Here is a 72,089-nt window from a genome sequence, read left to right as displayed (position 1 = left end):
GTCTTTACTCTCGCACAAGTCACACACTCAGCCACATACTTTGCAACATCAAGCTTCATCGTTGGCCACCAGTAGTAGGGTTTCAGGTCCCTATACATTTTAGTGCTACCCGGATGAATCGAGTACATGGTCTTGTGAGCTTCTTCCATCAGAAGATCCCTAATTCCTCCTGACTTAGGTACCCAAATACGATCTTGGAATACCTTCAGTCCATGACCGTTTGTACCAAACACCAACGTTTTACCCAAACGTTCCTCCTTTTGGTCATTTTTCTCAGAAGCTTCCTCTTGAGCTTTCTTTATACTTTCCACAATGGTCGAGACAACTTCAATTTTCAACGCTCTTGGCCTTTTCCTTTCAAGATTGACTTTCCGACTTAGAGCATCAGCAACAACATTAGCTTTACTGGGGTGGTAAAGTATCTCACAGTCGTAGTCTTTAAGTAATTCTAGCCAGCGTCGTTGCCTCATATTCAATTCCTTCTAATTAAAGAGATATTGGAGACTCTTATGATCAGTGAAAAGTTTGCACTTCGTGCCATAGAGGTAATGCCTCCATATTTTCAGAGCGAAAACTACCGCTGCCAACTCCAAATCATGAGTCGGGTAGTTCTTTTCATGCTCTTTCAGCTGTCGAGACGCATATGCTATCACCTTTTCTCTTTGGGTCAAAACACAACCCAATCCAACCCCAGACGCATCGCTATAAATAGCAAAGTCTTCAACTCCATCGGGTAAAGAAAGTATCGGTGCCTCGCATAGCTTCTTCTTTAACTTCTCGAATGCTTCTTTATGCTTATCACTCCAAGCATAAGTAGCTCCTTTGTGGGTCAAAGCTGTCAATGGAGTAGCAATTGAAGAAAAGCCTTGGATAAACCTGTGGTAATATCCGGCTAATCCTAAAAAGCTTCGAATCTCCGCTGGATCAACCATTATCCCTTCTTGGTTGACCACGTGACCCAAGAATTGGACTTCACGAATCCAAAAATCACATTTGGAGAACTTCGTATACAGCTTCTCCTGCTTCAAAACTTCTAACACTTCTTGCAAGTTTCTGCCATGCTCCTCCTGGCTTTTCGAGTAAATCAGAATGTCGTCTATGAACACTATCACGGATTTATCAAGGAACGGATTACAAACCCTATTCATCAAATCCATGAATGTTGCCGGAGCATTGGTTAGTCCAAACGACATAACCAAGAACTCGTAGTGTCCATATCTAGTTCTGAATGCAGTCTTCTCGATATCTTGCTCTCTTACTTTTAGCTGATGATATCCTGACCTTAGATCGATCTTCGAGAAATAGCTCAAACCTTGCAATTGATCAAATAGGTCATCAATCCTCGGCAACGGATATCTATTCTTTATTGTTGCCTTGTTCAGCTCTCTGTAATCGATGCACATTCTCATACTTCCATCTTTCTTCTTCACAAATAACACCGGAGCTCCCCAGGGCGATGAACTAGGTCTAATGAAACCTTTGTCCAATAACTCCTGAAGTTGCATCATTAGCTCCTTCATCTCCGTCGGTGCTAATCGATAAGGTGCTTTTGCTATTGGCGTGGTTCCTGGTAACAAGTCTATTCTGAACTCCACTTGTCTATCAGGTGGTAATCCAGGAAGATCTTCGGGAAATACTTCCGGATAATCACACACCACTGGAATACTCTGCATCACCTTCTTTTCCTTCTTAGCATCAATCACGAATGCTAAATATGATGTACATCCCTTGGTCAAACACTTTCTGGCTTTCATTAGAGAAATGATTCCAGAATTCACTCTGCGTTTGTCCCCATACACCATAAACGAATCTTTCCCAGGCGGGTTTACTTTAACTATCTTCTTCTTGCATAAAATTTCGGCATCATTGGCGCTAAGCCAATCCATTCCCAAAACGATGTCGAAACCATTAAGATTGATGGGCAATAATTTCTCGAGAAACTTATTCCCATTAAGGTCGATTAAGATGTTTTTCATACGATGGCTAACAGGTACAAACTTGCCACTAGCTACTTCGACTAATAAAGCATCATCTAGTCTATCAATAGGCAAAGCTAGCTTTCTACCAAACTCATGCGAAATAAAGGAGTAGTTGGCTCCAGAATCAAACAAAATTTGAGCAGGTAATTCATTTACGAGAAAGGTACCTGAAGCGACATCAGCTTCATCTTTCGCAGCTTCGAGTGTCATCTGGAAGGCTCTCGCCTTCGGCTTTGGTGGAATGTTGGGCATGGCTGCCTCCTTCTTCTTTGGACAGTCTTTCAAAATATACCCCTCTTCATTGCAACCAAAACACATCCTTTTGTTGTTCGGACATTCATTGGCAAAATGTCCAACCTTTCCACACTTGTAGCAGGTCACATCCTCGCTACATGTCCCAAAGTGCTTTTTCTTACACTTATCACACCACTTTGCTTCGCCTCCTTTTCCCCCAAACTTTTTCGAATCAGATTTCAAAAATTTGCCCTTCTTACCGGAACCAGATGTTCCCTCAAACTTCCTTTTCTCACCAACCTCAACCTTGACGGTGGTTCTTCCCCTAATCATGTTCTCAACAGACTTGGCAGCCCAAATAGCCGCCTCTAGAGTATGTGCCTGACGTACTGGCACCTCGTACTCCCATGGGAGTCCCTTCGCATATCGTTCCACCTTTGTCAGCTCATCTGGAACGATGCGCAAAGCAAACTCCATCTTATCGGTGAAGTTATTGGTGTATTCATCAACTGACATGCTGCCTTTCATCAATGTCAGAAACTTGTTTTCTAGTTCCAACAGATTTTGAGTCGAGCAGAACTTGCGCTTGAACTGCACCAAGAATTCTGCCCATGACAATTGCAGTGGCTCATTAGGGCTTAACGTCTTCCCTAGAGTGTTCCACCAACGAACGGCTCCACCTCGGAACTGACGCATTGCATAGATAGTCTGCAACTTGCCTCTGCAGCCACAAGTCATAAAGGCCAATTCCATTTTGGAGATCCAATCCATAACTCCAATCGGATCCTCCTTTCCATTAAAGGTCGATGGTTTGCAAGTTAAAAAGTCCTTGTACTTGCATCCCATTCCATCATTCCTTCCATCATGGTTATCTTGCCTAACTATCGGTGGGTTGGCTTGACCAATAGACCCACTGAAGTTTCCACCTTCCGAGTGCCCTTCATTTAATTCAGGCTCTTCCACACGAATTGACAGTTCTTCACGATTCTGTTGAAGCAACCGTCTAGTTTCATCCATCTGACGATCCAACATCGTCTAAATCATCATTTGCACACCAGCCATGGTTATTGGCTCAGGTGCTGCTGCTACGACAGGTACTTGTTCAATCACTGGTGGTTGATTCCTGTTTTCATCAGCATTTCCATCTCCACTTCTTGTTCTCACCATTTTGATCTACACACCGAATAAGGTGAAATTAGATCCTCAATCATGATAGATATTCAAATCTTCCTTACCACTCCGAAACGTTTACATGCTAGTTCTAATACCGTAGAGGCACGCTTAGAATCCTACACACATGAGGTTTCTAGATCCGGTCGGCAACAGACCATAGATCCGAACAAATAATATCATATATGGCAACATATAACATTTAGCACATAAAGCATTTTAGGCAACTTTCCTAAAATAAACCAGTGCTCGTGTCTAAAACACAACAGACACACATCTCAAAATTCCACTTAGCATTCTAAGTTTAAGTCTAGAAATCCTACAAATTCCTAGTTCGCTTAAACTAATGCTCTGATACCAACTGTGACATCCCCAAAATCTCGGCCAGAAAAGACCGTTTTTCATTTATGCTTTTAAAATATTTTCAGAGTAAATCCTTTTGATTTGAAAGAGTTGCGGAATTTGTTCCCAAAAACAAAACATGATAAAACAATGTTTACCAAAGCATTTCATAAAAGAAATGTATTTTTCATTATATAATCAAAACTCGGGGTGTCATGTTCCGATACAGACCAATAAGCATAAACGATAGCATTACAAGTCATTCAACAAATATATACATATACAGACTTGTAAACAAAACAACTTGATGGTTCATCCATCTTATGCCCTCGTGCCACTTCCTGTAATACAAATAAAACTGAGTGGGTCAGGCTTGGGAGCCTGGTGAGCATATAGGGTTTTCAACCCACAATAAATAATCATATTTAATTTTCACCAACCAACAATAACCCAATTACCCATTCCCGTTATTCTCACTTTATGTCCCTAAAACAACTAACATAAGGGACCTAGTCTAAGAATATTTCATCGGGGCGACAACACATGCTTCGGGGGTACCTCGGCAATATAAGTCAAATAAGGCAACCATGAGGGGGATAGAGTACAGCAAATGAACACCCAAGTTCATTAACACCTACAGGTGGCGAACCTGCTAATGTTTCCACAAGACTGTCTAGAATAGCCAGTGGTCGTCATCTAAACTCCGCTAGATGACTAAATCAAACAACAACGAGGCCTCTCATCTGTTTATTACACACCAACTATCTACCCATGTTCTACCCAACATATTAGTAGATAAAAATATACATTTTTATACATAGTTTAAAAAACCTGTATAGCATGCTTTAATCAACACATATTCCACATAACAGATGAGACACACACACACACATAACACATATCCCATAGAGAATAAACCATATCTATGAGATAGAAGGGGGTGAATACACATTCACACATATAAACAACAATATACTATACACATAGCACGTATTTTATAGAAAATACTTAATATTTATGTGTTAGAAGAAGGTAACTACACACTCACACTTATAAACAACAATATACTTAATACACTCGAACCAAACTTGTATTATTATCGTGTTTATGAAAGGTAGTATATACTCACTTGATCAGAAGATGATCGGACAGCACTACGACTTGCAGAAGTAGAAATCCTCAGCAGATCTGAAAGATCTTCACAAAAATCGAACTTCTCGCGGGCAGAGCTTCGGCTCGGGAACCGCACTTCTCGGGATCTTCGGGATCTCGGGACTTGCCTCGGGGCTCGAGAATAATACCGGGGCTTCGGGATATTTCTGGCACGCAAAACGATGCAAAACGGGAGAGAGAAGAGAAGAAATTGGCAAAAGACTCGGCTGCCTTCGGATCCTATTTATAGGAGGCTGGAGCCTCGGAGTACGCGGGGCGTACTGCAGTACGCAGTGCGTACTACTTCCGAAATCATCGCTGCATGCGTCATCCGAAATGTCGACACTCTTCGGAGTACGCGAGGCGTACGTCGGATCGGACCGGTGACTCGTCTTCGGATAATGCCGGATTAAAAGATTAAAAATAAATAAAATTTATTTAATAAACTTCGAAAATTCATATCTTCTTCATACGAACTCCGTTTTCGACGTTCTTTATATCCACGCGAAGGTGAGACCACGCTCTACAACTTTCGTTTAGACTCTGTCGGCTAATTTCGAATTTATTTTTATTATTTATTTTTAATAGGCCGCAACAGAAAAACTTCGTTATAAATTTATAACTTCTTCGTTTGACGTCCGTTCTCGCCTAACTTTTTATCGCTTCGATACCAACAATGAGATCTTCGATTCTCATTTAGATTGCTTCGGCTAAAAACCCCTCGATCTCAAATCGAGTAAAACAGGCTGCATACCGCTAAGCCGAAACTTCGATAAATCATAACTTCCTCATACGAAGTCAGATTTGGGCGTTCTAAATATATTCGGAAACCTCGTTTCAACTACTACAACATTATTCAAAGATATTAAGTTTATTTTACACTTAAATTTTGACGCTTATTTTTATTCTTAATTAATCAAACCACATAATTAAGCAATTAAGCACCAAAACACATAATACTCAAATAATACAATCTTATTATTTCAAAACGGGTTACAAAGGTTAACCTAGACTATTACATTGATACAAATGGAAAGCCCGGAAACACAGGCGTTACATTTGGAGAACATGGGCTGGATAACATGGGCCGTAAATGGGTTTACGGTTGTAAGGTGTTTACGGTCGTAAACTCAACCGTAAACTAGACCATAAATTCATAAATATTACAGAAAAATACAATTGCCCAGAAAAGTAAAGTATAAACCATATTTTGACCCAACAATCTCCCCATTGTTTTATAGCTTTCTTTTCTTAATTAACCCAACAAGCTCCCCCTAAAAAGTAGCTGGCTCTTCTTGTCAATCTTCAATGAGAGCTTGGCTTCAGCTTTAGCCTTCGATTTCTTCACAGCATCAGGATGAACATATGAATCTTCAAAGAATGACTTCATCTTGAGCACTTGAGGTTTTCTTCAGAATTTGGCATTGAATGCACATTGGGTGAGGAGGCTTGACATACTGATTCTTGAAAGATGGCGCTTTCAGCTTGAGAATCTTCAAAGAGAACAAATCTTCTAGATCACTTCAATAGGTACAACGATAGCAACAGACTGATTGAGGAGGCTTCAATGCAATCCATTACATAATCTTCAATTTCTGTTTCACCGTGCTTCTGGGGTTGAAAGATTGAATTTGAAAGAATAATCTTCATTTCTTACTCCTTCGAATGAGAATTCTTCGATGATCACGGATGAAGCCTTCGCTCAGAAATCTTCAACACAAACTTCATGAGTCTTATCTATACCTGAAATCACTTTTCAAGACTAAACAAAACTAAAAAGAAAACTTAGCACACAAATTAAAACAGAAACAAAAATATTTTTGCATTTTTTTTTTATTTTTCTGAACAAGAAATAAAACAGAAATAACACTATTTTTGGATTTTTAATTTTTTGGATTTTTCTTTGATTTTCATTTTTTTCATTATTTTTAAGTTTTTTAATTCTCCCCTAATATTTAAATTAGAAGAAACTATGACAAATTTAACAAAAATAAAAATGATATATAACTTTAAGAGTGATTTGGGATCAAAGTTATTAGACAGCCTTTATCCACTTGTCGGTACCTTTCATATTCACATCTTTGTCTGGTTGATCGTCGGTATTGTTGTCCACTTAAACACGAAAAATTGTGACAGATTTAGGACACACTATTTGATACAAGACAAGGTGAACTTAAGTTTCTAAAAATTATATCTGATCCTAATTCCTTCGATACTATATCTTAAGGACCATTCATCTGACGACGACCAGGGATATTGTTGTCCACCTAAATTGAGCAGCGAGATCTATAGACAATCTGTATGAGTTCAATTTTAAGTGTACTGGAACGTGTTTCCCGCTTCCTGATATACCCCAGCCATCAAGAACTTCCAGAGTACTCCTTACACCGGGTGAGCAGACAACCATTCAGAGAGAGGGTAGATTCAGAATTCTATTACTTATTACTTCAGAGGGGTTGAGAAGAAGAAGGTTGCATATGTTGTGTACCAGGTTGGATTAGAAGTCACGCAGAGGAGACAACATATGGCTAACAGATAAGAAGTATTTCACATATATAACCTGCAGAGAAATGGAGTTGCATTTGTTGTGTACCAGGTCGGATTGGAAGTCACGCAAAGGAGACAACATATGACTAACAGACGGAAAGAAAGAAAATGATATTCTATAGACCTAATTTATCGGAATTTACCAGTCGCCCATCCAACCGGAATTAAGGACAGAATCCGCACATCGAGGAAAAGTTAAACCACGGTTCCAAGTACGGGTTCATTTAATGTGACGAGTAGATTCCCATATATATCTCCCTGCTCAACCTATCTGAGCGTCGTATTGTCAGGTTGAATGGATCTAACTAGGTCAAGATTTGTCAAGTCTATAAATTTCCTAAGTTCAGCTCTGCCTAGTCATGTCCATTTAAAATTTTTCGTGCCTACCGACGCATCAAACCAGAGCATAGACCCTTCAACTTTGGGTACGTTACGCAGACTCAGATTGCCTGTTATCACTTGATAATATCACTTCCCAAAACATCTCCCTCAAGCACATTTCATAACCAACATATTTTTATTTTATTATTTTTTTTATTTTCTAATGTTTTTGGATTTTTTAAATTTTCTAATTTCTGTTTTGTTTTTTTTATTTCTCCCCCTAAATTTGTGCATATCAGAGAAACGAAAATAAATGCGCAAATTTAAACTATCCTAAAACAAAAATTAGTCTTTAAAGCGAATCAGCTTAAGAAAAACTCAGGAGTATAGAGAAGAAAACGCAAACCGTAATTCACCGATTGAATCTGCATTCTGAAGGTCTGAGAACAGCAAGCATAATCTCAGAACGGATCCGAAATTTCTTCATATCATTAAGCACTAACCTCATTTGTGATCTCTTCCTTTCTTCCTTTCCCGCAAAAGGACACATACTCTCAACAAAGATCTGAATGTTGTACAGTTGAGAGATGTCCCCAATCATATGTCAGGAGCAGCCACTACCAACAAACCGAAGTCTGATGATATGCCTCCATAGCTGCTCCAGAACAGAGCGGGATCAATTGGTCTTCGGAACCCAGTCCATTTTGAAACTGGGTCGACCTTTATCATCAATGTAGGGTACTCTCTCCCATGATATATCCTGCTTATCACAAACAGAAGACGATGAAATATTAGATTCATTAGAAGATTTGGGAGTTTTCACCTTTGGAACCCATTTGTAGTTGGCTTTAACCCATTTCTTTTTTGATCTGATGGGTGGCTCAGTACTTGCTTTGGAACTTGATGTCGGCCGTTCAGATGACTTTGATTTTGGCTTCACGGGAGCATCTCTTGGATTGGACTTCTTGGCCGACAATCCCTTCTTGCCCTTGGGATTCGGATTCTTGGCCTTTTGGGTTTGATTCTTGGCCCTCTGCGCGTTCCAGTCATCATGGTCTGAACGTGACCTTGAGGGGTTTCTTTTGGAGTATCTCCCTCTTGGAACGTTCTGCCAGCCTTGTTCATAGTAAGGAACGTATGCGCGATTTGGACAGTTTCGGGCAATGTGCCCAAGTGTTCCACAGTGAAAACAAGTCTTTTTCTTCACTGTGAAGTTGTTTCTTCCTGTCCCTGGAGGCGTATCTTTGCCTTGTCTCTGATTTTTCCCACATGCACAATTGCAACAGGCACTCTGTTTAGCTTGAAATGGTGGCCTGTATTTACCAACGGCGGGTTGGTTAGAAGCAACAGTTTTAAAGTTCAAGGGGTCATTTGTTTGTTTAGAAGAACTCTCCTTGTTCTCATCCTCTGTTACTTTTCCTGCACAAGAAGTAGCAACATTAGTACCTTCAATATTAATAACTCCTCCTGACACAAATCCAGCTCGTTTTCCATATTGAAGATGTGGCTCCCTGTCAGTTTCGTCCTGTGTCGTAGGGATGGATGTGTAGTTATGATTATAAGGAGGAGGTACACTATCATACCCTAGACCCTTGTTTTGATTTTCTTTGAATTTTAATTGGGTTTCATATAAGGACTCGACTGTCTGACTTGACGCAGTATAATTTTTAAAACTAACGTCTATTTTTCCACACTTAATTTTTAAAGCGTCAAGTTCTTCAGTTACAGCAGCAAGTTGTCTCTTAATATAATCATAATTTTCACACTTGTTGCTATACTCTTCCTGAAGTTTCCTAAAGTCCTTGGTTTTAGCTTCTAATTCAGCCTTCAGGGGTTTCTGTCCTTTCCTGAGTTGATATCCTTCATATCTCAGGTCCTTAACTTCTCTTTTAAATAAATCAATTTGTTCCCGAAGAAATTTAATCGTGGCTTCACAAGCTGGAGTACATGTAACTTCAGTGACCGGAATGTTTTCAGAACTCATTGTTTCTGTACACTTCAAAGCATCAAGTTCTTGAATTACATCAGCAAGACTGAGATGATTGAGATCTTTTGTCTTCTTGATGATAGCCACGTTCATATCCCACGATTTCGGAAGTGAATTCAATAGCTTTTTGTTTATCTCAGATTTGGACAAGAAGATCCCAGCTATATTCATCTCGGTAGTGAGTGTAGTAACTCGCTACAACTGAGTTTCGAGGGTTTCTCCATGGATATAATCGAAAATGTTGAAATTTTGTCTTAACATATCCTGACGACTCTCTTTCATGTTTTCAACTCCCTTGTAGACCTTAAAATCAATTAAAAAGCACAACTAGAAGCCAAAATCAAACTTAAAACTCAAACCCTTTGATTATAAACCTCAAAAGTCAATCTTAAAAGTCAAATTTAAAAAGTTAAACTCAAAAGTCAAACTTGAAAAGTCAAACTGAAAAGCTAAATTTGAAAATTTAAAATTTAAACGAAAAAGTAAAAGTTTAAAGTCAAAGGTCAAACTTGAAGGTCAAAGTCAAAATTTAAGGTCAAAAGTAAAAAAAAATAAGAGTCAAAAATCAAAATATAATTTTTTTTATTAATTTTTTTTATTTTTATTTATTTTTATTTTTATTTATTTATTTATTTATTTATATTATTATTATTATTATTATTATTATTTATTTTGGACGAAAAAAGAATTTAAAAATCAAAAGAAATTGAATTGTGGGGTTAAAAGTGTAAAAATGCGAAACTTGGTTGCAGTAGCGAAGCATTTTGAATTAATTCGCGAAGGATTTGAACAAGTTGCTAGCTAGTTGGGTTGGTAAGGCGCTGAAGTGAGGAATCAGAGGACGCGGGTTCTATCCACTGCAGCCCCAAATCCGTTCAACATTTTTTAATATGCGAAGGAAGATGCTGCTGCGAACTTCGCATCCATTGCGAGGCCGAGAAGCGATGCGAGGACGAGGTGCAGTCCGCAAACCGAGGCCGCAATCTCGGACTGTGAACCTCGGGCCGTGAACTCCGAAACTCTAGCCGCCGGCCGCAAACTCCGACCAAAAACACCGATTTTTCGACTTTGAAACTCCAAAACTCGATCAAAAACCTTTTTATGAAAAACACGAAGAACAAACCCCCCCCCCCTTATTTTTGCGAGATCTATCCAAAAACGCAAAAATATTTCGAAAATAAGATCAAATAATGCTCCAAATCTAACAAAATTGACTGATACAACTTGGCTCTGATACCAATTGTAAGTCCCTAATATGCATGTGTATCAATTAGATCCGTTTGATGGTGCGGAATCCCAATCAAACGGATGATGTCAGATAAAATAGAAGAGAAGAAGAAGAGGATTAAGATGAATCTCAATGTATTAATGAATAGAATGATGATCCGGATACAAGAGATTCACACACACACACTATCACACAATAGTTCTTCTGTCTCTCTAGCCGTAAACTCTCTAGGGTTCATCAATCTCTACTCCTCACCCTAACACATATATTTATACTTGGAGAACATGGGTCGGATAACATGGGCCGTAAATGGGTTTATGGCTGTAAGGTGTTTACGGCCGTAAACTAGACCATAAATTCATAAATATTACAGAAAAATACAATTGCCCAGAAAAGTAAAGTATAAACCATATTTTGACCCCAACACTAACGATAACCGCAACAAATTAATTAGTCTGATTACTGCTGTAACGTCCGTGTTTCTGGACTTGCCATTTTTAGCAATATAATAGTCTAGGTTAACCTTTGTAACCCAAATTTGAAATAATAAGAACGTATTATTTGAGTATTATGTGTTTCGTGCTTAATTGCTTAATTATGTGATATGATGAATTAAGAATAAAATGAGCGTCAAAATTTAAGTGTAAAATAAAGTTGATATCTTTGGATAAAGTTATAGTAGTTGAAACGAGGTTTCTGAATATCTATATAGAACGCCCAAATCTGACTTCGTATAAGGAAGTTATGATTTTCTGAAGTTTCGACTGTGCAGTATGCAGCCCGAATACTCGATTTGAGATCGAGCGGTTTTTAGCCGAAACAATCTAAACGAGAATCGAAGATCTCGTTGTTAGTAGCGAAACAATGAAAAGTTAGGCAAGAACGGACGTCGGACGAAGAAGTTATGAATTTATAACGAAGTTTTTCTGTCCCGGCCTACTAAAAATAAATAATAAAAATAAAATCAAAATTAGCCGACGGAGTCTAAACGAAAGTTGTAGAGCGTAGTCTCACCTACGCGTGGATATAAAGAACGTAGAAAACGGAGTAAGTATGAGGGAGACACGAATTTTTGAAGTTTATTAAATATTTAATAATTAATTTTTAATTCTAAATGTTGGTATTATCCGAAGAGGAGTCTCCGGACTCATCTGAAGTACGCCCAGCGTACTGCTGTACGCCTAACATACAGCGAAGCGTGACGAAGTCTAGCACTCGAGTACCTCCGATGACGCAGGCAATGACGATTGGGCATTACGCCCAACGTACCGAAGCAGTACGCCCAGCGTAATGCGAGGGTCCAGCCTCCTATAAAAGGGGATGCGAAGGCAGCCATAGTTCTTTTACAACTTCTTCCTTTTCTCTCTAGATTTTGCCTCGTTTAGCGTGCCATTTATACCCCGAAGCCCCGGTAATATTCCCGAGCCCCGAAGCAAGATCCGAAGCCCCGAGAATCCCGAAGAGCGTTATTCCCGAGCCGAAGCTTTGCCCGCGAGGAGCCCGGTTTTTGTGAAGATCTTCTAGATCTACGGAGAAACACTACTTCTGCAAGCCATAGTGTTGTCCGATCATCTTCAGATCAAGTGAGTGTGTAGTCATTTTCTTCCAACGCAATATTATGAAGTATTTTATATAAAATACGTGCTACGTGTATATATTTTGTTGTTATGTGTGTGAATGTATATTCACTTTCTTTTATCTCATAGATCTGATTTATTCTCTATGAGATACATGTTATGTGTGTGTGCCTCATGTGACATCCCCAAAATCACGGACAGAAAAGACCGGTTTCATTTATGTTTTTTAAAATATTTTCAGAGTAAATCCTTTTGATTTTAAAAGAGATGCGGAATTTGTTCCCAAAAACAAAGTATGATAAAATAATATTTACCAAAGCACTTCATAAAGAAATGTATTTTCATTATATAACCAAAACTCGGGATGTCATGTTCCGATACAGACCATAAAGCATAAACGATAAACATTACAAGTCATTCAACAAATATATACATATACAGACTTGTAAACAAAACAACTTGATGATTATCCATCTCATGCCCTTGCGCCACTTCCTGTAATACAAAGAAACTGAGTGGGTCAAGCTTGGGAGCATGGTGAGCATATAGGGTTTTCAACCCACAATAAATAATTAAATTAATTTTTCATCAACCAACGATAACCCAATTACTCATTCCCGTTATTCTCACTTTATGTCCCTAAAATAACTAACACAAGGGACCTAGTCTAAGAATATTTCATTGGGGCGACAACACATGCATTCGGGGGTTTCCCGGCAATATATGTCAAATAAGGCAACCGTGGGGGGATGGAGTACAGCGAATGAACACCCAAGTTCATTAACACCTACAGGTGGCGAGCCTGCTAGTGTTCCACAGGACTGTCTAGAAAAGTCTGTGGTCGTCATCTAAACTCCGCTAGATGACTAAATCAAAACAACATTGAGGCCTCTCATCTGTTTATTACACACCAACTATCTACCCACGTTCTACCCAACATATTGGTAGATAAAAATATACATTTTTATACATAGTTTAAAACCTGTATAGCATGCTTTAATCAATACATATTCCACATAACAGATGAGGCACACACACATAACACGTATTTCATAGAGAATAACTCAGATCTATGAGATAGAAGAGAGTGAATATACATTCACACATATAACACCAAAATATATACACATAGCACGTATTTTATATAAAATACTTTATAATAATGTGTTGGAAGAAGGTAACTACACTCTCACTTGATCAGAAGATGATCCGACAGCACTACGGCTTATAAAAGTAGTATACTTCGATAGATCTAGAAGATCTTCACCAAAATCGAACTCCTCGCAGGCAGAGCTTCGGCTCGGGAATAACGCTCTTCGGGATCCTCGAGGCTTCGGATCTTGCTTCGGGGCTCGGGAATGATACCGGGGCTTCGGGATATGATTGGCACGCAAATCGATGCAAAATTAGAGAGAGGGAAGAGTTTGAACAAGAGAAAATGGCTAATTTCGAGTTCTATTTATAGGCTGAGGGTCTGGGATTACGCGGGGCGTAATCTCAAATTACGCAGGGCGTACTCAGTACGCGGGGCGTAACTTGGTTACGCGGGGCGTACTTTGACGTCACTGCATGCGTCGATCTGTGGCACTCGAGTATTGGTCAAGCAACTTGCATCCGCCTGAGTACGCGGGGCGTACTCAAATTACGCTGGATGTAATTTGACTCGTCAAACTTCTAAATTCCGTAACTTTCGCATACGAGCTCCGTTTTCGACGTTCTTTATATCCACGCGTAGGTGAGACTACGCTCTACAACTTTCGTTTAGACTCCGTCGGCTAACTTTGACTTTATTTTTTATTATTTATTTTTAGAAGGCCCGGACAGGAAAACTTCGTTAGAAAATCATAACTTCTTCGTCCGACGTCCGTTCTCGCCTATCTTTTCATCGTTTCGCTACTAACAACGAGATCTTCGATTCTCATTTAGATTGTTTTGGCTAAAAACCGCTCGATCTCAAATCGAGTATTCGGGCTGCATATTGCTAAGTCGAAATTTAGAAAAATCATAACTTCCTCATACGAAGTCAGATTTGGGCGTTCCTTTTATGCACGCTCTCGGTTTAAGGAAATCTACGACTTTCGTTTAGATCGCTAAGGCTAAATATCGCTCTATCTTAAATTCATATTTTACGTCACTCGACGTCGTGCCGGTTCTGTCGCGAAACTTTGACAGGTCATAACTTCTTTGTTATAACTCGGATTTTGGCGTTCCTTATATCTCCGGAATCCTTGTTTCGACCACTACAACTTTATGCAAAGATATCGGGCTTATCTCACACTTTAATTTTGACGCTTATTTTATTCTTAATTCATTAAATTATAAAAATCAAGAAAATAAACACATAAATCACATAATTCACATAATTCACAAATAATACATTTTTATTATTTCAAATTTAGTTACAAAGGTTAACCTAGACTATTACATTGCTAAAAATGGCAAGCCCGGAAACACAGGCGTTACACCTCATCTGTTATGTGGAATATGTATTGATTAAAGCATGTTATACAGGTTTTTAAACTATGTATAAAAATGTATATTTTTGTCTACTAATATGTTGGGTAGAACATGGGTAGATAGTTGGTGTGTAATAAACAGATGAGAGGCCTTGGTGTTGTTGGTGTTATTCTAGTCATTCAGCAGAGTATGGATGACGACCACGGACTATTCTAGACTGTCTTATGGAACACTAGCAGGCTCATAACCTGTAGGTGTTGTGAACGACGTGTTCACCGGTGTACTCTATCCCCCTCATGGTTGCCTTTAGGATATTTATTACTAAGAAAGCCCTTTTGCAGTACTGCCCGTCCCGATGAAAAATCCTAGATTAGGTCCCTTATAATAGATGTTGGTTTAGGGACGTAAAGTGAGGATAACGGGAATGGGTAATCGGGTTATTGTTGATTGTTAAATTAAATATTTATTGTGGTTGAAAACCCTATATGCTCACCAGGCTCCCAAGCCTGACCCACTCAGCTTATTTGTATTACAGGAAGTGGCGCAAGAGCTTAAGATGGACTAATCATCAAGTTGTTTTGTTTACAAGTCTGTATATGTATATATTGTTGAATGACTTGTAATGTTATCGTTTATGCTTTATGATCTGTATCGGAACATGACATCCCGACTTTTGATTATGAAATGAAATCATATTTCTTTGTGAAATGTTTTGATAAATATCTATTTTATCATGTTTTGTTTTTGGGAACAAATTCCGCATCTCTTTTAAAATTAAAAGGATTTACTCTGAAAATGTTTAAAAAGCATAAATGAAATCGGTCTTTTCTAGCCGAGATTTTGGGGATGTCACAACTGCTAAGGGGATTCCTCAGCAATAAATGTCTTTAAGGCAACCATGTGGGGGATGGAGTACATCTAGTGAGCACACAGTTTAAATAAACACACAGTTCAAATAAACACCTACAGGTTGCGAGCCTGCTAGTGTTCCACTGGACTGTCTAGAATAGTCCGTGGTCGTCATCTATACTCCGCTAGATGACTGGATCATCAATAACATCTATAACGAGGCCTCTCATTATTTTATTTTGTCACACGGCAACTATTACATATACCCATGTTTTACCCAACACATTTTGTAGATATATAATACATATACAGTTTAAATCATTGAAAACATGTATAAAATGTTCATCTAGCATAGATAGCAAGTATACAGATAATATACACACACAGCACGTAATTTATATAAAATACTTCATATCTATGTGTAAGCTGAAAATAACTATGCACTCACCTGAAAGGTGGTGACTCAGCACTCGGACAACGCTTCGATACTCTCAAAACGATTTTCCTTCGATAAAACCTAGTACCAATACCACTAGGGTTTAGTCTAACGATAACCGCGACAAATTAATTAGTCTGACTATTATTAAGCGTTAATAACACTCAATATAACTCATAATAATAGCCCAAATAATTATTTTAAGGACCTAATAACATTCCTATAATTATTTGAAAGCTATATAAAAAATTGCATAAGCGTAGCACACTTACAGCGAATTTTATCGAAAAGCGGAACTTAATTGGAGCAGCGTTTCGAAACCGAAAGACTCTTTTTTTTCTCGGGACTCCGGGAGCCTCGGGGCTTCCCTCGGGAGCTAGGAATTTTATCTAGGGCTTAGGGGGGTTTATAGCACTTAGAGAGAGAAAGTTTGTAGAGAGAGAAGAGAAAAATGGTGTGAGAAATGAAGAACTCTCGGCCCCCTTTTATAGCCTGCGAGGCCTCGGTACGCTGGGCGTACCTCGGACCTAAGTTGGGCGTAATGGTTCGGATAAGAGTGCCAGCGAGCTTCGTACGAGCCACGTGTTGGATAAAGACCGGAGCTACGCGGTTGCTTGTGGACCGAGGGGTGTAGCTGTACGCTGGGCGTATCGAGCTTCGGACGCTGGGTGTAACGCCCGCATTTCCAGGCTAGGCATTATCTTTGATGTAATAGTCTAGGTTAACCTTTGTAACCCGTTTTGAAATAATAAGAGTGTATTATTTGAGTATTATGTGTTTTGTGCTTAATTGCTTAATTATGTGGTTTGATTAATTAAGAATAAAAATAAGCGTCAAAATTTAAGTGTAAAATAAACTTGATATCTTTGGATAATGTTGTAGTAGTTGAAACGAGGTTTCCGAATATATAAAGAACGCCCAAATCTGACTTCGTATGAGTAAGTTATGATTTATTGAAGTTTCGACTTAGCGGTATGCAGCCCGAAATACTCGATTTGAGATCGAGCGGTTTTTAGTCGGATCGATCTAGACGAGAATCGAAGATCTCTTTGTTGGTATCGAAGCGATGAAAAGTTAGGCGAGAACGGACGTCAAACGAAGAAGTTATGAATATTATAACGAAGTTTTTCTGTCCCGGCCTACTAAAAATAAATAATAAAAATAAAGTCAAGATTAGCCGACGAAGTCTAAACGAAAGTTGTAGAGCATAGTCTCACCTTAGCGTGGATATAAAGAACGTCGAAAACGGAGTTCGTATGAAGAAGATATGAATTTCCGAAGTTTATTAAATATTTAGTATTTAAATTTAATTCTAAATCTTGGTATTATCCGAAGAGGAGTCATCGGACTCATCCGAAGTACGCCCAGCGTACTGCTGTACGCCCCGCGTACCACGAAGCATGACGCACCTCGCACTCGAGTTCTTCGGATACGTAAGCAATGACGATTTTGGACCAGTACGCCCCGCGTACTCCGAGGTTCCAGCCTCCTATAAATAGGATGCGAGGGCAGCCGACTCAATTGCTCTTTTTCTCTCTTCTCTCTCCCGTTTTGCATCGATTTGCGTGCCAGAAGTACCCTGAATCCCCAGTATCATTCCCGAGCCCCGAAGCAAGTCCCGAGGTCCTGAAGATCCCGAGAAGTAAGATTCCCGAGCCGAAGCTCTGCCCGCGAGAAGTTCGATTTTTGTGAAGATCTTCCAGATCTGCGGAGAGATACTACTTCTGCAAGTCGTAGTGCTGTCTGATCGTCTTCTGATCAAGTGAGTGTATACTACCTTTCATAAACACGATAATAATACAAGTATGGTTTGAGTGTATTAAGTATATTGTTGTTTATATGCGTGAGTGTGTAGTTACTTTTTTCTAACGCATAATTATGAAGTATTTTATACGAAATACGTGTTATGTGTATAATTTTGTTGTTATATGTGTGAATGTATATTCATTCTCTTCTATCTCATAGATCTGATTTATTTTCTATGAAATACGTGTTATGTGGGTGTGCCTTATCTGTTATGTGGAATATGTATTGAATGAAAATGATATACAGGTTTTAAACTATGTATAAAAATATATATTTTTATCTACTAATATGCTGGGTAGAACATGGGTAGATAGTTGGTGTGTAATAAACAGATGAGAGGCCTCGATGTTGTTGTTGTTGTTGATCTAGTTATTCAGCGGAGTATGGATAACGACCACAGACTCTTTCTAGACAGTCCTGTGGAACGCTAGCAGGTTCATAACCTGTAAGTGTTGTGAACGATGTGTTCACCGGTGTACTCTATCCCCCTCATGGTTGCCTTTAGGATATCTATTGTTGAGGAAACCCCTTAGCAGTAATGTCCGTCCCGATGAAAATCCTAGATTAGGTCCCTTGAGATAGATGTTATTTTAGGGACGTATAGTGAGGATAACGGGAATGGGTAATCGGGATAGTGATTGGTTGGTGAAATTAAATATAATTTATTTATTGTGGGTTGAAAACCCTATATGCTCACCAGGCTCCCAAGCCTGACCCACTCAGTTTTATTTGTATTACAGGAAGTGGCGCAAGGGCGTAAGATGGATGAATCATCGAGTTGTTTTTGTTTACAAGTCTGTATATGTATATACTTGTTGAATGACTTGTAATCTTATCGTTTATGCTTTATGGTCTGTATCGGAACATGACATCCCGAGTTTTGATTATATAATGAAAATGCATCTCTTGATGAAATGCTTTGATAAATATTATTTTATCATGTTTTGTTTTGGGAACAAATTCCGCAACACTATTAAATCAAAAGGATTTACTCTGAAATTATTTTAAAAAGCATAAATGAAATCGGTCTTTTCTGGCCGTGATTTTTGGGGATGTCACACTATGCATAGCGAGGGGCGACGTGTCACTCATCCGAGGCGGGTACTGAGTCAGCGATGGAGGGTCCAGATTGCGCCACGTCATCGATCAAGCAACAGGTTTTGCAATTTTGAGTCTAAACTTTAAAAATTCGTATCTTTCGCATACGATCTCCGTTTTTGACGTTCTTTATATCCACACGAAGGTGGGAATGTACTCGACAACTTTCGTTTTGACTCCGTCGGCTAATTTTGACTCGATTTTAAATTTTATATTATTAACAGGCCGGGACAGGATTGGTGCGTTAAATCCTCATAACTTCTTCATCCGACGTCCGTTTTCACCCATCTTTTTCTCGTTACGCTACTCTTAACGAGATCTTCGATTCTCGTTTAGGTCGTGTCGGCTAAAAATCATTCGATCTAATATTCGAATTTCGGGTTGTACACTACTAATCCGAAACTTCGAAAAATCATAACTTCTTCATACGAAGTCAGATTTGGGCGTTCTTTTTATCGATGTTCTTATTTTAACATATTCTATGACTTTCGTTTAGATCACTAAGGCTAAATCTTGCTCTATCATAAATTCACTATTTACGCTTCCCGGTATCGTGTCGGTTCTGTCGCGAAACTTCGACGGGTCATAACTTCTTCGTTATAACTCGGATTTCGGCGTTCCTTATATCCCCGAGATCCTTGTTTCAACCACTACAAATTTATATAAAGATATAGGGATTATCTCACACTTTAATTTTGACACTTATTTTTATTTTTTATTAATTATACATTTATAATTAAATAATAAACATATAATTCACATAATACTCAAATATTTCATCTTTATTACTTCAAAAAGAGTTACAATAGTTGACCTAGACTATTACATTGACAATTATGCTTAGCCCTGAAACCCGGGCGTTATATTGTTCCTGCATATCAGTCCATTGCATTGATCCTGTAGCATGTTCATACTTCTAACCAACTCATTGCACCATTCCTGCACTGAATTCAAATTTCTTAGCAGACCAGGTATGATGGCTTTAGCCCTAACACACATTGGGGGATCAATCCACCCAATAAACCCACAAACGAAATCATTCATAGGGCATGCAAAAAATCTCCTTCCTGGATTCAGAGGGGTCCAAGACGTTTTCACCACAGCAACTTTTCCACAAAAACATAACACCATTTTTGTTGTAGCAAAGCTCAAGAAGAAGAAGGGTAGAAGAAAAGAGACGTTGGGGAACGTTGGGGAAGAAGATCACAGGAAGTGGGGGTATTTAAAAGGAATTAATCCAAAAAACGTTTATGCAAAAATGGTCCCTAATATATGAAATGATGAAATTACCCTCACATGTGAGGCACGTGAGGGGGCTTAACAGATCCAACTTAATGGGAGTTAAGTCCAGGGACCAAAACCACATAGAAACCACTCCAAAAGGACCATGGATCCAAAAAACTCGTGGTTCGGACTAAAACCCCAAAATTTTGCATACCACAAGGACCATTTTGCAATTTTGTCGTTTATTTAGAGGAAAGACATAAGGCGAGTCCCGAAACAGGTATTGTTTTTTTCTTTTAGTTAACAGTTTTCATAAACATGTAAAACTATTTTGAGTGTTTGCAGAAAGGTCTTTCCATGATCTATAAGAAATTGGACAGAAGTTGAAACAAATGACCTTGACTAGGTTGGTCTTTCTTTAAGTCTATAGAGTAATACTAGATTGTTATTTTTCTATTTTTAAGCCTTGCGTCACATTTATGTTTGTTGTATACTGCTACAGGTATGACATCAAGCGCTTCACAACATTATTGGATGCTAAAATTTGTGATAATTTAGTTGTTGAATCGGATGCAATCTCACCATAACAAACAAACAAACAACTATAGTGGATGTGCATATCATTGAAAGTCTGCAACATGTATCATTTTTTTGATGTATGACTTTAGTCTTCTAATTTTTTTTTCAATGTTAAATGATATTGCTATAGATTGATAATAAAAGTTCAAAACATATCGGTTGAAGGCAAACGGGCAACAACCTGCGCCGCTAGCCCTTTCTGGATGGAAAAACCAATTCTTTTGAAAACAATATTTGTTGATCTAGGAGATATGACATTAGAATGCATGACCCGTTGGACTCTATTGAGGAGCTCCACCGCCTCTGGTACAAGAAAACCAAATGTATCGAATGCAAAAGGTACAAACACATGTTAATTTTCTATACATGCATTCTCGTGCTTTACAACTTTGCATGCATCGGCTTTCAAAGCGGCATGTCCAGCTGTGAAACCCCCGCTCCCCAAACCAACGAGAGGAGAGACCCCAGTAAGATCCACGCACGCATGCTTCCCTCCTATCCGTCCAAAGACCAAAATGTCCATCAGTCTAAGTGTGGACCTTCCATCCTACGGGTCCGTCAAAAAGTTCACTGGCGCTTCTTTCTTCACAGAAATACCAGCATGCCTACAAGCATCAAAGAGAACATCCTGAACCATATCATGTCTGTACTTAAAACCAGGGAGCTCTCTACAATGAACCGCATGTTCCCCAAAGGTATCCAAACATGCCTTGCGGCAAACTGGGCATATCTCGTCAATTGGGAATATGGGAATCATGAGACGGTACCGAAGGATAGTTCGGTACTCCACAGGAGACATATGCTGGCCAAGACCATCAATAGGGAAAGTTAGCAAAAAATCCTGAGCATGAGGTGCCCGCAGACACTCTAAGACTGCTTTCTGTCTGACAGTCATGTCGAAGTCGACTTCCATATCTTCTAAATGTATTTTATTTTGGCTATCTGCTCGAACTTCAAGAAAAATAATGCACACAAGTCAATGATGAGGGTAGTTTGAAGATTGATGATGGCAATTATATATTTATATATGGTTATGGTTATTTTCTATCTATCTACCCATCGGATATTAGATTTTTTATGGTAGGGGTTTTTTTTTCTCAATGATAAGTGGTGGAAGGCAGTTTGAAATTAATTTAAACTCTGGATAACCAAGAGATGTTAACTTTTTAGCTTGAGTAAATCTTCTAGAAGCCAAAAAATAAGGATGTGATTATAAAGTTAGTGTTTTATTTCTACCAAACAAAATTTCTTTGTTTCAAGATGCATCCGATTTGCAAAGCTACTATTGGCAAATATTCCACATGCGAGATTGTTTGTAGGTCAGTTGGCTAGGACAATATTTATTTGGGAGTTTTATTAATTAATGTATTTTCTCTTTTTCAATTTCATTTTAATTCTAATGTTTAATCGTTGATTTTCTTTTAACTTCTTTCTTATATGAGGTAGCATATTAATTTCATCTCAAATTATTAACCTATAATTAATTATCTCAAGGAATGTTGAAATAAGACCAAAGTTAGAAACTTCCAAGGATGAATTTTAATTTTGGAATAAACATCGTATACATTAGAAATCACATAGATTGTTTTTGTAGTTTATTCTTCTCTTTATAATGTACGAACCCGAGATTAGTCTTCATTATCATCCTACGTGACGAAAACGCCAACCAAAATAGTTTACCCATTTATTGCAGACCCAACATAGTTTATCCATTTACTGTTATCCCAGAGGAAACCATATCCCTTTTAACACTTGATCTGCTACTACATGAAATTAATTTGTTTTTTACCACAATTTGTCAACAAAGCCTAAAATAAACCTCCCGTGGTTCACCATGAGACTACCTCCTACTTTAACTTATTTTAGCTCCATTTCAATATTTGTTATCAACTAGTTTAGGATTTTTATTTTTTATATGTTTGAGGGGGCACAATTTGTACAAGTCGTGTTTATTTTACATAATCTGAAAAAAAGGATTACAACATAAATGTCTTATATTAAAAAAAAAGTATTTTAATTCTATAACATACAAATTTGAGCCCACAAAAAACATTCACATTTTGAGAATAAACAAACAAAAATTGTCATTACTTGGTGGTGTGTCAAACCATCAAGCAAATTTCATCATTTTGCTTGCAAATAAAATGTAATATAATGGTAAAAAAAATAGTTCAATCCATGAGGAAATTGTTGTATTCAATTACCAATCAAATCCAAATGAACAAGTGAAATAAAACTAATCAACTAAAATTAAACTAGGGCGGTTGTTTGAAAACAAAAAGACTTGAAGGATTTAAAATGATTGAAAGATGATGTGATACTCAAATATTAGAAAAAATTGATCAACTAAAGCAATTCACCACCATGAATACTTGTATGTGTATCATTAGACTTCAATATATAAGCTTATTATTCAACCCAGATTTGTTCTAGCAATCATGAAGCATGATATTCCAAAAATCCTTAAAGATAGTATGCACGTTGGGGAATTCCACAACACTCCTTCTTAATCAAAGTTAAAGATTCAATTGAAGCAATTAAACCCAAGAAAATTGATTAGCCTTAAGAATGAAGGAATTCTCAATTCCTAGAGGATGTCAATGCTTACATAACCATAAAGGAGTCATGACCCATAAGCTAGAGATGATTTCTACCGTCATAAAGCTCTTGTTTTATACCAATTTAGTGATCATTTAATTAAAGAAAAAGACTAACAATTACTCATCAAATACCAAGCTCACAAATAAAAGTATTGAACAAGGATAAGAATGAAGAATTAGGAATCATAAACATGAGCTAAATAACAAACATATTTGAATCCTTCAAAACTCACAAATATCCAGGGGTTTTAGCCCAACTCAACCAAAATAAAGTGTCTAGCCATTCATGGAAACAATGATCACAAAAGTGTTTAAACATCAAAGATTTAGCAAATACTAGAAGAATGAGATGATTAATGCTCCTCGCTCTCCAAAATCGCCCAAAACTACTCCAATGGTGGTATTTCGAATTAGGGGCTGCAAGACCTAACCCCCAAGGTAAATGATGAGCCAAATGACCAAAATACCCTTGGGAAGGCAGGTGTGCAGGTACCCGCGTAGAGCTATGCGTGTGGAGACCTCACCCATTAGACTCCATTGGTCCCTTCATACCTCACATGGTTCAAATTTCATACAATCATCTTCAAGCAATTAAATGGATAGTCCAAACCCATCTTCAAGAATACATAACCCATCCAAGTCTTCAACACATCAAGCACAAACACTCCAAAATGGGTCAGACAGAGCCCAATAGCTCCTCAAAGGTCCACAAAGCCCATCAACTCAACAACAAGATAATCTGCAACCACAACAAGGCTCCAAAAATCTGCAAAACACCTTATGCAAAAGAAAAAAGCACCCGATACAATCCAAGATAAAGAAAAGATAAAATATGCAATGCAAAAACAACAAAAATATTAAAAATGCTAAAATATAAAATAATTAAATAAGATAAATTATCATTATTTTATTTTATTAGTGTGACCTCTCTTTTTTTCCTTCAATCTAAAGTTGAAGAAAGTATAAAGAAAATATTGCATAAATGGTCTACATGGTATGCATTTTTTTTAGAAAATGATCCAAACCATAAAATTTTTGGATTAATAGTCCTTTTGAGCATATTTGTATGTAGTTTTTGTCCCTCTGAAAATTAAAATGACTAAATTGCCCTTATTACATTAATTTTCAAATTTTCTTTTCTCTCTCTCTCTCTCTCTTCTCTCTCTCTAAACACAAAGTATAATTGATCACTGTCGTTTGCATATTGTTTTTTCAACTTCAGATAAGTTTGAAATTTAAAAAAGTTATAAGAGATCAATGGAGCAATGCTCACAATATTTGATGTGGGTTAAGAGCAAGAACAACATCCTTGAGAACTCATGGGAAGAACATGATTTCATTGAGGATGCTCGAGGTCCCTTAGGTAGGTTCGTATGGTCTCCCAAGTCATTTTCATGCAGCTTCTGTAGAAGAGAGTTCATGTTACATGATTCAAAACTTTTGTGGTTTAGACAATTTTTCGAAAATAAAAAAATACATAATATAAGGATCATTTTTGAAGTTTTGTCAAGTACAAACTTAGAGTCTTAAATTAAAATTGACATTAATTTTTGAGTGAATTACAGGATTCATCCATAATTCTAGTGTCAAAATGCACGTTTAGTCTATATTTTAAAAAATTAACTTGGATCGTCCCTTATAGTATAAAAAAGTATTGAATGATTTGTCCTCTAGCACAAAAAATGACTATATTGTCCTTTATATTTTATTTTTCAGTTTTTTATATTTAATTATTATTTATAAATCAAAGATGTTCAATTCATATAATTTATATATTATTGGTCTCACCCCCTTCTATTACTACTCACACATCTTACTCTCTTTGTGAAATCTTACTCTAATAGCTCTTCAATAGTTGTCGCATGTCGAGCTAAACACCTCCGGTTACCACCTCTGGCAACCACAAACATTAGTGAGAAATAATACCCATAATCAAAATCAGTGTTGCGATACCCAAACCGAACCTGAAACACACATATAGACTCTGTCTAAGGGAGGAGGAAGTCATTCACTCCCAATAGACCCGGCCCAATAGGGTGGGCAAGTTGGACGACCGTCCCGGGCCTCGCTAGGGTTTGGGGCCCCAAAATAATTTTTGTGACATATGTTTAATGTATATATATACAAATTATGAGTTGGTTAAGGGAAGTTTGATACTGCCATGCAATATGAGTTTGATTCCCGTATCCTTATATAATACTAATAAGTTTTAATTTAATATTTTTTACTTTAGATCAAACAAATTGATATATTAGTTTAATATACAACATAAACGTAACCTTACTATTATTATTGTAGTTGTCAATGAACACTACTATTTATTTTAATTTATAATATTCTTAATCAATTAAATTTATGTAAGAACGACCGTAGTTGGGATATTTAGGTTCAATTATGATTTTTTGGTTTTTATATAAACAAAGATCATGGCGAACCTAAAAAAACAATCATTCTAAGAAAAAAACTAAACAAATGGTTTTTCAAAATGGTTTGGTTGTTCGGTTTTTTGGTTTAGATTTTTCATTAGTTTTTTTGCACAACTTAACAATTATATTTGTTTTAATATTTAACTCACATCCTTTAAACACAGTAGCATTTTTAGTAATATATATAATTTTAATTTAATAATAAGTGATCGTGTACTAGTTTCCACATACATCAATGTATTATCGTATGCAATTAGGGCCTCGTTTTTTACTTTTGCCTCGGGCCTCAAATTAGCTCTTACCGGCACTGCCTCTCAACCCACTGAACCTACTGTCACATTAATTTTTTTCTTTTCTTTTTCTTCATCTTTTTCAACCACAACACACGAAAATCATATTTTTCTCAACTCATTCAATTAAAAAAATACAAAACAATTAAAGTGCATGTTTGTTTTAAAACACATGATACAAGAGAAAATGAGAAAGAGAAAATAGAGAAAGATGATGAAGTGGGTTAGTGAAACCAATCAACCAACCCGTTGAAACGGGAGTAGCACCACCGGTGACTATTGTAAATTAAGATTTTACCTTTGATTATTTTGTATTTTTCAATGTTGTAAAAATCTTGATTAATCTTCGATTAATCCATAGGCGCTACTCGACCGATTAGAGAGCACGTAGCGATTAATCCATGCATACAAAATAACTGAAACAGTAGAACCCGATGAAATATTAACACTTTGAAGAAGTTATGTGTCAATAGAAACTATTTGAGGTATGATTAGTGTTGTATTTATCATATTAATCTATTTTGTTATGATATTAGTGGTATTTATGAACTTTTATATGATATTAGTCATATTTATTTATTTTTTAATCTAACAAATTAGCAATTAATGGTCCCTGATTAATCTCCGTCTAGCCGATTAATCCCTTAACTCAGTCTACCGACTAGCTAACATCAAATGATTTTTACAACCTTGGTATTTTTTAATTAAATGGGTTCAAAAAGATAGGGTTTGCGTGTGTTGTGAGTTAGGAAAAGATGAAGAAAAATAAAAAAAATAAATAATATGGAAGTGGGTTCACCCTTATGACTTTCTTTTACAATCAATTTCAATATCTAAGAACAAATCAAAATTGAAAAAACCCAGCAAGAAATCCCCAAATTCCTTTGTAATCGAAAAGGCAAAATAAACCGATGGAATTGCACCAACACACTAGAAATTATGTTTCTTTTTATCTAATTAGATTATGTAGAAAAAAGAAGAAAAAAAAACCCACCAATTATTTCATCTTGCCCCCTGTCTCGATATCACACCAACACACAGACTGGTGTTCATGTTTTGTGTTTGTTTGGGCTTTTCTCTCCCGATCAGTAACATTTTAGGGTTTAGAGGGTGGGGTTCAAGGAACGGAGGAGATGCAATCGATAGCATGTAGATCTATAGCCTTAAATCCATAGCTTGTAGACCTATGGACCTGTAGCCTCCGTAAACATGGTTTCTTTCCTCCTTAGATCTCCTGCACCACCAAACTATAGGCGCCAATCTCCTGCAACAACGGTGGACCGTCCGGTGGTTTCTCTTTTTTTTGGAGAAATAGTTGTAAATCCAGCATCATTGACATTGAAGAAGAAGAGTGAGGAGATGCAATCGATGGTGGTCCGGTGGTAAAACGGTCGGTCACCACTGGTGGCTTTCAAAGGTTTCTGGTGAGGTTTAAAAAAGTACAGGTAGAGGGAAATCATTTCCCTCCTGTTGTTTAAATGTGTGGGCGTTGGGGCGGGTTTTTCAAAAAGATTAGTCTCTGTGGTATTGAAAAAACTTTGGTTGAGGTCCAAAAACTTTCACACTTGCATAGATGGTCCAAAATAAAGGTTTTTGTGTTTTTGGTCCAAAAATACATAAAAAGAAGATTATGCTTTTAAATTTCTTTTTTCCTTTTTCTATAACTATTTAAATGTTATTTTGATTTAAGAAAAAAACGAATAGTACCTACCTCTCTCTCTCTCTCTCTCTCTCTCTCTCTATATATATATATATATATATATATATATATCCAGATGCCCATCGTTACCACATCCACTCAACATTGTCTTTGTTGCTCGATCTTCTAATCCTCATCCCAGATCCTGCTATAGGACATATTCATTGCTCTTTTCAAACAAACAACATCATTAGTGTGTGTTGATGAGCAACCCAAATGAAACCGATAAGAACCATATCAAAGTGTTAGATGGGTGCTTTGCAGGAGTTGGAGGGTCTTTCAAACCATCATCACAATGGGTGGAGTTGGAACACCACAAGTTGTAAGCATATGGTTTTGTAGAGGAACAAAACATCAAAATTAGACAAGTAGTCCACAAAAATTACACATATTGTTCTTGCTATATAAATCTCTAAAAAAAACTCAGTTCATCTCAACATCGGGGAATAACCAATATGATCAAAGTCTAAAGATATGGAAAAAAAAAAAAAAAAGTCCAACAATTGAAATTGCAGCACATAACCTCTCAATGCTTATTTCTTCTTCTTGGCAGCATCTCCAGCCTTTGTCTGCATAATCAAAAAATATATAAGATTTATAGATTACTTTTTATCAAATAAAACTAAAATGTCAGTTATTTATGCAACAAAGCTACACCCTTCTTTTACCAATTTAAGCAGGCAATCACTGATGTTATCATTTTTTTTAATTGAATCAACCAACTTGGAAAACAATAAACTGGCAACAATTTGGTAAAAAAAATCCATTTTGTTCGATAATTGGTGTTTTATTATTATCTTCGAAGAGTTCAAACTTATATTAACCACTTACCTTCTTTACACCTCTGATCTTCTTAGCCCTGTTCTTTCTTTCCTTCAATTGTTTTCTTGACTTCTCCACCTTAGTATCCAAGCCATTCTACAAAAAACCAAAAAAAATTTAAGAGATTGAAGGGGAAAATTTTGCAGAAACACAATAAGTAGAAATAACACAAATATGCTTCTATCAGTAAAGAAGAATGAGTTAGATAGTTACCCTAACAAGCCTGTATTTTGGTTCATACTTCTTTGCATTCTCAACAGAATCATAAATCAATCCAAAACCAGTTGACTTGCCACCACCAAAGTGAGTTCTGAATTTGAATACAAAGATGGAATTTGGATCTTTAACCTCGTACATCCTTGCCAACTTCTCCTTCAATTCAGCCTTCATTTCAAGTAAATCATGTTACTTTATATCAGAATTACAAACATAAATGGCACAGCTTAAGAATAGAAGAGATTAGAACCTTTGATACATTGGGCCTTCCTGGATGAAGCACATCAATCACCTACATCAAAAGAAAAGAGATATATTCATCATAAAAACAATGATTTACACCAAACAGACAATTAAGTTACTACAGATCAAAACAGCATCAGTTTAGAAAATGAACTCACAAATTGCTTCCTGGAAAGAAGTCTGTTTGTCATAAACTTCCTTGTACGGAGTGTCACTGCCTTAGTCTCCGCCATTTTCACTATTCAATCCAAATATGAAAATGGTGAATTTCGCCAGTTACGAATTTTGATCCGAGTATTCATCATTAAAAAAATGTAAGTAAGTATTTTGTTTAAGCTCTAACAATCTTCTCAAAGGAAGAAAAAAACTTTATTTGAGTGAACACTTGCATTAAAAAAAAAAACTAAACCATCCGACGATGAATCTGAAATTAAGTGTTATTAGCAAGTATACAGTTCAGATAAAAGTGCACACGCTCATCTATCCAATCTCATTGTCTAATTTCAGCGCTAATGAAACCGTGCAATAGAGAAAATGGTAAGGCTAGTGAAAGTATACGCCAACAATGGAGAAAAAACTTGTGTTTTCGGCCACGCAGCCGATAATCGTACAGCAGGTTTCGAAACAAGCAAGGGCGTTATCGCCGTTTGGACAGGTCCCTCGACATGATTAGATCGTTTGAAGGTGAAATAATTGATACCTTGACTGAATACAAAGCTAAAACAATGTATAGCAAACTGTTGGATATCGGAAGAGACGAACCTGTTATTCGCTACTCCGATGGACGGCGACTCTGCCTCTTCTAAGTTCTTCTGCGAGTGATCGGCTGGGAAGATGCGAAGAAAACCTAATAGCGTTATATAAATGGGTATATACTATATAGCAAGCGGCCCATAACAGCATTTTCTATCTATAATGGGCTGGGTTATTTATTTGGGCCACTGCTACCAAAATTATAAGCTATATTTTGATCATGTGCTGTCTACAACTCTACATTGATAATCCAAACAGTAAACTGTAATATTATGTCAACGGCGTTTTCAATATTGCGGAACACTAGAGCCCGAAAATTTTGTATACATTAGCTACATCACTAAATGAATATGGACAAACATCAAGTATGGAGGTTGAAACGGTTTTTAACATCTGTGATTTGATCGGTAGCAGGCACATGTGTTAATGAAATCAATCCACTTTGAAGCTTTTCACGAACAAAATGGCAGTCTAATTCTATATGTTATGTTCTCTCCTGAAAAACGGGATTCTTAGCAATGTAGATAGCAGCTTGATTATCACATTTAAAAGAGATAGGAGTGATGTTTGATGCTTGTAACTCAGATAAGAGATGACTAAGCCAAGCTAACTCTGAAGAAATATGTATCATAGGTATGTACTTGGCTTCTGCAGATGATAAAGACACAGTAACTTGTTTCTTCGACTTCCATGACAATGGTGATCCACCAAATAGAACAAAAAAGCCACTAACAGATCTTCTAGTAATAGGACAGGTTGCCCAATCACTATCATAGTAAGCTTCTAGTGTACTCTTGTATAAAGCTACTATAATGTACTCTTGTATAAAGCTACCGTACATCGACACCTGAGAGTGTCATAGAACAAAACTTTACTCTTCATTCCTAGCTTACACATATTCTCCTAATGACATTGTCCAATATCAAACTTAATTAAACAAGGTATCTCCTATAAGTCTAAGTTTATATCTATACTAGATTATGATGGTTGTAACCAACTTCTAATACCAACTCTATTTCTTGGGTGAAACTAACCTATCTTTAGTGTATATATATTCCATACAATGTATTAGGTTTTAATATTCGTTTATTTTCTCAACAATGTTACTTCTAATATTGTCATATAATATTATCTATTTATCCTAACATAAAATAGAACCATATTTGGTTTGCGCATAGCACGATATATATTCATATATCTTAGCATATAATCCAGACAATAAGCATATGGTTCACATATGACTTCCAACAAATATTTACTAATTTGATTAATACTTTTATTAATTCATGTTTATGAAAGGGACTATGTACTCACTTGATAAATTGGGTGAAAGACGATTTCTTTTTTTTTTTGGAAAGGGAACTTCCCTAACGAGGGTTTCCGGGCCAGCTTTCGCGCACCGACTAATCCCCCGCTGCAAACATAAAGCTTTGCCTCATGCCCTGGAGTCACTGCAGGCGAACCTTCATGGCCACAAGGGCTAAGTGGTGCCAGGATTTGAACATGAGTCAATAGGTTATCCACCATATCTTCCACATGCCTTACCAAGTCACCACAACCCAAGTGGTTGTGAAAGACGATTTCGACAGTGTGTAACATCTATTATTCGGGTATTCGTTTTAACCCTTGAGCTTTACTTTATTTGCATGGTTAGTACCCAGTGGCAATTTCTTAAATTAAGAGTCGGCTTGGGTACGTTGGGAGTACACCTTCGTACATAGGGCGTACCCGGGTTCACATTAATATGTTGTGCGTATGCTGGTACGCAGGGGGTACACAGCCAGGGTGCAAACCCTAAACTTTATGGTTTGGACCCTATTTAAACACATTTATGGCCACATGCACCTTCTTATCCTCAGCCTCCTTCCTTATTTTGAAACCCTAAAGAGTGTATGTGCATTGTGAAGCTTGTAGAGCCATTTTTGGTGCCATTTGGAGCTTTTGGAGTAGAAGGAAGAGCATTGGGGTTGTGGTGTTTTACTCAAGGCTTTGGATCTAGCATCTTGTTCCCCTTGTGCACCTTGTGTAGGTAAAAAGCTTCAACTTTGGTGTAGAAATCTTATGGATCTAGTTTTAGCTCAAAGTTGTTCCCTTTTTTGTCCCAAACTTGGTCCATGTGAGTATAAGGTACTACAAGGCATTTGATTTGTCCTTCCAGAGGTTTTGAGAGGTGTTAAGTCATAAAGTTGGGTTTTTGGTCATTAGTTTCTCTCCATGCAAGTGTTATATTGTCTTAATGGGTTAATAGACTAGGGTTTTTGCAGGTAAGGTCCTACTAGCCATGCTAAACTATAAATTTGGAAACTTTATGGTTAAGAACATCTTTTGTTGCCTAAATCTGTAATTTGGACGTAAGTGCTTATGGATTAAGCACTTAATAAGAGGGGTGGTGAGCAGCCGTGTACGTTGGGCATACCGAGGGGTACGTTGCACGTACGAGGTCAACTACCCAATCCACGGTCAACTGTGAAGTACGCCTCGCGTACACAAGGAGTACGCCCCACGTACTGACGGAGTCAACCCGGTTGACTCAGTTAACTTTGACCTGGATTTTAACTAGGGTTTGACCTAGAGGTATTTTAGGTATTTGAATGGTAGTCTGAGTTTTGGTTATTGTTATTCGTAAAGGTGACCAGTAGCATGGGTTTCAGAGTAATGTGCCATTTAAGCTTTTCTTATGTCAGTAAGGTGAGTCTTCTTACCGCCTTAAGTGGGCTAAAGGCACCAAGGCCGACCCACTGTATTGTATGAGTAAAATTGTATCTTGTCATATGATTTTGAATAATGTGATTGTATAATTTATTTATTGAGCTAGTATGGGCTCGAAGTCATTATGGACTCAGGGTTGATACGGACATGGGGGTTGATTTGGACCTGACACAACTACTTGATGTTATAGTTGGTTGATACAGACCCGAGGATTGATATGGACCTGACACATCCATGTGATGTTATATTATATGTACGTTGTATGTGGTATTTTGGGAAGCCTACTAAGCTTTATGCTCACAGTTTATGTTTATGGTTTCAGGTACTTCCAGTTCAAAATGGAAGGGCACGACGTGATGGCACAACATCCTCCCCATATGATTTATGCACTTAATATATTTGTACTCTGATGTTTTGGAATACTGTAATGATTGACGGTTTTTGGTGCAATCAATGAATGAAATTAATAGTTTTTGGGGCATTACAAGTTGGTATCAGAGCCTTGGTTTGAGGGATTCAGGCATACTTTTGGGTGTGTCAGAACTCAAACTGAGGAATGATAGTTGTTCTTAATAAAAATGAATTTAAACTTTTAAAAAGGATTTGATTTAAAAAGAAGGGGTGTGATGTGTGCGATTATTCGAGCTCAAGTAAGTGGTTCCCAAATTACCCATACCTATGTATTATGAGTATTATGCTTGATATGAGAATTGTATGCTATATTAGGGCTAATGATACCTTTATAAATCATATGATAGAATTTCTTGATTTGTGTGATGCCTTATAGCCTAGTGGAAATTGATGTTATGTATTACTTGGAATTGATATCGGCTCATTTATTTGCTAAGTGTATGCTTTCAATGTTGTATACAGTTAGGATTGTATAGCCCTGGAATGATTGATTTAGCCTCATTTATTGTCCCTTTCTTGGTTGTGGACTTAGGGTGGAATCATCATTTGACAGTCTTTGTGATCATATTTTGTGTATAACTTGCATGCATATGGCAACTAGCGGTGTTGATTGAGGTTCTTGGTATTGTGAGTGGTGGGAGTTGATGATTCCTAGGAGAGTCTAGGATATGTATGTTGCATGGCATGGGATTAGTTTATGGTTTTAGTTTGCTAACTTAGAGGAATCATGATGACCTTGAGGAAGGTACATGTATGTGTGAAAGGTAGTATTGGGCCCATACTACTAGAAGCACATGACATGTATCAGAGATGAGTGCAAATATGGAAACTCTAAGGAGGCCTATGTAGAGATGTCCCCTCAAGTCATTTGATGGCTGTTTGTATGTTGTGTTTTCAATTGGAGGATGGTGATGATTACTCGAGAAGATTATGGATTTGGTTCTGGTTCAACATTTGGCTCAGGCACAAAACCGATTGATAAGCATCTGCATGAGTTTATTTCGGTTGAGGTTACTCGTGGTATCCTGGATGCTACCCATGTGTTGTTCGGTACCATCAAGGAGGGGATTTTGGAGCAGATAGATGAGAGGATGAGGACTTTTCGAGCCGAAATTGTTGCGGGTCAGATTAGAGCTCGAACTCCCACATTTCGGGAGTTCAAGGCTTGTGGAGCTCTTGAGTTCTTTGGGGTTAAGGACCCCATCTCTAGCCGCCATTGGATTGCTGACATGGAGAATGTTCAGCGTACGAGCTTTTACGCTAAGGGGGAAAAGGTAGGATTTGCATCCTGCCTACTAAGGGGCAAAGCACGAGATTGGTGGGAGGACGTTACTCGATTTGTTAGGACATCGACAGTGGCAGTGATGACCTGGGAGGATTTTGTTCAGAGATTCGAGAGCAAATTTGCACTGGCTATCGAGGTGTAGCAGCTGGTGACGGAGTTTTAGGACCTTCACCAGACTACCGAGATTGTGGCGGAGATCACCGCCATGTTCCGAGAGAGGGCTATGTTGGTTCTGTAGTACACTGCGGATGAGGAGATGAATAAGACTTATCATGACATGTTGAGAGGTGACGTTAGGTAGTTTGTGAGCTTTTCAGGGTGCAATACCCTGAATGATATGATTGAGAGGGCCCGTGAGTGGGAGATGAGTTGGAGCTTCAGTCGAAGCGCAAGTCAAAGTAGGTTATTATGGGCCAGGTCAAGAATCCCAAGGTTTCTGATTCACAATTTCGCTACTAGGGACCAGCAGGGTCGAGGTGGTTGCAACAAGTGTGGCAAGCAACATAGTGGGGCGTGTCGGTTAGCGGGTTTGAGCTGTTATAGGTATGAACAGACTGGCCATATAAGTAGGGATTTCCCCCAGAGCGTATTGATTTGCTTCCATTACAATCAAACTGGCAATAAAAAGGTTGATTACCCGAGATTGTTAGGAGGAGCTGTGGTGGCGCCTGCGCTAGCCACATTGAGGATTGTTGATGGCCTCCAAGGCAAGGCAGAGGCTCCTATGGTGAAGAACAGGACATTTCAGCTGACCACCGATGATGCCCATGCAGCACCAGATGTGGTTACGGGTATGTGTCTTACACTTATCTTTTATTTCTTTCTTTATTTCATGCTCATATTTATGCTTGATTCTATATATAGACCTTTTTGGTCAATAGTTTTGTAACACTCGGTTTCAAATCGTTTCATTATACGGAGTCATGGCTCGATTATCGGTTATCGTAAGGCTTAGAGCCTCGGAGGAATAAGGGAATTGTCCCTTTTCGAATATGGGTGTTATATATTAAGTAATTCGAGTGTTCATTTGTGTTTTGGAGGCGAAGGATATAATCGCAATTTGGTAGCTTGGTCCTTTATGAATTTTGAGTTTTTGTTTGGGAATTTCTAAGGCAAGGGCGAGTTGATAGAAGAGTATGGTTTCTCGTCACTTTTTCGTGGATATAAAGTTTGTTAGAAACATACTTAAGACGAAGGAGTTATGGCCAATTAAAGTTCATGTTATTTGGATCTTGGTCGAGTACGCGGGGAATACTCATCAAATACATTGGGCGTAATGGGTTAATGCATCGCGGGTGGTTCTGGAGTACGTTGGCGTACTAAGGGGTAAGCGGGCGTATTCCCTTCAGCTAGAAACCCTCATTTCTAGGGTTTACCCATATTTAAGCATCCTTTCTTCTTAATCCTTGACCCTTATCAACCTCCAAGCCTCTTAAACCCTAATATTTTACCCTTAGCCACCATATTGGAGTTCTTAAGCCTTTATGAGGAATCTTTGAGTGTTTTTGTGCATCTTGAAGAGTTTGGAGCTTGTTGAAGAATCATCCTTTGGATTGGGGCTTGTAGATCCAAAAGTTTCTCATATTTTGTAAACTATTGAAGGAAAAAAGCTCTCATATTGGCATCTCTTTGGTTAGATATGCTTGGGGTAGTTTATGGCACATTTTGGTCCCTTTTGGTTTGTATTTATGAGTTTGAGCTTGCCCCAAGAGTTGGCCACTATATTTAGACGTTTTAGGCATCCCAAATGCATAAAAATGTGATCTTGATAGTTGATATCAACCCATGCATGTGTATTGGACTCTTTGATGAAATTAGTAGGTAAGAACTTGGATTTGGGACCCATTGAGCCATGAAAAACTCAAAGTTATCGAATTTATGGATTAAGGCATGATTTGGGAGCTACATTTGGGCATTGGACGTTTTGGCTTAAGGGATTAAGACCTTTCTAAGTTGGTTGTGGGTTGAGCAAGTACTGGGGGCGTACCTCCTTATATGTGGCAGGTACTGGGTATTTTGGGCATACGTTAAGCGTACCAACTGAGTACACGGGGCGTACTCACTCTGTCGAGTTTTTCTTGATTCGTTGACCCTTTGACCATAGGCTATTGAACATAAGTTCGACCAGGGTTCACCATTGAATAATTTGGTCCTTTTAGGATATTGGGCCTTCTCGATGTAGGCCCATGATGGATTGGGTCCCGACTTGGATATTTGAGCCCTAATGGGCCTTGTGGTTCCATTTAAGGAAGTTGGGCTTATGATGCTAGTAGACTGGTCTTTGGATTTTGGTAACACAAGGAAAAGGGGTAAAATGGACTTTTACCCTGAAGATTGGTTTTTGGTCTGGAATTCTTGATTAGGTCGAGAATCAATTATTGATGAAGTATTATTTGTTAATGGCAGTGCTATGTTCCGGTAGCAGCAGTTTGAATATTTGCTTATCTTGATTTAGGTGAGTCTCCCTCACTATACTTACAGATCGAAGGCACCAAGGCCTACCCAGTGGTTTATATATACTCTTACATGATAGTACGTTATTATGCTATAGTGATCTGTTAGATATGTACCCTGGTATATAGGATGATGTTATGCTTAGTGCTCTGTAAGATTTGCCTGATTGTCTGTTGACTGTTTATATGTTTAGTTGTGTATATGTCGTTGTAGTGTGGGTGGGTTGAGACTGTACTTGTAACACCCTATTTCCAATACAAACCCTAAAATCTGAAGATGTGTTTTAAGTATTATTTTATTATGATATATGTATATATTAAAATAAAGAGTTTAGTGAAAAAGTGTGTAATTGGCATTATAATTTGTTTTGGAGGTCTAAAGGGTGCTTTCGGGGTTCGTAGTGGAAAGAATATTTGAACATATGGCTAAAGGATAACCAATTGGGCTCGTTTTGTAGTTTGTGGACTTATATTAAAAATATTTTGTAGAGGATGGACTATTTACGTAAATTTGGATTTAATTTGAAAGAAAAAGAAGGAAGGTTTGTATATGTCATAATTGAGATATTGGGGATTAAAAAGGTAATTTATGGATTAGTTTTGCAAAAGATTCTCAAAGTGGAGGGTTGTTTGGTAAGTATTGGACCTAAATTGAAATGAATTCAAAATGTTGAGGGCTATAAGGGTAAATGTGACATCCCCAAAATCACGGCCAGAAAAGATCGTTTTAATTTATGCTTTTAAAATAATTTCAGAGTAAATCCATTGATTTAAAAGAGCTGTGGAATTCGTTCCCAAAACAAAATATGATAAAATAAAGTTTATCAAAACATTTCATCAAGAGATGCATTTTCATTATATAACAATATTTGGGATGTCATGTTCCGATAAACAGACCAAAAGCATAAACAACAAAAGATAGACCATACAACAGTTACATATAACAATTGGTCTAATACCAAAAGATCTTGATAAGTCATCAAACTTATGCTCTCGCGCCACTACCTGTAATACAACAAAACTGAGTGGGTCAGGCTTGGGAGCCTGGTGAGCATATAGGGTTTTCAACCCACAATAAATAATTATATTTAATTTCACCAACCAACAATAACTCGATTACCCATTCCCGTTATCCTCACTTTACGTCCCTAAAACAACATCTATCTCAAGGGACCTAATATAAGATTTTCATCGGGACGGACTTTACCGCAAGGGGTTTCCTCAGCAATAAAAGTCCTAAGGCTACCATAAGGAAGATAGAGTACACCGGTGAACACATCGTTCACAACACCTACAGGTTATGAACCTGCTAGCGTTCCACATGACTGTCTAGAAAGAGTCTGTGGTCGTTATCCATACTCCGCTGAATAACTAGATCAACAACAACAACAACATCGAGGCCTCTCATCCGTTTATCACACATCAACTATCTACCCATGTTCTACCCAACATATTAGTAGATAAAAATATATATTTTTATACATAGTTTAAAACCTGTATAGCATTCTCATTCAATACATATTTCAAAACAGCAGATGAGACACATACACATAACACGTATTTCATAGAGAATAAATCATATCTATGAGATTGAAGAAAGTGAATATACATTCACACATATAACAACAACATATACGCATAACATGCATTTTGTATAAAATACTTCATAATTATGCGTTAGAAGAAAGTAACTACACACTCACCTTATCAGAAGACGATCGGACAACACTACGACTCTAAGAGTAGTATTCTTCGGTGAAACTGGGTTCACTTCACTCACCGGGCTTCTTACGAGCAGAGCTTCGGCTCGGAAACTCTTTTCTTCACAGGATCTTCGAGCTTCGGGACTTGCTTCGGGTCTCGGGATGATACCGAGGCTTCAGGGGTACTTTTTGCACGTAAATCTAGGTAATATGAGTGAGAGGAGAGAATTTGAGCAACCAAACTCGGCTGGCCCTTCAAATCTATTTATAGGGCAAAATTTGCCTTTGCCACGTCGTGGTGGCTGGGTCGTCACTGCATGCGTCATTGCAAGTGGGTCTGACAGACTCCAGAGCTCCTGCCACGTCGTGGCACTTTTACCACGTCCCGAACTTCAGAAATTCGTAACTTTCACATACGAACTTCATTTTCAACGTTCTTTATATCGATGCGAATGTGAGAATACGCTCTATAACTCTCGTTTAGACTCCGTTGGCTAATTTTGACTTTATTTTTAATATATTATAAATATATTACTTTTATATTATTTTTAGTAGGTCGGGACAGGAAAACTCCGTTATAAATTCATAACTTCTTCATCTGACGTCCGTTTTCGCCTATATTTTTATTGTTTCACTACTATTAATGAGATCTTTGATTCGTTTAGATTGTTTCGGCTAAAAATCACTCGATCTCAAATTGATGATTCGGGTTGCATACTGTTAAGTCGAAACTTCGGAAAAATCATAACTTCCTCATACGAAGTCAGATTTAGGCGTTCTTTTTATGAGCGCTCTCGGTTTAACGTATCCTACGACTTTCGTTTAGATTACTAAGGCTAGATATCGCTCTATCTTAAATTTGTATTTCACGTCATTCCGTGTCGTGCCGGTTCCGTCGCGAAACTTCGACAGGTCATAACTTATTCGTTATAACTCGGATTTCAGCATTCTTTATATATTCTGAAACCTCGTTTCAACTACTACAACATTATCCATAGATATCGACTTTATCTAACATTTCATTTTGACGCTTATTTTTATCCTTAATTTATTTAAGTCACACAGTTAAGCACAAAACACATAATACTCAAATAATACACTTCTATTATTTCAAAACGTGTTACAAAGGTTAACCTAGACTATTATATCAACATTAATGAAAAGCCCAAAAACACAGGCGTTGCAGTAAATTATGGACTTTATTTGAAAATATTAGGATGGATGGGCTGGAAATGTAAATATGGGGAAGATGTTCATAACCGGTGTTCGGGTATATAACCCGTCACCATGCCATGAACCCTAACCCTAAATGCAATGCATCAGCCGCCACCTTCACCTCTTCAACTTTTGGCGCCGCACCACCACCGTGGTTGAGGTCGCCAACCACCGAGACCGACATTGTTATCGTGGGAATACCGGTCGAATGTGTTGTTGTTGGAGTCGGAGAACCACCAATCAAAGGTCGTTGTCGCCGTTCTGCTACCGGAGAAGAAATGAGATGCAATCTCGACGTAGGTCGGTTGAGATGATCATGGCTTCATGGTTCGCGAATGTTGTTGTAATTCACTGTGGTTCTACTCATTCCCTTCACTATCCTATTGCTACGCCTCAAATCATGACCGTCGGCGCGCGCCTACCGTAGTTGAAGACGAAGACTACCTTGGAGCGTTGTGGCAACAGTCGAACGGAAGAAACCATTTACGGACGTCGTTGCTTCTGTTTCCGGGGGGCGGGGGGGGGGGGGGTCTCTCACCTTCTCTTCTCCTGTCTTGTTGTCGTTTCATCGGTGCAACGTCCTAACTCCTTCTGCCGCCGTTAGTCGCTGCTGCTGCCCACGCCACCAGATGCCACCAGGTGGGTGGTCGTGTTCAGCTTTCAAACAAAGACGTGCATATTTTAATTTGTGGGAATTGGTTACTTGGTTGGACTTCACGAGAAAATCCACCACCACCACCGTGAGGTGTGGCTGTCACTCTCTACCATCGTCGGCCGCCACAAGGGTGGCTGAGTGTGGGTGTGTGTGATATTTTGTGTGTGTGTTCTCATTTAGATGGTGTTGTATATTGTAACTGGTGATCGGCATGCCCGGTTTAAGGCAAGGGCAAGGAGGGCATAGGCACAGGGCCCATTTTTTTAATACCATGTTCAGTTTTAGCCCAATCAAGACTCAAGAGAGTCTAGAATCAATAGCGTAGGGTAGAAAGCAGCGTCATAATGATTATAAATTATCAAATCAGTAGACTCTCAAGTTTCAAGTCTAAGTGCAGTCTTGCTAATCTAATCAATAATCAAATCAGGTAAACGATTATGAATTATCACTTTTTATCTTCATGATTTTATCAGTTTGAGTGTTTGACATTCTATAATTGAATCACTTTATCAGATTAAGTGTTTGATAATATACCAGACTGAGTGTTGTCTACAGTTTATAATTGTCTAATTGAATACTTGAATTGAAATCTTGAATGTTGAATGAATCACTTTATCATATCAACAGTTTATTGTATATTTTTTTTATTAGAAAGTGAAATCATCAAATCACTTAATCAAATTTTCTGAAATAGATTAGTAGAATGTTGAATGAATAATTTTATCAAATTTTCTAAAATAGATTATTAGAAACTGAAATCATCAAACCAAATTATGGGATTATGTTTATTGTATAATTGTTTATCATTAGTTCATTACCACTTTATCATATTATTGTTATTAGTTAATGTTGAAATTCTGAAATTTGATTGAATGTTGCATCAGACTATAATAGATTTTCAGAAATCGAAATCATATTATTAGATTATGTTAATTATATGTTTGCTTATAAAAATATGATTATCCCATTATCAGATTATCAGATTAAGTGTATAACTTGAATGTTGAAAGTTGAAACTACTGAACTTGTAGTGATGAAGTTTAAACAACCATCTAGTAGTATTGTTTATGTAATTTATTTTGTTACACGTTAAGGCTTAAGGGCCTTCTTTTTCGGCTCGTCCTAGGCAGTTGAATCCTCAAGACCGGCCCTGGTGACCGGAATAATCAAGAAATTCACAACCACCACCGTGAGGTGGTGGCTGCCGCCTTCTATCGCCACCAGTCGCCATGTGGGTAGCAGTGTGCTTTTTCTTGTGTTTAGATTGCTTTTGGGATGCTTGGAAGTGATGGGACTAGAACCATAACCACCACCATGAGGTGGCAGTTTCCGCCGTGAGTTGTCGTTGACCACCACTACCCGCGGTGGTAGTGGGTGGTGCCCGACCTAATGAAACCCTAGTTGACCTAATGAAACCATAATTGGTCTAAAGACATAGATTTTGAGCCTAATTGGCGTGTTTTGGGTTGGAAACCCTAATTAGGGTTTTGAAAACCCTAATCTTGGAGATTTTAATTTGGACTTGCCGGGACCCGTATTTGGACTGTTAGATTGGAATTTTTAATTATGTCCGACTGTATCGTATGAATGGACTAGTAGTAGATTGATAGACTTAATGGATTAATGTAATATCCCGACTCCCATGTATAATAGTAAATAAATTTACATTCATAATGTCAGAGCAACTCGACGAGTTGTATGCCCCAACTCGCCGAGTAGAGGAGTTAATGGCCGCGTGATTTTTAGAATATACTCGACGAGTTGGAGGACCCCAACTCGCCGAGTAGGTGTTGAGTGAGAAAACCCTAATTTTTAGGGTTTGTGTCTTATTTAAAGGACCTTAATCTTTCATTTCCACCTCCCTTACCACCCTAACACTTTGTGAGAAACCCTAATCGATTTATAACCTTGTGTGAGAGAAAGAGAGGCTAACATTGTGTGTTTTAGTGCATTTTTGGAGGAAAGTTGAGGAGCAAAAGGATTGAGACGAGAGGGAGCTTTTGTATCCGATATTAATTCATTCCTAGCTTTGTTTGAAGGTAAAAGGTCACCACCTTGCTCATTGTTTGGTTAGATTTCGTTCATAGGGAGTTTAGGGCCTTTTTCCATCCTTCTTTGAGTTCTTGAGTATTTTGAGCTTGCCATGGAGTTGAGACTTTAGATCTGGACCATATGTAGTCCCTTGAGCCCAAAGAACCAAGCTTTATCAAGCTGGTGGTAAGTTTTTATGCATTAAACCCTATATAGAGCTTGTTTTGGCATTTCGAGCCCTAGATGCCATGCATGGACGTAAAACTTGCAGCTTTACGTGGTCTTTCAGCCTTTTGATGTATCTTGATTCCATGAAGCTTAAGAGTCTAGTGCCCCAAGTGTGGCACCTCAAATGGTTCACACAACATCAAATGCACTTGGAATAACTTAAAGAGAAATGAACCACTTCATGAAATCAGCTAGCCCTCACCATTCCTTCATAGTGCATGATTTTTGGAAGAATAAGATGCTTATATAGTATGTCACAATTAGGGTTACACCATGTAAACCCTAATTGTCATGGCCTTTCATTTCCGTGATCCATGGGTACAAAAACACCATGGAACATCCTATGGGTTTTATCCTAACTTGATAATCCCATGGAGCATTAGCCCACTATACAAGTATGGATGATTTACACAATCAAGCCATATATTTAATTAGTCTCCTTTTGATCACTTAATTAATTCCAAAATAATTCTTGATCAGTACTAATTAAATAATCTTATTAATATATTAGAACTTATAATATATAAATAAACCTTAAGTGTATTTCTCTCATTTTAGTCTATCCAATTGCATGATGCCATGCAACCCAAATGGACCTGCCAATTGGGTCAAGTACATACCAAATACAGTTATGAACTTAGACACTAATACAACAGTCTCCCACTTGGATGAGTCTAAAACTATTATTGCGTATGAATTCAAAACCCGACTAGCAATCATAGCTTTTAAAAGCTGTTGTCGTCGAACTCTGAACAAATCACTGATGCGTCCATCAGATAAGGGATCATATATTCCTCCATTCTAGATATCATATGGACCGAGACATGGATTAAAATCATTCTCTCTGTCCATTTGTTGTTTCCCGATTTCTGATTTATGATGACCGACTAATTGAACAAATCAAACCAGTCCTGGCTTGGCCAAGCACTCCGGGGTGTCATCACTAAATCATCGAGGGGCCCACATATATCACTTTTATCCCGAAGGTAAAAGTAATGGATAAACTTCGACTCATATGGCTTGTTCAACTACTTGTTGAATCATACACAAATGCACGTTTTATAACATCAAGTTACCAATGCGTTTTCATGCAATCAATGTATAACCAACTCATAGTAACAACTCATATCACTAGGTTTGAAGAATACAAGATATTATCGTCTCATGGGTACAAAAACACCATGGAGCATCCTTGTAGCACTCGGTTCCTGGTACGTAAATCTTATTTGAGTATTTCCCTTCTTTTAGCCTTGGACTCGACGAGTCATAGGTCCGACTCGCCGAGTGGATGCGGGACCCGGGACACGTTTAAGTTGGCGACTCGGCGAGTCCATATCCTGGACTCAGCGAGTCACAGCTGTTGGATGAAACCCTAAGTTTCAGGGGTTTGCACCCTATTTAAACGACTTATCCGCCCCAACCTCGCCCCCATTCACCCTCAGAGCCCTGTATCTCTCTCTAGCCTTGCTTCCTTGTGAGTTTGAAGTGTTTTGTGGTGTTCTTGAAGTTTCTTTGAAGGAAAAGAAGAGGGAATCAAGAAGAGGAGAAGGAGGCCAAGCATCTCTGTGTCATTCCAACGTTTCCCCTAAGGTATAGCTCGTTTCCCCTATGTTTTTAAGCTTATTGTCCCTTATAGCTCCATTAAAGTCCTTTTTGATCCATTTCCAAGATTGTGCATGCTTGAGGGTTTGCAATAAGTCGATTGGCCTCTACATCTAGGCAAGATTGAGCTCCAGGAGCTCAGATCTGTTAGCTTTATGGCCCTATGTTGCTTGTCCACCCTAGACCTACCCTTTTGAGGCATTTTGAGCCCTAAAATCCATATTGGTGAATATCTACACGTAAAGTTGGAAACTTTACGTGTGATTCGTGTCCTAGAAGTCCAGATCTGTGAATGGCATGGACTGGAATCGAGCAAATCCGTGTATTTAGTGGGTGCATGGCAACAACTCGGCGAGTCGTTCATATGACTCGGCGAGTCTGTTCGCAAGTCTCCGAGTTTGTCCCTTTTTCGTAGTGTCGAGTGAGCAGTGAGTCATGGGGTGTGACTCAGTGAATCGGAAGCTGAACTCATCTTTGGAGGTACTCGGCGAGTCAATGCCCTGACTCGGCGGGTTCAAGGCAATCTCCTTAGACCAAGAACAGACTCGGCGAGTTGTTCATACAACCCGGCGAGTCTTAGCATAAGTGTTCATCGGATGAAGATGAACTCGACGAGTTGTTCATACAACTCGGCGAGTAGGATGAAGGACTTGAATATCAGTTTAGAAGGAGAACTCGTCGAGTCGTCGCCTAACTTGACGAGTAGAAACGGGATCCAAGACAATCGTTTGGGTAGGGACTCGGCGAGTTGGAAAGCCAACTCGGCGAGTCGGGTCAACTGAAAGTTGACTCTGTCTGTGACTTAGGGTATGATCGGGGGTTAAATGGTCATTTTACCCAAAGGACAGCTAGCAGTGTTTGATTGGGTACATTGTGGGAATTGCAACCGGAGGATTTTCGGAGCAGCAGCAGCAGTAGACAGTCAGTTCCCGATCAGATCAGCAGCTACTTCGAGGTGAGTTACCTTCCAGTAACGGTGGGTCTACGGCCACAATGTCGGCCCACCGGTAGGAGTTGTATGTTAGATGATTGTCTTTGTGATATCATCTAGGTTTGCTACTACCTTATATGTTATATGCTGGCATGATATGTATATGTGATAGTTGTAGAGTTCGGTTGTTAGGACCGAAGGGTAGGTCAGACACCCCATATATGTCTGAAAGTACGTGATGATATGTTTGCATGCTGGCTTGTTATGTTATATGCGATAAAGGTAGTAAGAGGGGACTAGTCCCCGAGGATCGGTTTTTAGGACCGATGGGTAGTCAGCACCCCAGAATGGCTTGACACGGGTAGTTAGCACCCCAGAATGGCTTGACACGGGTAGTCAGGCACCCCAAAATGGCCTGACAGTATGTATGTTATGTGTTTGTATGGTATGTGGTACGATGGGGGAACTCACTAAGCTTTGTGCTTACGGTTTTCAGTTTTGGTTTCAGGTACCTCCTCAGCTAGGGGAAAGGAGCCGGCGCGGTAGCAGCATGTCACACACACACTCTCTGGTTTCCGGATTTACGAGCTTCACTGGGATTTGTACTCTGATATTTTAATTGGCTGTATGATTTGGCTTTTAGACATGGTTCACGTTGTGTTATGGTTTGATCAACAATGTTTTTAGTTATTAATATTTTCTAAAGTAATGTTTTAAAACAAAATTTTTGGTCGTGAAAATTGGGTCGTTACAATCCTATGGGTTTTAGCCCAACTTGATAATCCATGGAGCATTAGCTCACTATACAAGTGTGGATGATTTACACAATCAACCCATATATTTAATTAGTCTCCTTTTGATCACTTAATTTATTCCAAATTAATTCTTGATCAATACTAATTAAATAATCTTATTAATATATTAGAAATTATAATATATTAATGAACCTTAAGTGTTATTTCTTTGGGATCATACTCTGATATTGTTTCGTTATGACATGTTCTGAATATTGACATATTGGTTGATATGGGATGACACAATGGATGTTTTTATACTTTTGGTTTTATAATAACTTAATTAAAAATGAAAGTTTTGGTCTTGAATTTTGGGATGTTACAGTACTGCTTTGTGTTGTCACTCAACAAACCTCGTCATGTTTATATCGATATGTTGTTATGCTTTACTGGGATTATATGCTTCTTGGATATGTATATGTCGACATGTCGTGTGTGGTTGGGTTGAGGAGGACCAGTGTAGACTGAAGGCCAAGAGACCTAAGGGGGTCCCAGATAGACTGCAGGCTTCAGGAGCATACCAGTTAGGCCGAAGGCCCAGAGAACGTTCCAGATAGGCTGAAGGCCCCATGAGGCGTACCAGTCATGCCGAAGGTTCTTTGAGCGTACATGATAGTCTGTAGGCCGATGTGGCATTCCAGTCAAGCCGGAGGCTATGCATGCATGTTGTTTGTTTGTTATATGTATTGTATGGTGGTACTTTGGGGGAACTCACTAAGCTTCACTCTTATAGTTTCAGTTTATTGTTTCAAGTGCTTTACAAGACCGTGGCAAGGTGAAGACGTGACCGTACACATCCTGAATTTTATGTTGCTGATCTTGAGGAAACTCTGATTTTTAAATAGTGCTTTTGGAAACAATGGCTTTGTAAAAACTTTTATTAGTAAATGGGTTATTTTGAAAAGTTTAAATTAGTTGTGATTTTCTAGGCGTTACAATTGGGATGTTAGATGTTTGTGTGACTCTTGCATGTATTATGTTTTGGTATGCTTACCGGGCAAGGCTCGATGCCGAGTGGGGTTCAATGACTGTATTGTATGCTATTATCTTAGTGATTATCACATGTATTTGTATGACTATATGCTTATATGTGTACCGGTCGGGGGCCTGATGGATGACAAATCTGTATATCAAGTGGGGCTCGATGCCGGGCGGGGCCCGATGTAGGCCCGATGAATGACGGGTGCCCAATATGTGTTCATTATGTATGTTATGTGGTATTTTGGGGAACTTACTAAGCTTTGTGCTTATAATTTTCAGTTTATGTTTCAGGTACTTATGGTTCGAAAGGGAAGAGCCCAGAATGATTGCAGAGCACACACCACCTTATTTCGCATTTTATGATTTACTCTGATATTTTAGGATGTATTGATACACTTGGTTCCACTTTGGTCTCATGATGATGTTTTGGATTATCCGTTTTACTAATTTAAAAATGAAATTTTTGGTTTTAATGTTTGAAATGTTACAAGTTGGTATTAGAGCCTTTGTTTGAGGGATTCAGACGTACTCTTGGGTATGTCTGAACTCAAACCGAGGGTTTGGTAAAAATTTTCAAAAAGAAATGTTTTATAAAAAAAGTGTTTCTAATACAAGAAAAGGGTGTGGTGTATGCGATCGACTGAGCTCAAGTAAGTTTTCCTAGAATACCCATACATGATTTATAATATGTTTTGATTTATGAATATGTGAATCGCATGCTAGTTAGGGCTAAGGATCTGCTCAAGATTTGCATGATAGAATGCCAGGAGAGATGCTTTTATACGCATATTGTATGAGCTTGTAAACTTGCATGCTAGTACTGACAGTGATAAGATGACATGATTAGGTTATGCTAGATTTCGATTACTCGATGCTCGAATGCTGCTTTCTTCATGCTTTTTAAGAGTTTTCACCAACATCAACTAACTAGTAAACGGATCGATATGTTAAGTTACATATTGCGGAAACTAAATAATTTTGGAAGGTTAGGTTTTAACGCTATTGCGCAACTCTTGTTTGAGTCCAACTGTTGTAATGTGAGACATTTCATTAGAAGAATTATCTGGTGTCAGTGATATGCAATTGTATTTATGAGATACTTAGAGGATGCTGGTAGAAGTTCCTTTTGCAACTGATAGCGGATAATGGTGTGGTGGTTGCCATAGGAAAACCTAGGAAGAGATTTAGTATTGGGAGCCTTATCTTGATGAGCATTTATTTGTAAGGAGAGACTTGGATAATTCAAGACAATCCTTGAGGAAAGAACGGATAGATGTGGAAGGTAGTATGATCCCGTACTACTGGAAACAGAAGATCCGTACTCCAGTCAATGAGCTGCGATGAGACCAGGAAGCTTGTAGAGCATGAGACTCCTCTCTCTCTCTATATATATATATATATTGATGCATATTCTGGTATTTTATATGGTCTATTTTTAGTATGGTGACTCTTCGAGGCAGATCGGTTGGTAGTTCTTGTGCTGGTGAGGGCTCGGGCTCAGGTTATGGAGCCGGGTAGTTGGACGATCAGACGTGGGAGTTCATTTCGTATGAGATTACCCGCAACATTCTTGAGCAGACTCCTATGATATTTGGTACGATCAAGGAGAGTATCATGGAGGTGTTAGAGGAGCGTTTGGGCTCTTTCCGTTTTGAGATGGTAGCTTTGATTGGGACGCGTTCACTAACCTTCAGGGAGTTCCGGGCATGCGGGGCTCTAAATTACCACGGGGAGAAGGACCCGATTGCGAGCAGGCGTTGGCTAACGGATGTCGCTAACGCCACCCGCACCAGCAGTTGTCCCGATGGGGTAAATGTCAGACTTGCTTCGATTTAAATACTTACAATATAACATTTTATTGAAATATTTCACGTATATTTGAAAAAAACGGTAATTTTTTTTATTATTTTTTTTGGATAATATAAATGACGAAAACAATATTAAATTTTTTTCCGAAAATTTTAATTCATTTTGCATTTTAAAAATATTTTTTTTTATCTCCAAAATGAATGACTAGGATTGCGTTCCCATGTTTCACAAAATATGATGGTCTCATATGAATTTAACTCTCTTTCTCTCTCTCTCTCTCTCTTTCTATATATATATATATATATATATATATATATATATATATATAGGTTCCGTTGAGATTAAAAATAAAATAGATATCTTGAGATTCAACCTCAACCACATATTTCAAGTCTGCCGCTCTAACCCTTCGACGTACTGACGCGGTAGGCCTGTTATAATCATAAATGATTATATAACGTCACCCGTTCCTTTCTCCTCCGCCACCATCCCTACCACCATAACCGCCACCGCCAGTCCACCACCACTACCACCACCTCTGACACCATCCGACCCCGCCACTGTCATTTCCGTCACTTATACCATCGCCACTTCTGTCACCACCAACTTTTCTGCCACTGTCATAATCATATATGATTACTCAGTCTGTGAATAGACATATATATATATATATATATATATATATATATATATATATATATATATATATATATATATACTAATAAAAGAGTAGTCCTTTTGCCAAATGTCATAATATTAGAACTCCTAATTAATATGATGCCACTTGTCATTCTATTAATTCTCCATTTTAAATTCATTAAACCTCCTAATTAATGTGATGTTATTTGTCAATCTATTTATTCTTTATTTTAAATTTTAAATTTTAAATTCTATATTATTGTTTTCATTAGTTCACAAATAAAAAGAGTCTAATATATATGATAAATTAATTACACATATTTATTTGAATCAATAATTATAATTTTACATAACTAATAAAAAAATCTCTTAATTAATAATGTATTTAAAATTTTATATAAAATAATTGATTAATAATTTTGAATTTTTTACTATGAATATTTAATCAATTTTGTAACCGTGGTTTCCACGAGTTATAAACTACTATATATATATATATATATATATATATATATATATATATATATATAATCATTTATGATTACACATACACTGCTGTTGTCGGTACACTAGAGCGTTAGAGCGACAAATGAGAAATGTGTGACTCATGTTGAATCTCAATCTAAAAATCTCTATTTTTTTAATTTCAATTGAGCTGTCTCATATATATATATATATATATATATATATATATATATATATATATATATATATATATATATATATGATTAATTATGGACCAATCGTTTTAGTTATTTTAAGAAAGTAATTAATGCATATTAAATGCTGAAGATGTAATTAATATTCATTATATCTTCAACATGTAATATGCATTAATTACTTTCTTAAAATAACTAAAAGGATTGGTATAGAATCAATCATAATGCACGCAATAGATAGTGAAAAACAAAATAACCTAACGCTATATATATATATATATATATATATATATATATATATATATATATATATATATATATATATATATATATATATATATATATAGGTTAAAGTGAATATACCTAACAACCTTATATAAACTTAGGTACCTAACCACATTATACTACATTGTCTTGCATTATATTTCCATTGCAATCGTTTAAGGTTCTTAAACTTCAACCCATAACTTGATTTACTTCCAAGATTTTCAGACATTCACCATTATATTCCTCCTACACCATTTGATTTGTAACGGTAGTATATGAAGCCCACCAGAGGGTCTCTGATAGAAAGACGTCATTTGAAGGAAGATAATGGTGAAAGTCTAAAGATTTTGGAAGCAATCAAGTTATGAGGTTGAATTTTAAGAACTTTGGGTGATTACAATGCAAATATAATACAAAATTACATAGTATGATGTGGTTAGGTACCTAAGCTTATATAAGGTTGTTAGGTATATTCACTTTACCCATATATATATATATATATATATATATATATATATATATATATATATATATATATATATATATATATATATAGGCTCAGGTTCATTTGAGACCATTCTAATTTTGTGAGACCGTGAGACCAAATTTAAAAATAATTTTAAAATGCAAATAAATGGAAAAATCCAAAAATTCTTTTTTTAAATATTATTTTCGGAACTTGAATTAACTAAAAAAAATATAAAAAAATTCCGTTTTTTTTGAAAAATACGTGAAATATTTTAATAGAATATTACACCGACATATTCTAAAAAATAATTTTAAAATGCAGAATAAATGGAAAAATCTAAAAATTCTTTTTTTAAATATTATTTTCGGAACTTGAATTAACTAAAAAAAATAAAAAAATAAAAATAAATTCCATTTTTTTTTTAAAATACGTGAAATATTCTAATAGAATATTACACTGACATATTCTAAAAAATAATTTTAAAATGCAAAATAAATGGAAAAATCTAAAAATTCTTTTTTTAAATATTATTTTCGAAACTTGAATCAACTAAAAAAAATAAAAAAAAATTCCATTTTTTTTTGAAAAATACGTGAAATATTCTAATAGAATATTACACTGTACATATTCTAAAAAATAATTTTAAAATGCAAAATAAATGGAAAAATCCAAAAATTCTTTTTTTTAAATATTATTTTCGGAACTTGAATTAACTAAAAAAAATAAAAATAAATAAAAAAATGCGACCCACGATCTCACAAAATATTAGTGGTTTCAAATAAACCTAACCCTATATATATATATATATATATATATATATATATATATATATATATATATATATATATATATATATATATATAGTCAAGATCAAATAAGAAGGAAAATTTTGATAGGAATGTAAGAAGTTTTTTTTTTTCTACATATTTTTTTCGTGAACAAACAAAATGAATCATTAGATGATTCATTTGTAAGATGATTCACAAAAAAAAATTCTCAAAAAAACATCTCGATGATTAATTTATACAATGATTTTGTTGTTATTCACTAAAATTGTCACGAAAGTGAATTTTTTCTTAATTCACTTAAAAATGAATCATAAAGATGTTTTTTTGGGAATTTTTTCTTGTGAATCATCTTACAAATGAATCATCTAGTGATTCATTTCTTTTGTTCGTCAAAAAAATATGTAGAAAAAAAACTTCTTACCTTGCTACCAAAAAAAATTTCTTACCGGATCTCTATCCTATATATATATATATATATATATATATATATATATATATATATATAGGAATGAGTTCTATGGAAAACAAATAACTAGGGCAACATCTACCGGAACCAATAATCAAATGACACGTGTCCATTTCTTTATTCACAAGTAATGTATTGTGGAAGTTATTATGGAAGTGATGTGTTGTCATATTTTCATTGGTTCAAATATGTATTGCCCTAATTATTCATTTTTCATATAACTCTTATTTATATATATATATATATATATATATATATATATATATATATATATATATATATATATATATATATATATATATATATATAATTGTTTGATCAATGTCGGTAGTTTTGTGCTGGGACAAACAATGCATATATAATAAAGAAGAACAAAGTTGTACAAGTACACTACAACTCCACTTCACCTCCTCTGCATTTACTAAGTAAACCGCCAATACACATTTTGACCCCCTCAAGAAAACCATTGTTTTATATGACGTATAATAAAGTAAACAACAATAGGAAAAACTGCAAAATTAGTCCATTTGGTTTCTGTTTTCTTTGACTGAAGTTCAAAAAAATTTCAACTTGCAAAAATAGTCCTTTTGACGTGGTATGATTGTGGTTTTGGTCTCTAAAACTAATGACCATTAATTCTAATTTGTTAAGTTTATTGAAATGACTATTTTACCTCTTATTTTATTACTTATTAAACACCAACTCCCATACTTTAAGAATGTGAAGTAAATACCCCTAAATATCATTCCACTCCAAAACCATCACCAACATTGCGACTACGTCACCGCCACTACTTCTCATTGTCTCTCCTCTTCTATCTTCACCCTTCTTTTTTCTTTTTCTTCTTCTCTCCTTTTTATAGATCATTAAAGCTTCTTTAAAATATGCATCTTCAAATCTTGTAGCATCTTTAATATACTTCAAGCTACTTTGAGCAAAGATGTTTAGAATAAAATCATATGGATTCATTTTGCTATCTAATGTTTGTTGATTTAAGTGTTGATAGTTTTAAGCTTGGGCGTAGTGGTGGTTTGGTTAAAAAATAAGACAACGAAACCCCAAATTCACAATCACCAACATTCACATTCCAAAAACGGACAACCAGGACTTAACAAAAGTTCAATAAAATCAAAACAATCCAATTGCTTTTGCATCAATTCGATGAAACCGAAGAAAATGTTTAGATAGAGATTGATATCTTCTTGCATGTTCAGACAAAAACGAAACCGACATCATCCTCATAACTTACATATATGAAATTAACACCCCTTTTGTTCAAGGGTGATGAAGATGACGATGAGATTTTTTTTTTCTTCTGCAATCTAAAATTGATGAACTCAAAACTTGCACTACACTTGTTCACCTAGTTTTTTCAACTGCAATTATTCATCAGAACTTGTAAATCCAAAATCGATGAACCAAATCCACATAAATCAAGACCTTGCATCAAATAATTTTCCATGTTCCTCTTGATTTCTGGATGAAATCCATGGAAATTCCACAAAAAATCCAAAGAAACCTAGATGTATGTTACCATTATATAAAACACGAATACATAACTATTTTATTTTGGACAACTTATTTGAAACCCAATAGGCAACCTCTCAACCTAATTGGTAGGCTCATCCAAACAACATGACACTTTTATCTTATTTAAGGGTCAAAACATAGTAGTTAAATATCACATCTGGATGAGATAGTAGTTAGATTTTAGGTTTATGGTAAAAAAATAATATTAATAAATTAATATTAGTAATATCAACATTTAATTAGTTGGATGACAAAACAATCATTTCAACACACTTAACATACTAAGAGCCTGTTAATGTTAATTTTAAGGACCAAAATTATAATTAAACCACGCTACAAAAAAAGAAGTCTTTTTGTATGTTAAAACTTTTTTGGATTTAAGAAAACATTGCAAACCAGGGGTGCCATTTGTGAAGTTTTTCTCCAATAATTATATTCATTTTGTTCGATTGTGAGAAAGATATTTGCCTGTCGAACCTGTATCTTCTCTACCAGATGCCATTTTCTTCACTAATCAAAGATTTTCCCACAGAACTCATATCTAGACTCTCTTGCTTGCCCATCATAACTTAAAGAATATTGCCCTATTTTCTTTTCAATTGCAAGAAACCTTGACAAAATTTGGTGATTTCAGAACCCACCCGCAAACTCTTCTTTGGAGCTAAGGGTTGGTGGTGTTTCTTGAATCTAGGGCTATTATATCGATAGCCAATTCCTATCCCACCTTCAACAACAAAAAAAGTACGAAAATTTGTCATTTTAAATGAGGGATTTCCCTTCTTGCTTTGGCGAAAATGGTGTTCAAATCGCTGATGCTTCGTCTTCATCAAGTGCTTCGATTACTACAGCTAGTGGTAAAATTGGTCAGAATCTCGTTACTTGTGTTTATCAGTGTAGATTGCGCAATTTTTCTTGCTTCATTATCACTGTTACTTGGACTAAAAACTTGATGGGTCAAGGTCTTTCTGTTCAAATTGACGATTCCACCAATCAATGTTTGTGTAAAGTTGAAATTAAACCATGGTTGTTCTCCAAACGAAGAGGGTGTAAGAATATTGAAGTGAGTTCTAAGTTAATCGACATTTATTGGGATTTAGCGTCTGCAAAATTCGGTTTTTCACCCGAGCCACTTGAAGGCTTTTATTTTGCCATTGTGGTAAACCAAGATTTGATCTTGGTGTTAGGGGATATGGAGAAGGAAGTGCAAAAGAAGGTAGACGTGTCCTCCTTTGCCCCAAATGTTGTTTTCTTGTCGAAAAAAGAGCATATTTTTGGGAAGAAAGTGTATGCCACTAAAGCTCGATTGTGCGGAAAAGGGAAAATGCATGATGTTTCGATTGAATGTGATGCATTGGGCACCAATGATCCATATCTATTGATCCGTGTAGATGGTAAAACAATGATGCAAGTGAAACATCTTAGATGGAAATTCAGGGGAAACTATACGATTTTGGTGGATGGATTGCCAGTTGAAGTGTATTGGGATGTGCACAATTGGCTCTTTGGTAAACTAATGGGAGAAGCTATTTTCTTGTTTCAGACTTGTTTATCAGCTGAGAAATTGTGGGCGAGTCCATCTATGTTGGATTCCTCTTGGTCAGGCTCGTGTTCTAGAGATCCACATTCACAAGGTTTAGGTTTCTCTTTAGTGTTGTGTGCTTGGAAAAACGAATAGAATTAGGCTTTTAGTTAATACGTTTTCTATGATGTTATGCAAGATGTTATCCAGATACATATTTATCTTGACTTCGACTATAATTGATGCATTATCTTTTCAATTCTTTTGAATCTTTTAACTTTGATTTCGATAACAGATTGTGCTTGACTCCTTGTATGCTTAGGGGTTCTTTTCGACTTAATGAGCTTAATGTGTTAAGCTCTTAATTTGGATAGTTATATACATGGCTGTTTCTTTTTGACTTAATCCAGAGAGAATGACCAAATGGGTTAAACCAAAAACGTTGGCTTGATCTATAAAGACACCAACCCTTTACCCATTTCCCCTTGTTCTTCACGTTAAAGTTGACGAGCATTGTCGAAATTGTTTGTTAGAATGTAAGGGTAAAATGGTCGTTTAGTCTCATTCAGACGGGTTGTTTCTTCTAGAAAAGAAATAGACGCATCACTTTATCCGGACATACATCAGTGATGTACCCATTCAATCACAGCAAACATGATACTTATGCTTCGATTTCCATTATATCCACAAAGTATAAACACGGTTTTCTTTTATATTCCACTATGTGTACTTTTTTTGCTACCCGAAATACACCAAATGACATATTTAGGACATTAGAGAATGAAACGGAAGATAAAGACTTCACGGAAATTAGTCACTGCGATTGCTGCTAGTGTTAGCAAGAGAACAGGCTGAGAAACCATTAGTGGAGGATTTGAAGAGGATGCTGCAGGTGTAAGCACGGGTCTGATGCCCGAACCAACTGTTTGACCTTTCCGGGCAGCTGGTGCTGATGCGGGCGGTGCCCCGGGCAGGTCACGCGCGTCTAAGTCGTCTGAAGTCGTATCAGATGGTGATGGGGCCAACGATGATGTCACGGAACCTGAAAATAGCCGAGTTTTTAAGAATCTTTTTGGATTCATTTTGATTTGTATAAAAATTTACGGGTCTTACTACCGCTTGGACCTGGTGGAATGTCTGGAGAATCAGCAGCTGGTGGAAGAGCTCGTGGAGGAGGAGGAGGAACAAATAATGCTGGACCTGTTCATATGTAAGTTTTCACTCCATCAATTATGGAATTCCATGATTGGGGATTAATTTGCTGTTGATGTTATCATTAGTGGTTGCAAAATGGGTTAGGGTTAAATGCAAGAAATCGCAACGCACTTTCATATCTTGTTTTTGTAGCATCCTACTTTCACTTCGTCCTATTAGAACATTGTACTTCTGAAATCTACCGGATTATAGCAATGTCATTCAAATACATAACAATTTTCAATAGATTTTTAAAAATACGCCTTGATAAAAAAATGGAAGTAAAATGCTATAATCGGATAGATTTTTCAAAGTACAATATACCTTAATAAAAGAAATATCGAAAACAAAATGTTGTAATAGACAAAAGTTAAAGTTATATATATGCTATAATAAACAAATAAATGAAAGTACATTGCTGTTTCATTCATTTAGTCCTACCAAACTCTAGGTAAACGGGTCAAACATCTAGCTATATGATAATCGGAAAATACCTGCGGGAGGTAGAGGAACACCAGTAGCTGCAAAAAAACGGAAAAAAAAAGGAAGTTAGAACTTTACATAAGTGCCAAGTGAAACTGAATATTTAAAAAAAAAAAAAACGTTACATTTGCATTGCAATGGGACACTTTTAGAGTTACACACTCTTGGGAGAGTAATAGCTAATGCTTGGTTGATTGCACTGGGTAGAGTAACAGGCACGTTTCCTGTAACTATAAGACACATGCACTCTGAGCTGGTGGTCATCAGAGATTCAACCGCAGAACAGCAGCCTGCAGTTGGTGATCCACCATTTGCACTGCTTCCGGTGATAAAATTTACACATGGACTGAAGGTGGCAAGCATCGACACACTGCATGGAGTGCTGATTTGGCTGTTAACTGTAATAACTGAAAGCGCTAGAGTTATTGCTAATAAACACGTTACACGTTCCATGGTTGATGAAGAATGGTGATGTGATTGTGGGAGTTGTGTTTAATTTGTAGAAATTTATAGGTTTGTTGGTTTGATGACTGGTGGTATAGGAGTTGAACCACCTTTGACTGGGTCGGGGAGTGTTTGGTTGATCTGGTTTGACTTGAAATATATATAAAAGGAAAAAAAAATGTACCTCAATCTTAGGAAATCATAAATCTATAGGTTGTGTTTGTTAAACTAGACAAGACTGGACAAACATTTTTTAAGGTAATTTTTTATGATAGATGGTTTAGAGGGTATTCATGTCTTTTGCACATACCAGAGGTCGAGAACCCTGTTAAATCTTTTTTGGTAGGACCATAAATTAAAAATTTTGTATCTTTGATATTGGTCACAGTTGTAGTTAGTTTTGGTGAAAAATGGTCTTACTAGTGAGTTAATCTAATTAAATTGCTCATGAATAACAAACACTGACATATAATTGAATTGTATTTCTAGAAGTTGCTATAGGGTTGTAGTATTAGTCAACGGTGGTCAATGGTAAAGGTGGTGGATTTACTGGAGGACGCAGATGGTCTGCTCAAATTGCAGGGTTGTTGAGAAAACAAGACATTAACACTAGTGATCTTTGACCACCTGTCCCAAAAGAAAGAGACTTATAGGTTTGACTTTTGATTATCTTGTTCTTAGTAATATACAACTTCAAAGTGGGTAAGATTTGTTTTGTTCACGTATGAGTTATCAGAGCATCTGAAGTGAATCAAACTCTCAACTATTTTTTTTATTTATATGTTATGTCATACGTACCATATGATCAATAACTTGCATATAATTTATTTTATTGAATTCATCTTCATTGTAACTTTTCAAATAGAAGACATGTAACTAGGTTTTATCTTTTTATTTTCTAATATATATTTGAAGTTGTATTATTATTTTGATAAGTATTTTTTCTCTCTTGTAAATAGGTTTGTTTATTTAATAGTAGCAAATAAGTCATTTGGCGGTGTTTGGATAAATGGATAACCAAATTGTGACCAATTTTTGCATGTTTGAATGAACTTGAATGTGAAGATATCAGAAGAAAGTTACACGACTTCGGATAAATCGTTCACCGAATGAATTTGTGATTTGAACATTTGTTAGTGCCTTCACGATTTGAAAGTTCAACAAAATAAAAAATTAATTAGTATCCACATCAACAGTAATATTTATGTAATTATTTTATAGATTAAATTTTTTTGTAGTTATTTTATAGGACCATAGAAATATCAACATTAAGTCGAGTAAGGGCCTGTTTAATTTGAACTTACCGGGTCCAGTAAGTGCTGACTGCTGACCCGGTAAGTAGTCGGACTGTTTGATAAGATAACATTTAATCTGATTCGGTTAGCCTTGCTGACCCAAAGGGCTTACTCGGTAAGATGAGAAATTATGGCTGACTGGAAAAGAGAAAAAGCTCACGCTTATATTTTCGTTTATATATCATCGATTGCCTCTCGATACCTAATACGAAAAAAACTGATCGGCAGAAACAACAACAACAGTTGTCGTTGCTCCTCCTCAGCGTCTTCCACCAGTGACAACCTCCGACTAACGATCCTTCACAGGCGACAACATGTTCGTTTTTTTCATCCCAAATACTTCATGGTTGAAAGTCCTTCACATGCAACTTCACTGTTGACGTCCTTCACATGCAACATTGCCTCCTGTTTTTTTTTCTTTTGCTTTTATGTAATCAATTGTGGATGAATTGTAAGCATGTGTATGAGAGCAAAAAAATTATTCCGTAATTAATTGTTAACGATTTTAAGGGTTTGTAGAAAAAAAATATTGTGAAAGATTATGAACTCTGAAATCTGAATGTTCTTATGAACTTGATTATGATTTTACCACACATGTGAAAGTAATTCCGTTTAAATATCTCATATGTGTAGAAGATATAAGCTCCACAAGTTCTAACCAATATTAGATCCATAATTTCTTTTATTTATTTGTCTCACACCGATCACATGCACACGAAGTATTTGAGTTTATCCATATAAATTAAAAGTCTCATCTCATCTAAATTAAAGCACTATCTATAAGCCATTCTTGTTAATTAGTGTTTTGGTACAATCTGAAATATGTTGTAAATTAAATATGTTTGAACAATCTTAAATCTGAATATGCTATAATTATGTTGTTAGAATCCGTTTTTTGTTACATGAGCTTATGTGTGCATAAAATTATATTTTAGATAGTTGAAATCAAAAATGTTGAATATGTTATACATGTTTGTATGAAATCAAAAGTCAAAAATTGTTATATACTTATGAAATCAAATTGTATGTTGTATATGTTGTTAAAAATGTGATGAAATCAAATTTATGCTTGATTTACGTTGTGAACTTGTGTTATGTGGATGATTTAGGGTTTTTTTTCCTTTTTTTTTGTTACAATAGACATGACAGATAAAAGAACTAGAGTTAGTTGGAAGTCAGAGATCGTGGACAAAACTTTTTTGGAAGCTTGTATACACGAATTAACAAGTAATGGAAAGGAGGGTAGTGGCCTAAAAGCAAGCTCATGGACTGTAGTCGCAGAGAAATTGAAAAAAGATCATAATTTTGTTGTCGACAAAAAACAAATGAAAAACCGATACGACTATTTGAAAGCAAAGTATGCAGTGTGGTAAACTTAAAAATAAAACCGGAAATCTTTATAATCCCGTAACGAATTCTTTTAACATGACTAATGAAGAATGGGAAGCGGAAGCGAAGGTATATTTATATATATATATATATATATATATATATATATATATATATATATATATATATATATATATATATATTAAATTTTGTTTTACTACTTTGATAATATTTATTAAATTTTCAAACAGTTGAACAAGTATGTAGATAAGCTGAGAAATGCACCCCTCTCTTGCCGTGATCTTTGTATCCAACTGTTTGATGGGGCGACCTCGACCGGTGTTCACAGTTGGGGTCCATCTTCGACACTACCTCATCCCAATGAAGACTTTACTACACATGATTTTGAGGATACAGAGATGGAAGAGCAAGCACCTCATGCAGATACCCCAAGCTCAACAGTACCCCAACCTACTAGTGCTTCACCTGCAAGTGAAGAATCATCTGGGCGGACTAAAAACAAGGGGGGCAAACGAAATGGTCCCAAGGAAACAACACTTGATGATGAGTTGAAAGAAGTTGGCAGAGAAATTGTCAAGGCTGCACAGGCATTCACGCAAGCAAATAATCTTGACAAGGAGATGGATGATTGTATGACGAAGTTGGCAAGCTTGGAGTGGGGAGAATTTGATCCGAAATACACCACAACTCTTACGTTATTTGCTGAAAGTGCGGGTAATAGGAAAATTTGGTTGCGACTTAACTTGTCGACTTGTGAGTCGTGGGTAATAAATGCGGGAAGAAAGTTTGGATTAGGTGTTTGACTTTAGTATTTTATGATTCATTGTTTGACTTTAGTATGTCATAGGTCATTTGATGGATTTTTATGTTTAGAGTTGTTATGTGTTATGGATTATTTTGTTAAGTGCACTTATGTTATTTGAATTTATATGTTATGGAATGTTATGTGTTTAGTAAACAAGATGACCTTTTATATGTTATGAAATGTTATTTGAATTATTTTGTAAATGTAATTTGTATTTGACATTTAACAGGTGACATAGATAACCAAGATGACTTTTTATATTTCCTGATATTCTCGTGGTATTGGTTGATGTTGGTCCGACAAAGGCAAAGAATAATTAAAAGAATAAGCGCTAGCGAACCGGTAGCAAAGGGACATGTGTATACGCAAGATTTGATACACGGATGTCCTATACAATGTTATGATATGATGCGTGTTTCACAAGATGCATTTGTACTATTATGCAATCATTTTACAGAAAGAAATTGGTTGCAATGTAATAGGACGATAAGTGTTGAAGAGAAGGTGACTATGTTTTTACATGTTATAGGACATAATGAACGTTTTCGAGCGGTTAAAGAAAGATTTCATCACTCCACACAAACGATTCATCAATGTTTTCATGAGGTCCTACGTGCAATGATGTGTTTTGCAAGAGAAATTATAGTACCAACCTCGTCTAATCTAACAAGAAATACCTCATAACGACATAGACGACTAATGCACATATTTCCCAGAGCAATAGGTGCACTAGATGGTACACTTATACATGCAGTTGTGCCCGTTGATCAACAAACTCACTATAGGGGAATAGGAAAAGGTGAATGTTATCAAAATGTAATCGGAATTTGTGATTTTGATATGATATTCACCTTTGTATGGGCTGGATGGGAGGGCATAGCACATGATTCTAAAGTTTTGAAAGAAGTTGCATTTAATCAGTTACTTTCAAATGGTTCACGTTAAATGATGTACTTTTTTTTTATTATGTATGACAGTTTATATATATTTTTTTATATATTTGGAATTTGTATTACACTTTGTATTTGGATTTTAAATGATGTATGTTTAATTTTGTTTTTATATGATAGTTTGTATTTTTATAATTATTTTATCCGGCACAAGGGACAACACAAGGGTAATATGGTCATTTTTATCATTCAGCACAACCAGTCAGAGAAATAATCAAACATCATAAACTCAGCCAGATGTGGACTCAGTCAACATTTCTAACCCAGTCAGCTCTAACCCAATCAACAACTATCAAACGACCCTTAAATCTTACATCACTTTACCTGTATCAACTCTAATGGTGAGGTTTGAGCTTTAAAGCTCTAACAATGTTGGAATCCAAATGTAACTTGTTTTCATGAAATTAATATTGATTCTAAACTCATTTTGATATTCTCAAACTATATGCAAATTATGAAATTCATCATTTTTTAGGAATTGCATCAATGGATCTACGTTTAATTTTCAACTTTGACTTAGACTATCCCAGTGGGGGTTTTTTGGTGAGCAGCTCATGTGATTTAATAAAAAAAATTGATTTAATTTGGCTGAGCTAGGCCGCCCATGTTACCTTAGCTCATAAACGGCCACACAACTTTAAATGTTCACGTGTCGAGGAAAAAAAGCTCTATATATTTTTTTGGATAAAAAATATATAGTTTTAGGATAAAAATCATTATATATATATATATATATATATATATATATATATATATATATATATATACTATATATAGTTTGAGAATATAAAAAATCATTATATATATATATATATATATATATATATATATATATATACTATATGAATTTACAAGCACCCTTATAAATACTTCTTGCTGATCACTGGTCCATTTTTTTATTAAGACTCTATGACTGACCTCATTTCCACTGACCACAGTTTCTAATGGCACTTAATGGATGACCAGTAAGAATGAAATTGGTGTCCTCATAACCGACTGTCTAAGTCAATAGGGATTGGATTGCTGTCTAATTCCCACCGCCATCTTTTTTGTTTTATATATTACCCTTGTGAAAAATACTACATTGCTACTGGTCCATTTTTCCCCTTGGTCAATTAGTCGTCAACCTACTGTTCATCGTCCACATGCGTCCTCTTTTCGTTTACCACCGGTACTTTAACTCCACCAGGTTAGTTTGATCCCTCCACGTACCCATCCACCGCCTCAAATGTCTCACCTCTCACCTAAGACGATCGGGACTTCTCTCGCTGTCGGGGTTGGTTTATTCCACCATCGCAAATACCTCCACAACTTTAATCGTCTTCTTGATTCTTTTTCGTCTCTTTCTATCTTCTTCTTCCCTGTTTCTCCTCACCGATTTTCTTTCTAGGTTTCTAGATCGTTCTTTTATCAGAGTTGACACATAAACCCGTTTTCCCTCTTATCCCATCTAATATCTCTCTTTGTCAGTTGTCTGTTGATTTAGATGGAGGGAGGAGGAGCAACACCCTATATCCTCATACAGTTGAGGAGGTTCTTAGGGATTTCAAAGGTCACCGTTTCGGAATGATCAAAGCTCTTACCACCGGTGAGATTATGTTTTCTCTTTTTCTTCCTCTCGGTTATCTACCTCGTTCACCTTACTCCTTTTATCATTTTTTTTTGTTTTCATAACTCAAATTCTCTACTTATTGTTGCAGATGTTGAAGAATTTTACCATCAGTGTGAATCAAGTTAGGTTCCTTCAACCTATCCCGACCTTCTGCCACCGCATTCAAGCCTCTCATCCTCTACCAACGCCTCTCCACTGGTATATCGTCCTTATCCACAACTCCTATCTAATTTCCTACGGTGTGTAAGAATTTGGGGTCTTAGAATATCAATTAACTTGGATAATTTATAGGACCGTGATTAATGTGACACTCGAATCCGATGCACATTATTATTATTGTGAAGTTACAAGTTTCAATATTGGCCCTTCTCACGAAGTGAGGAATGCTTGCTCACGTCTTGAGGAGTGATTTGGACCCGTGCATTATTTTAAGGCTCAGGACGTGAGCAGTCTCATGCTCACGACGTGAGAGCAACTGATGACCAAAACCCTAAGTTTTCGGTATTTAAGGGAATAAGAGGGCTAGGGTTGCCCACCCTCAACCTCTCTCATTCTCTAAACCTCAAGAAACCCTAATCTTATTCATTATTAAGATCCTTTGTCATTTGGGTGCTTTTCTAGCTTGAAGAAGAAGAAATAAGTACTCTGGTGGTGGAGTGGGCAAAGTATCATCGTCATCATCATCATCATTATCATCTTTTCCTTCTTTTGGACCTTTGTAAGTATTAAAGGCTCTAACTTTATTGCTTATTATGGATAAATCTTGAGTTTTGTCCATCTTATTTATGTTATTGCATGCTTGAGTGAAGTAAATCCATAAAGTTGGCAACTTTGTGGATTCTAAGAGTCCCTAGATCATAATATTGTTCAGATTTGAAAGTTGGTATTGATTTGAGGAATGCATAAAGATTGAATCTCATTTCTTCACTTTTGACTTAGAAAGTGGATGGATCATGCTTGGTGCATGCATGGTGTAACACCCGATTCCCGATACGTATTTTAAATTTAAGTAATTGCATATTTTACACTGGGACTCGGCGAGTTGGAGGCCCAACTCTTCGAGTAGACTAGGCTCTGGACGCGGGTTTTAAGTAACCTACTCGACGAGTCGGGAGCTCGACTCGGCGAGTAGATCTGTCTGGGTGAAACCCTAATATTTAGGGTTTGCACCCTATTTAAACGCCTTATCTTGTCCCATCTCACCCTCCATCACCTCTCACAGTCCAGAAAAGCCCTAACTCGAAACCCTAAAGCATTTGGAGTGTTCTTGAGCCATTTTTGTGTGTTTTTGGTTGTTTGAAGCTTGAAGTAAGAAGTGGAAGCTTGGGGGTTCCAGAAGAAGCAACTAGATCCAGAGGTTTTACTTCATTTCCAGCTCATCCAAGGTAAAAAGCTTCAACCTTGACTCCCCATGTGTTAGATCCTCTTTAGGGCTTGAATCTTGCCCTTTTTGGGGGCATTTCTAAGTCACCTTTGGGTTTAGAACGTAATAGAGAGTGATGACTTCAGATCTTGAACCTAGGAAGGTTCTCATGTCATAAAGGCGCCAAATTTATTGCCATAAGAGCCCCATGCATCTTGTAGACTCCATTTTTGGACCTTTTGGGTTTGAAGACCCATGCATGGACGTAAAGTTCGTGGCTTTACATGTAATATGGACCATGGGAGGTCAGATCTATGTTCTGGATGCATTGAACTCGACCGAAATCAACTCAGCGAGTCGGGGTATGGTTCCCCAACCTTTTTGGCTTCGGATCGATTTGGTTGGGTCTAGCAGAGGACCCAACAAGGTCGACTGGAATAGAGGTTTGAAGAGCGAAGAACTCGACGAGTTCAAGGCAATGTCCCAACCATATGAAGACGAACTCGATGAGTTCCAAGGCAATGTCCCAACCATATCAAGAAGAACTCGTCGAGTCAAGGACTAAACATTTAAACCCGGATGAAGATGAACTCGGCGAGTTCAAGGATGAACTCAGTGAGTCGATTATAGAAGGTCCCGACTTTGTTTAAAGGAGAACTTGGCGAGTTCTTGTAAGACTCGGCGAGTAGGGTCGAAGTTTTAGCATTCTCAGGATTATGGAACTCGACGAGCCATGGGGTCAACTCGGCGAGCTGAGTCAATCAGATGTTGACTTTGACCCAGAGTTGACTTTGACCAAGATGTTGACCTTGACTTTGACTTTGACCTGAGTTGACCATGAAATGGTAATTAAGGAGGATTGTTACGTGTAGGAATTAAGAGGATTTGATCCCAGCAACGAGGACAATTTAGACACTTCACGACACTGAGGTGAGTTACCTTCCAGTAGAAGTGGGTCTAAGGCCACAACGCCGACCCACTAGTAGGAGTTGTTTGTTAGATAATTGTCTCTGTGATAATTGTCTGGTTAGCCACTATCTGATATGTTTTATGTGCTAGCATGATATGATGTTATATGATAGTGGTAGTCGGGGCCGGAAATAGTCCCCAGTTACCGGTCGATAGGGCCAAAGGAGTAGTCTAGTACCCAACTATGATAGACAGTATGTTTACGTTATGTTATGTTATTATGTGGTAGTGGTAGGGGTGCAATAGTCCTTGTAATCGGTTGAGATACACCGGAGGGTAGGTCGGGCACCCAGATATGCCTGACAGTGGGGTAGGTTTAGCACCCCGGTATGCTCAGCAGGGTAGGTCGGGTACCCAGATATGCCTGACAGGGTAGGCTGGGCACCCAGATATGCTCGACAATATGTGATTTGTATGGTATATGGTATCACGGGGGAACTAACTAAGCTTCGTGCTTACGGTTTATAGTTTTGTTTCAGGCACCTCTTTAGCGAAGGGGAAGGAGCCGGCACAGTAGCAACGCATCACACACATATGATTTCCGCATTTTGAGATCCATGGGATTGTACTCTGACATTATTACTATTTTATGTTATGGTTTTTGAGACACATGACTAAGGTTTTATGAAATGATATGAACCGTTGATGTTTTTCAGTAAACTGTTTTATGAGTTATTTAATTAAAAACAAAATTTTTGGTCTTGAAAATTAGGATGTTACACATGGCCATAAAGGAAACATTTTTATGCACCTTAGGGGTCCCCTTTAACTTCTGGATGAAGTAGACTCAAGGACTAAATGGAATAAGGACTTAAAATGGTGACCCTTAGCCTCAGACGACACTCACGACGTGAGATGCAAGAATTCACGATGTGAGATTCGAAGAATCCCTGTCTTTTGTTAGAATCCTTGGGGCCCATGACGTGAGAATGGGTGCTCACGTCGTGATGCTAGTTCAGGTGGTTTCTTTGACTGAGTTGACTAGGTTGGATTGAGTCGAGTGAGAATTGGATCGAGTACGCTTTCATGACGTAACCAATGCCTGGTCACGACGCAAGGTTAGATATGGTATTTAAGGACCGTTGACTTTGACTTTGACCAAGGTTAACCAAGTTTGACTTAAGGATATTCTGGGTATGTTGGATTATGTTAAGAAATGGTCTTATGGTTGGATTGGTGACGGTTAGAGCTAAGATTCGGAGTCGAGACCTCATCAACTATTGTTTAGACTGTGAGGTGGGTTTTCCTCACTGTACTTACGGGTAGAAGGCATAAAGGGCGACCCATTGGATTAGATATCCTGTTATGTGATAGTATATTATCGTGATGTAGTGATCTGTTAGATCTGTATCTCGGTATATGGGATGATGTTATGCTTAGTGATCTGTAAATCTGCCTGATTTATCTGTTGACTGATTATATGTTTATCTGTTATATGTGCACATATTTTGGTTGGTGGTTGAGGCTTTATTGCTATGTGTGTGGCCCAACAGATCGGGGGCATTCCAACCTGATGGTTGATTAGGCCCGAGGGTATTCCATCCCGAGGATGACTGGACACGTTGTATATTGGCATTCCAACCCGATGGTTGATTGGAACCATTGTATATTGGCATTCCACCTAGGGCATCCTGAGGATGACTGGACCCAGAGGGTGATTGGGCCGGGAGTATTCCAACCCAATGGTTGATTGGAACCGACATGTTGTTGCATATGTTATCTGTTTATGTTTTGGTACCTTGAGGGAACTCACTAAGCTTTGGCTTACAGTTTTTAGTTATTGTTTTAGGTACTTCTGATGATCGCGGGAAGGCATAGTCATGACTGTACACATCCTCTGTTTTATGCACTTTTGATTTATGAGATACTCTGATATGGAACAATTCTTTGAAAACAATGATTTTGTAAACATTCTATGAGTTGGGGTTGTTTAAAAAAGTTCAAATTTGTTGTGATTTTTATGGATGTTACAAGTTGGTATCAGAGCCTTAGTTTGAGTAAACTGGAGGAACACTCGTGTGAACCTAATATCAAACTAAGGAAAAGAAAAGGTTTTAAAAATGATTTTCAAAATTGCTTTCAAAATAATCAAGAAAGGATGTGTACGATCAACTGGAGCCAGTAAGTAAACCCCAAATTACCACACTGTTATTTGATGTTGTGATATGTTAGAACAACATGCTAGTGATAGGCTAGGGATCTTCATGAATTGTATGATAGAATCGCCTAATTATATGATGCCTGGTAGCCTAGGTTTTCTTTCTTATATGGAATTGACATCATAACTGTAGTTGCTTAGTGTATGCATCATAGTTGTACATAACTAAGATTCTATAGCCCGAGAATGTTTGGTTTAGCCTTATTTCCTGTTCTTGTATGATAAAGGGCTTAGGGTAGAATCAAGTATTCGACTGTCTATAAGATCCTGTGTTATGTATGATTAGCATACACGAGTGCTACAGGGTTGATGGAAGTTTCATGGATGAGTTGTGTGGGGTCAGTCGACCAGTTACGTAATGTTTAGCCTTCCTCTAGGAAGTGAGGATATAGTGTATGCGTATTCTAGTGAGTATTGTTAGGGTTGTTGTGATGATCCTCTGAGACAAATATAGGTAGGTGTGGAAGGTGGTATGAGACCGTACTACTGGAAGCACAGGACCCGTACGCATAGCAGGGAAATCACAACCCCTATGATTTTGTTAAGAATTGATTTCCATGGTATTATATGTGTTTTATCTGATATCTCCTTGGTTTATTTTTAGTATGGCGATTACGAGACGATTTAAGGCAGGATCTGGATTAGGATCTGGAACTGGTGGCCAGGATAAGCCAACATTGACTGCGGATCGGGTTAGGGAGATCATTAAGGAAGAGGTTGTTTCCCTCTTCCAGGGACAGTTACCAAAGATGTTTGGGTCTATTAAGATCATTATGATAGAGTACTTTGATGATCGATATGTTGCACTTTCTGAGACGGCTGCTGTTGCGGCCGGGATTGGCGCTGAGAGAGCTTTCCAGTATCGGGACTTCAACAATACAAACCCCCGAAATTTGATGGAGTTCAGGATCTGATCATAGCCATGAGGTGCCCGTTTGACGTCGAAGGATGTTTCTTCACTTGATCTTGCCCAGGTGACTAGAAGGTCAAGTGCACTCTGAACCTTCTTCGGTCGGAGCGAAGGATTGGTGGAGACTTGTTATTAGCTCATATTCTCCTGAGCAGAGGGCTGCTGTGACTTGGGAGTAGTTCTCTGAGATGTTCTGTTCTAGATATGTTCCTCTGGTGGAGCGAGAGAGGTTGGACCAGGAGTACTTGGATTTGAGACAGGGGACTGAGTCGTTGACGGAGATCACCAAGATGTTTACATGGTCGTGGGTTTGATTCCTATGGATGGCGCCAAATGATGCGACATCAGCTTCGACCACCTGCTCTAAGGATGTGCTTCTACGCCGGAGGGAATCTGTGAGGTCACAATAGACAAGGTCGTTAGAACCGCCCCAAGGACTGTGCCCCGGGAGCAGGCTCCGACGATCAATTTAGATAAGTTGGATGGATGAGATAATTCTCCTTAGCTGGAGAGAACCATCTTGGTGCTTGGGATGGCGTATGGTGGCTGAAGGCGGAAGGTAGAGGCTGAGCCACCCAGCCGGAGTCTAGGGCGGCGGCTAAGCCAAAGGGAAAGGATTCTTCTACATGGAGGAGATATTGTTCACTTTATAGGGGACAATTAGGTCAGACCTTGTGCTAGCCCAATTCAGGCCTAACTAACAATGAGCTAGGAAAGGCTGATCGGGGTGTGTGTGCTCTGCAATCATTTCAGGCTCTTCCTTTTGGAACCAAAAGTACCTGAAACATAAACTGAAAATCATAAGCATAAAGCTTAGTGAGTTCCCCGAAATACCACATACCATACATATATAAATAAACACATAATAGGCCCCGCCCAACATCGAGCCCTGCTCGGTATACAAATCTGTCAGTCATCTGGCCATGGCCAATATACATATAAACATATAAACATATAAACACATGCAATAATCACAAAGATACATAACATACAGAATGGTCATCGGGCCCCGTCCGGTAAGCATACGAGCACATAACACATGCAAGAGTCACACATACATCTAGCATCCTAACATAACAAAATCATGGGCCTGCATTGGTGCCTTCGACCCGCTAATCATAGTGAGGAAACTTACCTCGCACTGATGAATCTCACGGATAAATGTCTGGCTGTTGGCTCGCTAAAAATCTCCGCGCTATAATCCCAAAACATCATCCAGTTAATAAGTGGATCCTGACTCACCCTAAGAGTCCAAACTAGGGTAAAAGACCTTTTTACCCTTCCATATCTTTGGCCCAAGGTCCAAGCCCAATTGTCCAAAGATCCAAATTCTAAAATAATCACCCATGGCCCAACTATGGCCCAAGTTTCCAAATTAGGCCCAAAGCCCTTAAACCAAAAGCCCAATAAAATATCATTAGCCCCAAAATAATATTCTGATGGCCCAACAAGGCCCTAATTATCCATAGACCAAACATGGCCTAACATCGTGAGCCCAAACCTTCTGTGGCCTAACTAGTGAGTACGCGTGGCGTACTCAGCTTGTACGCTAAGCGTACTCACATTGAGGCTTGAACACGCAACGTACCAACTTGTACGCCCAACGTACTCCTCAGCTTGACCATCCTCCCTCATTCAACACTTAATCAGTTAAGATCTCGCCCCAAAACCTAGACCTGACTTCCTTAAGGTGTTTCATCACGTAAAGTTGCCAACTTTACGTGCATGCATGGCTTAATAGGGCTTTAGAGCTCAAAAGAGCTTAATAAATGACTTAACACATGCATGAGATCCAAAACCACTATAAAGTTCGCACCTTTATGCTTAAGAAACCCTTAATATGACCAGATCTACAAGGATAAGGTCCAAAAATGACCTTAGCTCACAATCACCAACCAAAGGGGCCAAAATGACCAAAAACAAGCCAATGAATAGATCTATGAAAGATGACATCCTTTGAACTTTATACCTCAGAATCCACGAAATGAAGGTGCTAAAGCTGGATCTCAAGGTTCTCCTTCAAAAAATGATTCTTCAAGCTTCTTCTCCTATCACTTCAAGATGCACAACACCCACCAAAAGCTTCACAAGAGCTAAAAAGCACCACACAAAGGCTAAGGAACGAATTAGGGTTTTCAAGGGTATGTAGGCTGCTTAAACAAGGCCAAAAGAGGCTATCTTATGCTTTATATATGGTAAATGTCACACCCCTGAACCAGACGATGGAGACGTTCGAGGGATCGCGTGACTCAAATTGAATATGATCACAATGAATATACATGAAACATAACATAAACTTCACCATGCATTAATACATTACAACTGACATTGTTCACATCAAGTACATTGTTTAAACATTACATATTCATAGCATAAATTGTTTGAAAGTTTTCAAAAGCATAACACCCTAACATACTTGGTATTACTCCTCAACTTACCTGTTACCTAAGAATACAAGTTATTTTGAAAACGTCAACATATGGAATGTTGGTGAGTTCATAAGCAGGGTTGTTTTGAAAATGTTTTGTGTAGTTTATAAAACCCAGAAAATCCGATATTTTCTGAAAAGAAAATAATTTATACCAAAGTGTGAAGATCCATAGTTTTATGCGTGAGTGATTTCAAAGCGTGTATAAATGAGAAGTTTTGCATTATAGTTATTGAGAAGTACAAGTGAATGGTGTTGATCTCCTCAAAAAACCCGATGTTTTCCGATAATATAATATAATATAATTGTTTCGAATTGTTATGCCATCACAACGAATGATTATGATTTTCCTTGATTACTCGGATAGTATTGGATTTATTTATGTGAGTCGTTATAACCATGCATGATAATGACTAGTTCGTCTGTCTTGACATTCTAATGAACGCCAAAATTGATCTTAAGATTTTGTCACCCTAGACTGGCCGAGTCTAACTGTAGCGAGCAACTAAGGTGTGGGGGAGTCACCCCCGTATAGATCTATACACAAATTCTCGCTCTCCCTCCAGGAGACTTTGATTATAACTACAGACTACAAACGAACCAAAAAGGTGCCGCCCGTTATACTCACTGAATCCAAAATGAATTTGATTACCATTGATTAATGACCTGTATTTGTTTACTTCAATTGAAGGTACGCCTAACAAACGAGGACAAGTTGGCCCATTCCGCATTTGATTTATTTGGACCTTACTAGCAATGCTAATGGGCCACTGAGGCCCAATAGCACGTGAAGCCATTGATGGTACCTTAAGCATGTAGTTGGGTCACAGGAGGCCCAATAAACATTTATTATTATCGTTAGGCCCAAAAGTTATGTTAATGGGTCACGAAGGCCCAATAAGCATGATTAGAAACTTTCAAGCCAAAAGATTTGAATATTTACTTGTTT

The 72,089-nt window shown here is 37.3% G+C and overlaps 3 protein-coding genes across 5 annotated transcripts; 1 reads left to right on the top strand and 2 right to left on the bottom strand.

The window, feature by feature from the left end:
* Window positions 1–28,335: 28,335 nt before the first annotated feature.
* On the bottom strand, window positions 28,336–30,161 carry LOC145073826 (small ribosomal subunit protein eS24z). The gene is made up of 6 exons (XM_079020312.1): window positions 30,045–30,161; window positions 29,441–29,520; window positions 29,290–29,331; window positions 29,037–29,207; window positions 28,833–28,919; window positions 28,336–28,570 (listed from the first exon to the last, which is right to left on the bottom strand). Exons 2-6 carry the CDS (start codon window positions 29,513–29,515, stop codon window positions 28,535–28,537), a joined length of 411 nt encoding a protein of 136 aa, XP_078876438.1. The 5' UTR covers window positions 29,516–29,520; window positions 30,045–30,161; the 3' UTR covers window positions 28,336–28,534.
* A 23,922-nt stretch (window positions 30,162–54,083) lies between these two features.
* Window positions 54,084–55,438, top strand: LOC145073658 (uncharacterized). Its single transcript, XM_079020178.1, has one exon. It carries the CDS (start codon window positions 54,424–54,426, stop codon window positions 55,333–55,335), a length of 912 nt encoding a protein of 303 aa, XP_078876304.1. The 5' UTR covers window positions 54,084–54,423; the 3' UTR covers window positions 55,336–55,438.
* Window positions 55,439–55,834: 396 nt separating this feature from the next.
* Window positions 55,835–57,336, bottom strand: LOC145073659 (uncharacterized). Of its 3 annotated transcripts, none has more exons than XM_079020179.1 (4): window positions 56,982–57,336; window positions 56,868–56,894; window positions 56,293–56,379; window positions 55,835–56,221 (listed from the first exon to the last, which is right to left on the bottom strand). In XM_079020179.1, the coding sequence occupies exons 1-4, from the start codon at window positions 57,307–57,309 to the stop codon at window positions 55,953–55,955; spliced, it is 711 nt and encodes a 236-aa protein (XP_078876305.1). In that variant the 5' UTR covers window positions 57,310–57,336; the 3' UTR covers window positions 55,835–55,952. The 3 variants fall into 3 exon arrangements, with proteins under 3 accessions (XP_078876305.1, XP_078876306.1, XP_078876307.1); XM_079020180.1 differs by having other exon boundaries at window positions 56,296–56,379; XM_079020181.1 differs by having other exon boundaries at window positions 56,305–56,379.
* Between the last annotated feature and the right edge of the window lie 14,753 nt (window positions 57,337–72,089).

The sequence above is a fragment of the Lactuca serriola genome, chromosome 9 (genome assembly GCF_051521515.1).
Source record: "Lactuca serriola cultivar US96UC23 chromosome 9, Lser_US96UC23_V15, whole genome shotgun sequence".
In the NCBI taxonomy this organism is placed as follows: Eukaryota; Viridiplantae; Streptophyta; class Magnoliopsida; order Asterales; family Asteraceae; genus Lactuca; species Lactuca serriola.
This window is presented reverse-complemented; position numbering and strand designations above follow the sequence as displayed.

Excerpts from the sequence above, each read along its gene's own strand:
- LOC145073826 (XM_079020312.1), bottom strand. The coding sequence starts at position 29,515 with ATGGCGGAGACTAAGGCAGTGACACTCCGTACAAGGAAGTTTATGACA. Across the intron at positions 29,332-29,440 it reads TTCTTTCCAGGAAGCAATTT|GTGATTGATGTGCTTCATCC; the intron begins GTGAGTTCATTT and ends CTTTTGATGTAG. Across the intron at positions 28,571-28,832 it reads AGATCAGAGGTGTAAAGAAG|ACAAAGGCTGGAGATGCTGC; the intron begins GTAAGTGGTTAA and ends TTGATTATGCAG.
- LOC145073659 (XM_079020179.1), bottom strand. The coding sequence starts at position 57,309 with ATGGAACGTGTAACGTGTTTATTAGCAATAACTCTAGCGCTTTCAGTT. Across the intron at positions 56,895-56,981 it reads TGTCCCATTGCAATGCAAAT|CTACTGGTGTTCCTCTACCT; the intron begins GTAACGTTTTTT and ends GTTTTTTTGCAG. Across the intron at positions 56,222-56,292 it reads TCCACCAGGTCCAAGCGGTA|GTTCCGTGACATCATCGTTG; the intron begins GTAAGACCCGTA and ends GGCTATTTTCAG.
- LOC145073658 (XM_079020178.1), top strand. The coding sequence starts at position 54,424 with ATGAGGGATTTCCCTTCTTGCTTTGGCGAAAATGGTGTTCAAATCGCT.